The 62,653-nt window shown below is 37.9% G+C and overlaps 6 protein-coding genes, 1 non-coding gene and 3 pseudogenes across 18 annotated transcripts in view; 5 read left to right on the forward strand and 5 right to left on the reverse strand.

Annotated features, from left to right (window-relative positions):
• Positions 1-3,979: 3,979 nt before the first annotated feature.
• Positions 3,980-5,179, reverse strand: LOC103948519 (putative [ribosomal protein S18]-alanine N-acetyltransferase). Its single transcript, XM_009359559.3, has 2 exons — positions 4,812-5,179; positions 3,980-4,380 (listed from the first exon to the last, which is right to left on the reverse strand). Exons 1-2 carry the CDS (start codon positions 5,071-5,073, stop codon positions 4,151-4,153), a joined length of 492 nt encoding a protein of 163 aa, XP_009357834.1. The 5' UTR covers positions 5,074-5,179; the 3' UTR covers positions 3,980-4,150.
• A 2,717-nt stretch (positions 5,180-7,896) lies between these two features.
• On the forward strand, positions 7,897-9,123 carry LOC125469275 (annotated as a pseudogene).
• Positions 9,124-10,399: 1,276 nt separating this feature from the next.
• Positions 10,400-13,437, reverse strand: LOC103948570 (annotated as a pseudogene).
• LOC103948521 (UPF0481 protein At3g47200-like) lies at positions 12,619-15,252 on the forward strand. 4 transcript variants are annotated; one of them, XM_048566373.1, is made up of 3 exons: positions 12,619-13,039; positions 13,121-13,209; positions 13,527-15,252. In XM_048566373.1, exon 3 carries the CDS (start codon positions 13,563-13,565, stop codon positions 15,045-15,047), a length of 1,485 nt encoding a protein of 494 aa, XP_048422330.1. In that variant the 5' UTR covers positions 12,619-13,039; positions 13,121-13,209; positions 13,527-13,562; the 3' UTR covers positions 15,048-15,252. The 4 variants fall into 4 exon arrangements, with proteins under 4 accessions (XP_048422330.1, XP_048422331.1, XP_048422332.1 ...); XM_048566374.1 differs by having other exon boundaries at positions 13,530-15,252; XM_048566375.1 differs by having other exon boundaries at positions 13,140-13,209.
• A 128-nt stretch (positions 15,253-15,380) lies between these two features.
• On the reverse strand, positions 15,381-17,409 carry LOC108867332 (annotated as a pseudogene).
• A 3,159-nt stretch (positions 17,410-20,568) lies between these two features.
• Positions 20,569-26,925, reverse strand: LOC103948520 (pentatricopeptide repeat-containing protein At4g21300). 5 transcript variants are annotated; one of them, XR_007251597.1, is made up of 4 exons: positions 26,758-26,925; positions 22,326-25,147; positions 21,597-21,688; positions 20,569-21,044 (listed from the first exon to the last, which is right to left on the reverse strand). XR_007251597.1 is itself a non-coding variant. In XM_009359560.3 (2 exons), exon 2 carries the CDS (start codon positions 24,924-24,926, stop codon positions 22,404-22,406), a length of 2,523 nt encoding a protein of 840 aa, XP_009357835.2. In that variant the 5' UTR covers positions 24,927-25,147; positions 26,758-26,925; the 3' UTR covers positions 22,207-22,403. The 5 variants fall into 5 exon arrangements, 1 of the variants encoding a protein (XP_009357835.2); XR_007251596.1 differs by having other exon boundaries at positions 21,576-21,688; XR_007251598.1 differs by lacking the exon at positions 21,597-21,688.
• Positions 26,926-27,128: 203 nt separating this feature from the next.
• TRNAS-GCU lies at positions 27,129-27,210 on the reverse strand. Its single transcript has one exon. It is a non-coding gene; the product is annotated as a tRNA-Ser (tRNA).
• Positions 27,211-27,291: 81 nt separating this feature from the next.
• On the forward strand, positions 27,292-29,750 carry LOC103948522. Its single transcript, XM_009359563.3, has 4 exons — positions 27,292-27,572; positions 27,756-27,914; positions 28,394-28,612; positions 29,266-29,750. Exons 1-4 carry the CDS (start codon positions 27,342-27,344, stop codon positions 29,605-29,607), a joined length of 951 nt encoding a protein of 316 aa, XP_009357838.2. The 5' UTR covers positions 27,292-27,341; the 3' UTR covers positions 29,608-29,750.
• Positions 29,751-53,396: 23,646 nt separating this feature from the next.
• LOC103948523 (cell division control protein 48 homolog C) lies at positions 53,397-58,947 on the forward strand. Of its 2 annotated transcripts, XM_009359565.3 has the most exons (10): positions 53,400-54,441; positions 54,586-55,202; positions 55,341-55,493; positions 56,397-56,513; positions 56,656-56,760; positions 57,648-57,713; positions 57,813-57,877; positions 57,983-58,184; positions 58,353-58,490; positions 58,625-58,947. In XM_009359565.3, exons 1-10 carry the CDS (start codon positions 53,484-53,486, stop codon positions 58,682-58,684), a joined length of 2,481 nt encoding a protein of 826 aa, XP_009357840.3. In that variant the 5' UTR covers positions 53,400-53,483; the 3' UTR covers positions 58,685-58,947. The 2 variants fall into 2 exon arrangements, with proteins under 2 accessions (XP_048422403.1, XP_009357840.3); XM_048566446.1 differs by lacking the exons at positions 57,983-58,184; positions 58,625-58,947 and having other exon boundaries at positions 53,397-54,441; positions 58,353-58,428.
• A 1,613-nt stretch (positions 58,948-60,560) lies between these two features.
• Positions 60,561-62,653, forward strand: part of LOC103948524 — a 3,029-nt gene continuing 936 nt past the window's right edge. For 2 of the 4 annotated variants that reach the window (XM_018647793.2, XM_048566436.1), the window contains exons 1-2: positions 60,561-62,457; positions 62,642-62,653. The exon at positions 62,642-62,653 is cut by the window's right edge and continues 246 nt beyond it. In XM_018647793.2, coding sequence (XP_018503309.2) covers positions 61,348-62,457; positions 62,642-62,653 — 1,122 coding nt within the window. In that variant the 5' untranslated portion in view covers positions 60,561-61,347. The remainder of the gene's footprint in view (positions 62,458-62,641) is intronic. The other 2 variants (XM_009359569.3, XM_018647794.2) reach the window with 2 other exon arrangements.

The following is a 62,653-nucleotide window of genomic DNA, read 5'->3' on the forward strand; positions in this document are numbered from 1 at the left end:
TTTTTTTTTTCTCGGCATGCTAACCCTCTGATCTTTGGTTGCTGTCAGGGCGTCGCATCTTGCGTTTTCAGTCACCGTCGTATTCTTAGCAAAAAATAGAAGATTTGAAGAGAAGAGGGAGTCTAGGAGAGACAAAACATTCAGAGTGCAAACCTTGAATACATCAAAAGGAGGAGGAAATTTACAGAGCAAAAGCAAAATAGAAGATGAAGTGAGAGAAGAGAAAGAGGAAACTGCTGAAAACCCCTAAATAATGGCCTTCCGCTTTCCAATGCGTCAAACATGCACTACACTCTTATCATTAAATTTTCTTTTTTTTTTTTTACACTATTTTATGTCTAATATAGGATTGGGGTCTTGGATGATGTGAGCGGGATTGTGGTGGAGGGGTCACCACGTGGTTTAAAAAAAAACATTGAATACAAATTTATTCAAAATATCTTATATTATTTTATTCTTAAAAATTAGATTGTTTTGTTTTGGAAATCCCAAATAGAGACGGAGAATTTTTGTGACTTAAGTTTCCATCTTTTTAAGACCGCAGTCACCACACCAAATTATGTACTTAAAACTCTAATAGATTTGGATCCTCTCCTGAGCAGAAGAGATGGAGTCTCTTAATCCAAACATACGGACATTTGGATTTTGATCTAACGACTACAAACAGGGGACTCCTCTAAAAGTTATAACAATTGTAGCCGTTGGATCAAAATTCATCGGCTCGTGTGTTTGGGTCAAGATGATCCGTCTCCCTTGCTCAGGAGAGGATCCAAATCCAAATCTAACATCACATATACTTTTTTTTTTTTTTTCAAATAACATATTTTTCATGTTTGCTTTTCTATTATAATAAATTTATAATAATTTACTTAAATCCGCCTAGCCCATCTAGGCGCTAGGCCCCAGTCTACTTCCTGACTAGTGCCTATTGTCTTTTAGAACCTTGGTAATTCAACTTCATTATCGAAAGGATTGTGTTAGAGGGTTAAATCTATGTTAAGTTCCTTTTTATGCTTGGTTTATATTTTCTTTATGTTGATGCCAAGGGAAAACCACAAATTGATCAAACTGTATTCAAGTCAGTTGGCAATTCTCATGTAAATGTAAAGACAGAAAGTGAGACAAATTAGCTTGGAAAGTAAAGTATTACAAGCAATGAAATGTAAAGGCAAGTTAACTATTTAATCAACAAAATAATAACTTGCATGAAAGTTAATAACTTGAAGATAAATGATATATACAAGCAATCAGGTAAGATTTAAACCTATTCAGGGAAGACTGATCCCCAGTTAGGGAAGTTCTTGCAAGTACATGATGTGTTTGAGAAAGGAAATTCAATACAAGAAATCGATAATACAAGGAAGGTAGCAAAGCTATAAATATAAAGAGTGTTTGAACTACAAAAAGAATATATGAAAGGTAAGCTTACAGAGCTTTGAAGTCTTTTTGTATGCTGCGCTGAGTTTCCCTTCTACTGCCTTTTATAGAACCGCTTCTTTCTTCTAGAGTACCTTTCTCTTTCAATTCATTCCCTGATCCAAGTGGCTAATGTTATTGCTTCAGAGGATGAGTTTTTACTTGGATATCGAGCTTTTATCCCCTTGAAACTACGAGCTTACCACTGGAAAGTACTTTTCCTCTAAAATTCAATTGAGCAATGTTCCTTATGTGTGTAAGAGAGTTTTTGCCGCCCACAATTGCCACGTCATAAAGTACTTTTAAATTATGGATCGTGCATTTTTCATTTATTCTATAACAAAATACCCATCAGTCTTTCATAGTGATTTCAGCATGTTAAGCCTTAGACAATCTATTTTAAGTCTAAAGAAAAATGATAGAATTTTATTAGAACCATAGGAGGAATTGAAAGAATATTTTGGCAAAATTAAGATTATTTGAGCAACATACACAAAGCTATTAACAATTAAAAGGCGGAAGCATATTCATATGCACCCAAAACAAATCTTAACCATAAGTTCAAAGCCTAGTTGTGTGGTGAACCATGACTCAACACAAGAAAGAGTTGAGAATTCATTATATCTTTGTTTATTCATCTTTGCATAGACGAAAGGTAATCACCCAAGAGAGAGCCTTCATTCATTTGCCCCTTGACACCCTGGATTTGGATGAGGAATAGAATCTCCAAAGTTCCCAAAAGATGGTACCTCTAATTTCTCCACACTATAGATAGATGTAAAGAGAAGACAAGTAAGCAAGGGAGGGGAAAATGCTAGTGTTCTTCTCCTTTGGTGGCTGACCTCTTAGAGAGGTGAGGGTTGTTTCTCATTTTCTCTCACAAAACCATAAATGAGCAAAGTTAGAGCAACTCTACCATGGGCAATTGCCCTATTGATGGGCAATGAAATCCATTGCCTCCAACTCCCCCCCCTCCCCTAAACAAACACTTCATCCCAGTTAGGCAATTGGGCTCAAGGCAAGCCTAAGGAAGAAGTTAAGCAAAAATCCGAGGGTTGAGCGCCTGAGTGAATGTATTATTATTATTATTTGTGCTTCATGCACGTGGACAACAAGCACACTTGGGGGTGCGTCTTTGACAATGTTTCAAAAGGTAGCGCCCGTGTGACAGCCCACTCAGTTACTGTTACCTTGGAGCAGCGTGGGTACTTCTAAGCTGTTGAATTTCCAACGGCTATATTTTCTGGGCCGTTGGATTTCCAAAAGTCAAAAAAATTTCAAATCTCCCCTAACAGCCAAATGATGTGGCGCAATCTGGACCGTTTGATTTTCATATCAATAGTCCACGTTTTTGGCTTTAAAAATTAAAAAAAATAAATCAGAAATGATACTGCTGGGCCACATTGCCACATGTCACAATCTGGACGATTGGATTTCAATTTTTTTGTAATCCAATGCTCCTGATTAATTAAGTTAATAAAAATTAAAAAATATATATTAAACATTAATTAAAAACTTTAAGAAATTCAATTTTTTTTCTTCTATAAATACCTTACCATTATCTTCCAAACAATGTTTGGCTACTAAAAAATGAGTTGGAACTCTTACTTAAAATTCTTCATGTTCGAATAACAGAGCTTTGTACTTATGATAAAAAACGTTCATATTATAAATCACACTGTAAAGATCATTTCTGTAAAAAATGAACTAAACTAAGGTCGTTTAGTTAATCTGTTGTAGCAAATACATAGACGGTTCGTAATGCTTTTACCAATTTCGTTCATTTGTTTTTATACAGTTCAATGATTAAACGACCTTAGTTGTAATTGATTTTTTACAAAGGAAATCTTTATAGAGTGATTTATAATATGAACAATTTTGATTATAAAAAACAGAGTTTCACCTTACACATGGCGTGATGAGATCGGTTAAAAATCATAATCTAAAATTAAAAATAAAATTATTTTTTATTATTTTATAAAATAAAAAATACTAATATTTAAGGGGATTGAGTTGCAGGCAATTACTATTCATTTATAAGGATTGAGTTGCCTATGCCCAAAGGGGCCTTACTACACTAGAATTGCTTTTATAACTCCTCTATAGTCCCTCGTACTGAACCAACAAAAATAAAAATCCTAAGCTCTCTCTCTAGTCTTTATGGCCGGCCTCTGAATTAGTGGGCTTTTGTGTCCTTTGTGATCTAAGTTGTCACACAACTTAACTTAATGACCTTGACAGTTCGAAGCCCATTGGGCCTTGAAGTCCAAAACTAACTCAAGATCTGTTATGAACTTACTCATATGATTAATTAACTTATTAATTAATCCTAATAATAAACCAAGAAACAAAGAAATAATGAAATAGTGACACAACACTCCAAGAAAGAAAGAAAGAAAGAAATAGGGAAGTTTTAAAACTTTGACACTACAGGCAAGATTAACTCAGCAAAGTGAGGCAAGATTAGCGTATCTAAAGGCTAGATTGCTTCATCAAGAGTGGTATTCATTCCCTCAAACAAGTGGCAACTTAAGCAAAATAACATTGTTTAAGAGAAAAAAGATTGAGAAAATGCTTTCAATTGTGCAGTTTTTCGTATCATAACAGATTGACAGACTACATGCCTTCATGTTGGTCATGAATTGGTCTCAATCCCGTACACAACTCAAAGTGTTTTGAGCCACTACATCACATCACAACAAAATCTTGGGATTAATTTATCATCTGTATTTCACTAGCTGGCATCAAAGTCCAGGTACATTCTATAGGCATTTCGATCCGAAGAGTAGTAACCTTGTATGAGGTTGTCAACTTTGAAACCGAATTTCTTGTAAAGATTCACAGCAGGAGCTCTCAAGGGATCAACGTGAAGTGTTATGCGCTGGACATTTCTTGTTCTACATTTCTGAATGGCTGCTGTCAGTAGTGCTTCTCCGTAGCCTTGCTTCCGACAAGTATCCTTCACTATGAAAACCAAACATCCACATGCGTACAGGAAATCACTATTTGGTGAATATGAGATCAAGGAAAAAATTAGCACTCTAAAGCTTTAAACAATGGCGCATATACGAAATTTCCCAGAAATTCAATAAAAAAAGAACCAAAAAGATAAAATTCCAAATAGTAGCATTTGTGCATTGAGCTTATTTTTAAAGTCTCAATGGGTACTTTCATCAAACACCTAACGAGCATGTCTACACTTCCCGCAAACCGAAACCATATCGAGTATCTGAAATCCCCTTACCATGCATTTCTAACTTGGGAGTTGAATCTAGTGATCTAAAAAACTGGCCCAAACTTGCAATTTGATACTTGACTAATTGGTTTCATGGTTTCTCCCAAAAAATCGAACTGACATGGATGAAAAGTTGAAGAAAAAAGAAGGGATTTGAAACCTGCGAGCTTTGTGATGGAAGCGTACAGGGAAGAAGGCCAAGAGTACATGACATAGCCTGCAACTTCTTCACCATCTACTTGTTGTTCCCTGTAATATAGAAGCCCGCTGTTTTTCTTTCTCAGTTCTTCGTCAAAGCTTCGGGCAAGGGATTCGTGTTTCGGGAAAATCTTCCGCTCTAGCTTCACTATTTCTTCCACTATCGTCGCCCAGTTGGGAGAGTTTCTCTGAAGCTCCACGATGGCCCCTGTAGCTGCCGCCATTAAGCAAGAATATGGGAGGAGTTTGAGGTTTTGTTTTTCTTTATTTCGGTATATATGACTCTGTTTTAAGAAGCAATTCTCCCTACACGACCAAATACCGTCATTCTTTCCTACAAACGTTATAATCTGAGCCGTTTATTATTTTTTTCATCATTTAACAATCATCTTTAAAATAATTCATTTACACATCATCGCCAACGGAAAGGGTCTCCAAATCAAACTAATTTCCAAAAGTTGATCTTTAAATGATAAAGAGAATAAACAATTTGGATTATGACGGTTTGTATAATGAAATGATATTACGTTGTCATGTGAAAGATTACTCAGTATTATACGGACATGCTTAAAATGTGGCATTGTGGTGCTCATTTTGTTAATCAGGGAAAAATTTGTACTGTTAGATCAGGGGTGAGCCTGTAATTGTGAACAACTTAATCAAAGTTAGTGATTGTGTAGACAAGTCTGCAGTCCTACCAGCTAATAGTCTTGAACATCCCTGTTGGTTGGACAGGCACTCTAGATACCTAAAGGGAGACTCCAAAGAGTCAATTTCTTGCTACCATTGGGTTGGGTATGACTTGGTGGCCAGACATTTCATGGGCTTGAAGCACCTTTGATATGTTGAGGCCCAAAGGCCTAATACTCATAGGGCAGACACTAGCCACGGTCCATCATGGAGGAAATGCAGACATCACGTTACCTGGAGTGGTTTGTGGTCTGCTCACGACATCTAGGGTAAAAACGTCATAAAAAGCATATAGCTCACGTGTTTTTCTCTTATTGGATGTGGTTAATTTATGTCTCTACTACCACCTACTGATGAATTAACATCGAACGGTGAGTGATCATAATTTTTTTGGACTATCTTATATACAAAGCCAACAAGTCCAATGAATAGTGTTTTTTGGTGTCACAAGCTTTACCAAAAATAATTGGACAGAAATGCCCCTCAAACAAAAAACTTCAAAAACAGTCTAAAATAAAGCATCAAATGTGGCAAGAGTATTTTCGGCATTTTAACAATGTTTTTTTAATAATTAATTTTTTTTGTACAGTTATTTATATATATATATATATAATTAATACATCACAATAGGCTAGTAATAATGTGATCAATCAGTTGTTCATTAAATATTATTTTCTCTATTTTTTGAATACGTTCAAAACATCTTCAAAGGCGTGTGATGCCGGTTATTAAAAAAATTATTTGCACGTGGATAATAATATGATTAAATTAGTTGTCAAATGATTGTTTTTTAACAAACGATATTATTTACACTAAAGGAGATGAAGATGGGCTTAACCTCATAATGGGGTATAGAAGAACGGGTATAGGAGAACGAAAAGCCTCTCTTTATCTTTTTAATATATACTTTTTATTTGTGTTATTCCTCGCCACTAGAACATTGCCAACTCGAGAGAAGTTATTTGCAAGAAACCAAAAAACTTTTGCTAAGAACAGGGACGGAGCCGAAAACATTTTCTAAGTGTGGGCAACATTTTAAGTTTTAACAATTGAATAACAATTGAGCCCAGACTCTGTTTGTACTGTATTGGTGTTGAATGAAATATATAAGCTCCATTGCCTCTCAAAAAAGGGGTTATATATGCATAATATTAAAATTGAACCTCGATCTAAATACTGAATGGAAAATGCCCCACAGAACATTTCATTTACTATATATCGTTGTGTAAAAAGCACTCACAAAAAATGTCAGATTCAAAAGAAGCATTTCAAATTTGACACCACGTAATATGTTTAATTCCTTCTTCGACCTCTTAAGTTTCTTGATTCCATCCACTATGTATATATTTTCTATATACATATGAGTAAGGTTCCAATAACATATAACAGTAGCTGCTGCATCAAAGTTGGATCATCCTGCAGGTGAGTTTCTCCTACCAACTGCGTACACATTTTTTATTGAAATTTCTGTTCTATATAGGGTTCTTTAGAGATCCCCCCTCCTCTCTGTCTTCGAAATTTTAAATCATCTAAATAAAACCCAAAAATAAAATAAGATGTCATGTAGACAAATAAGTGCGTTATTATTTTAAATATTTACAGCTTATGGTACAAAACCCTAATTATGTCAAACAAATCTAATTACTCAACCTAATTAACAAATCTCTGTCGCAATTTAGAATTTGAGAAACTTTAATAGATTTATAAATCTATGAATTTTTATGGAGTTTAATTGATTTATAAAAATTCCATATAAAAATTTAATTCAATTCCCTCAAAATCTCATGGGGAGAGATGAGATTTGTGGATGCTTAAAATACACTACGAAATCTCTCCAATTCCCTCTAATTCCTCGACTTTCTCAAATTCTTTAAAATCAATTTCTAATTGAATACACCTAGAATGTTATGAACTTCTTTAAAATCCTAATTGAATACACTCGAATTTCTAAATATTTTAATAAATCATCTTAAAATTCTAATTAAATAAACTTTGAATTTAAAAGAATCACTTAAAATCCTGATTAAATACTTCTAGATTCATTAAAATAATTAAAATCTCTCAAAATTCCAATTGAATACACCCCTAAATGTGGCATCTATGTGACTATTATAATTTAGTGACATCTGTCCACCCAACTTCCTTAAGTTTATTTATTAAAAAACAAAAAAAAAAAAGATGAATTTCGAGGGGTAAACACATATTTTCATCTTTTATTATGGTCTAAAATTTCTGTAAGCTTCCAATACTAAATTCGGTAATTCAGCTAAAGTATTGACATTATTTGTAATTTTTGTTCTTGTTAATATATAATACTAAAGTAGGTGAGTCGTGTTTGGAGTTGAAAAGAGTTGACGATGACAGACTCAGCTGGTGAGAGCAATGCAACCGGTGACCACTCCATAATTCAAGTGATAGAGGAGGGGGAGAGATCTGAGAGAGAAATAAGTCATGTGGGTATCCAAACTTTGAGCGGAAACGAAGAAATTGAAGACGAAAGTTTTGCATCCGAGACCAAAACAGAGCTTCCCGAGGAACTTGCTAAACTAAATCCTACTTGCATATTTAGAGTCCCTAAGAAACTTGTCAGGGACAATGAAGATGTTTTTGTCCCACAAGTGGTTTCGATAGGGCCGTATCACCACGGAAGAAAAAATTTGCAAGCCATGGAACAAGTTAAGCAATGGTATTTGCAAGGCCTCCTGGATCGCAAACCAACTCCAGACACCAGTTTGTTTGGTGAAGTTGGTCAAAGAAATTAGAAGCAGAGAAGAGTTCCTTCGTAGCTGCTATGACGAAAAGCTTGATCATCTGAATGGTTGCTTTATTATACAATTCCTCCGCATGGATAATGTGTATGAACGTCCTGTTAATGATCCTATTTTCAATGCGCCAGGGATGTATTCGGCTGTTAAAAAGGACTCGTTGCTGCTTGAAAACCAGCTTCCGTGGAAAGTTGTCCACCATTTATTCATCCTCACATCAAAACAACCAGATGTTTATCTGCATCAATTTAATCTTTGCTTATCTTGGAGCTTTTGTACCTTGATTACGTCTGAACCCACGGAGACGAGGGAAATCAGACATTATCTTGACCATGCAAGAGATTGTCCTGTTGGATCATCACAGTCGAGTGTAGAGAGACGGCAGGAGGATCATTGGGCTCCTATTCCCCCATTGACACATCTTGAGGAAATTGGAGTCAAATTTCAACGTGCATCCAATGAGAAAGCTCCGTTGGACATAACCTTCGACTGCATCAATGGAGTGATGGAAAGATTTAGACTCTCTCATTCACAAAAAAGATTATAATCACCGAGTTGAGCAAGGAGGACATTGTTTCTTTGTTCAACAGGCTTTGCAATGACACTGAACGCATCTCCTTCTTTTACTCTGACCTCGCCCTATCTGTGGATATATATTATCAAGATCGTTGGCTAAGGCGTTGGCTTGCAGGGATCAAAAGGAATTATCTATACAATCCATCATCAATCTGGTCAGCTTCAAATGCGGTCATCATTATCCTCATTCTTACCGTCACGCAGACCGTATATAGTGTTCTCGCATACTACAAGTGGCAGTAACCTTCCAATCGGTCAATGTTCGCCCAAGGCCCAAAAAATAAAGGGGGTCTTTGAAATGGGTCCAAAGTAACTAAAAATTGGACCTATTTCAAAAGTCAAAAGTCACTAAAAATTGGACCTATTTCAAAAGGTAGTCTATAAAATTGGACCTATTTCAAATTTTCCCAAAAAAATTAAACTATACTTGCCTGACTGCATGCTAAGTTATGAAATAATCAAATTCTTTTAAGTTTGTATTTATTTGCTTATTTTCTGTATAAAATAAAGCAGCGATGTCATTGATTATTATGTGTGACAATAATACACAGTTTGGAACCATCTTGCCATTTATTTTCTATATAAAATAAAGCAGTGATGTAATTAATTATTATGTGTGACAGTAATACACTGTTTGGAACCATCTTGCCATTTATTGTTTTCAACTTTTGGATAATTTGTAAAACTATTTGGTAGTCTTTTTATGACCATTCGACACTTCATTTTTTGGGAAATTTATATAGTTTGATAATTAGTAATACTGTAAGGACAAAATTAGTTCTTACCCGATAAATTGGGTGTCAATAAAAGTGCATGTGCAATTTCAAAAGGATAAGACTACAAAACCCTAGAGCAAGTTAGGAAGAAAATCTCTGCAGTCTGTGCTTTCCATGCTGCAGACTCTGGATCATGTTGGAGCAATATTAGAAAATATGAAAAATAACAATATAATTCCAATGATAATAATCATAAAGAAATTCACGACATCAATTATATATGAGATTAATATAAACAACTAGAGAAAAAGTTAGAATAACTGACAAACTTGGAGATTGAGACTTGCATAAATGCAATGTCCTAAAGATAGAATTTCGCCCATACTCTTGTGCTTGTAGTTCGGTAGGCGTCCATCTCCCAGGATTCAACAATCTATAATCCGAAGTCAAAGCACTTCAATCTTCGAACTCTGGCGAACTTTATATATTCCGTACTCTCAAGACACGACTCGGAATTTGACTCACAAAACATGAGAGAAACAAAGTGGGGAAACCCTATTTCTCAAGAGTAAAAATTAACTCTAATTTTCTATCCTTAATACCAATGGTTTCATGGGTTTAAATAGAATCCAATTTCTACTTATTAAAGAGATGTAACTTTTCATCTATAAGTATACTTCACTTATCAGGAAATACACCTAAACAACATAACCTTTCCAAGAAATTGGTTAACAATATTTTTCATTCAATTATTAAAATTATATATTACAATATATAATTTCCAACAGATCATCGACAAATGATTGTGTTTATTCTTCCTAGTAATTTCTAAGCAGTAGATTCGAAGATAATGTAAAGAATAAAAAAAATTATGAAGGGTCATTACTTGGCAGGAGTTGGCGTGGTTTCTGAATGTTGCTCACCCTCTGGTTCAGCAGGAGCCTCTGGTTTTGATGAGCCAGGAGTACAATTCACCGTAACATCTTTGGCAGGTGAAACAGATGCGCTTGCAGCTGCAGTTTCAGCCGCAGTTGGTGAATTAATTTTTTTCATTCTTCACATCCTTTCTTTCCTTTGCATCCTTTCCTCCTTCCATGGCATCCTTTCCTCCCTCTGCATCTTTTGCATCCTTTTCATCCTTTGTATCCTTTCCATCTTTTCCTCCCTTTGCTTCCTTGCCATCTTTGGCAGGTGGAGGTGGCATCATGTGTGGCAGAGGCTTCTGTTTCAGCTTCAGGAAAATCTATTGCATCCTTTGAAAGATCAGTCGGTCCTACAAGCTAAAACATTCCAGTAATTATACCCCCAACATTTGTGGATGCATTGGAAGGTAAGGTCTTGGATTATAACCCTCTTTTCTTAGTTCTAGAAGAACACTGTTGAGCAATGAACATATCTGAGTAGACTCTGGGTGACTCCCATCTGCTGCAACAAAAATATAAGTGTTGTTGTTTACCTCAATCCATCTGTACCCAGGAACCTTTTGAACTTCTCTGTTTTTCATCAGAGTTCGAACCTTAAGCACACTCCTCCATTTTCCAGCATCAGCAAGTATATTTGATAAGAGTATATTATAGCCAGAATTTAGAGGTGCCAATTCAAAAAGATATCTTGATACCTCTTCTGGGGAGAATGGCATGCTCTTTATTGTTTCAAATGCTTCATGTAAACGTCCAGCACGCCCTAACAGATCTACCATGCAAGCATAATGCGCCAACCTAACTGGGATCCCATATTCCACAATCATGGAACGGAAGTAGAGAATTCCATCATCAACTGCGCCTGCATAACCACAAGCAGATAATACACCAAGAAAGGTGACATGATCAGGCAAGATCCCATTACCCAACATTTCATGAAATAGAACAAGAGATTCCTTAAGGCGACCGTGATTCCCATAAGCAGAAATGATGCTGTTCCACGAAACTTCATTTTTCTCTTCCAGCATGTCAAACACATGGCGGGCAACATCTAAGTTTCCACATTTGGATACATGTCTATCAGTGCACTCTCAGCAAACAGGTCAGAGCTAAATGCACTTCTAATCATGAAACTATGGATCTCTTTCCCGTAATGAAGTGCTGGTAAATTTGCACATGCAGAAAGCGCAGCTGAAATGCTTACACAGTCATGTTTGGCACCTCCCATCCCCATTTGACGAAATAGATCAACCGTCTCTTCTGGTTTGCCATTCTGGGAATAGCTTGTTATCATCGAGTTCCAACAAACAGCATCCCTTTCAGTCAGTCTTTGAAAAACTCGATGAGCAAGATCGAGCCCTCCAGATTTTGCATACATGTCTGTAAGGGCACTACCCACATAACACCTTCCATCAAACCCATGCTTGAGGACGTTACCGTGCACTTCCTTGCCGAATTTCAGAGCAGCCAAACCAGCACAAGCTGGTAAAACACTTGCCACTGTTAAGAGTTTTTGGTCTCAGTTTCTGTGTTAAGTAACCATCTAAAAATTTCCAATGCATCACTATTCATCGCATTGAGAACAAACCCCAAAATCATAGCTGTGCACATGACAACATCCGTTCTGGTGCTTTGTTTGAAAATTTTGCGTGCCATCTCCACATTCCGAACGCTTGAAGTATACATCAATAAGTGCACTTTGCAAAAACACATCCAAAGACACACAGTGCCCTACAATGGAAACGTGAATTTCCTTACCTTGCTTGATGCTACCTTGTTCAGCAACCGAAGGTAAAAAACTTGCAAATGTGATTGAATCAGGTTTGACACTTGTAGATATCATGTCTTGAAACAAACGTGAAGCCTCAAGCATAAACCCACTTTGTATATAACCAGGTATCATCCCATTCCATGTCACTAAATCAGTTCGAGGCATCATATCAAACAACTTGCGGGCATCAGAGAAGTACTGGCATTTAGAATACATCGTTAACAATGTATTAACCACTGGAGAATCCGACTCCAACCCACAAGCAACAACGAGCATGTGAAGTTGAGTACCAAAACCAATCATAGCTTCTGAAGCACAAACGGACAAAATCCAAGCTGAAGATTATATTTTAATTATTTTAATATTTTCTGTGGAATTTTTGTGGCCGTCCACACCCCACTTAACTATTTTTTCCCCCTCTTCCCTGTGTCTCCTCTCCCACAGTCCGGGGGGAACTCTCTCGAACTCCCTCGTCTCTCTTTCCTGCTAACTCTAATCTCACCTCTCTCTTTCTCCCTTTCACACTGTGCACAAAAGGTGCACAAATTTTCCGACCACCACCACCCAAACCAAGAGCACCATGAGCTTCGCCTCTTCCTCACAAGCCTAGAACACCCAATCTCACCTCGAACTTCCTTTCAGATAGTGGGGATCGAAACTTAAACGGGCCGCCACTTTTCTAACCATTTTCCTTTCAAACCACGGCGAGTTAGATGTTGAGAGGGATACCATTCTATTCGTCTCGCTCTGAGGTATGATTTTTGTTATTGAATCACCTAATTTCGTTGAGAAATGAGAAAGTTATAATCGTTCAAACTTTTCCCCATTTTCAGCGAGTTCCGTGGCTTTCAGGCATTTTTCCAAGCAAACCACGGCGAATCAACCGCCGAGAAGGGTATCAATTTGTTCATCTCATTCTGAGGTATGATTTTCGTATTTGAATCACTGAATTTCGTTGAGTATTGACAAAGTTATACGATTTAAAGATTATGCAGCAACTCGACCAAACTGAGTTTTGCGACGAGTTTTCCAAATTTCGGCAACAACAATATTCCTGGAATATTTTATGGAATTTCTATATTCCTTGCAGTGACTTTTTTGGGTTTTGACCGGGACTCATTCTGAACTAATTACGATTCCCCGAATCCATTTTTGACATCTGTTTAGAGAAATTTGGAAATTTTAATGTAGTTCAGCTGGAATTTTAATTTTTGTTCTTGTTAATATATAATACTAAAGTAGGTGAGTTACGTTTGGAGTTGGAAAGAGTTGACGATGACAAACTCAGCTGGTGAGAGCAATGCAAACGGTGACCACTCTACAATTCAAGTAAGAGAGGACGGAGAGAGATCTGAGAGAGAAATAAGTCATGCGGGTAACCAAATTTTGAGCGGAAACGAAGAAAATGAAGACTCTGTAATACAAGTTAGAGAGGGCGGAGAGAGATCTGAGGGAGAAACAAGTCATGCGGGTAACCAAACTTTGAGCGGAAACGAAGAAGATGAAGACGAAAGTTTTGCGTCCCAGATCAAAACAGAGCTTTCCGTGAAACGTCCTGAACTAAGTCCTACTTGCATATTTAGGGTCCCTAAGAAACTTGTCAGGGACAATGAAAATGTTTTTGTCCCACAAATGGTTTCAATCGGGCCTTATCACCACGGAAATAAAAAGTTGCAACACATGGAACAAATTAAGCAATGGTATTTGCAAGGCCTCCTCGACCGCAAACCAACTCCAGAAACCAGTTTGGTGAAGTTGGTCAAAGAAATTAGAAGCAGAGAAGAGTTTCTTCGTAGCTGCTATGACGAAAAGCTTGATCTGAATAGCTATGAGTTGGTGAAAATGATGGTGGTCGATGGTTGCTTTATTATACGGTTCCTCCGCATGGATAATGCGTTTGAAGATCCTGGTATTGATGATCCTGTTTTCAGTGTGCCGGGTGTGTATTCGGCAGTTAAAAAGGACTTGTTGCTGCTTGAAAACCAGCTTCCGTGGAAAGTTGTCGACTGTTTATTCAACCTCACAGCAAAACCAGGAGATCCTTCTCTACATAAATTTAATATTAGCATGTCTCGGCTCTCATATTTCTTCATTAGGCCTCATCCCACGGAAACGAGGGAAATCAGACATTTTCTTGACCAACTAAGAGATTTGCTTGTTGGATCATCACCGTTGAGTACAGACCATCATGATTATTGGACTCCTATTCCCCCAGTGACACATCTTGAGGAAATTGGAGTCAAATTTCTTGTATCCGATGAGAAAGTTCCGTTGAACATGACCTTCGACAGGGAAAACGGAGTGATGGAAATTCCACGTACGATAATTGAAGTCCAGACAGAATCTGTCTACAGAAACCTCATAGCCTACGAACAGTGTTCAGCGAGGCACCATGAATGTCGCATTTTGTCTTATGCCATGATCTTCAACCACCTTATCAAGTCTACCAAAGATTTAGACTCTCTCATTCACAAACAAATTATATACACCGAGTTGAGCAAGGAGGACACTGTTAGTTTGTTCAACAGGCTTTGCAATGACACTGAACGCATCTCCTTCTTTTACTCTCAACTCACCTGGCAAGTGAATGAATATTATGAAAAACGTTGGCTAAGGCATTGGCTTGCAAGGATCAAGAACGATTATCTATACAATCCATCATCAATCTGGTCACTTTCAAATGCAATCATCATTGTTCTCATTCTTACTGCCACGCAAACCGTATATAGTGTTCTTGCCTACTACAAGCAGAAGTCGTAACCTTCCAATCGGTCAATGTTCGCCCAAGGGCCTAAAAATGAACAAGACTTTCCTAACTGCAGGCAAAGTTATGAAATAATCACCCTTTTGAGTTTGTATATATTTGCTTATTTTCTATATAAAATAAAGCAGTGATGCAATTGATTATTTTTATGTGTGAAAGTACTACACAATTTGGAACTATCTGGCCATATATTGTTTTCAACTTTTGGATAATTTGTAAAACTATTTGGTATTCTTTTTATGATCATTCAACACTTCATTTTTTGGGAAATTTATGTAGTTTGATAATTGGTAATACTGTAAGGACAAAATTGGTTCTTACTCGATAAATTGGGTGTCAATATAAGAGCATGTGCAATTTCAAAAGGATAAGATTACAAAACCCTAGAGCAAGTTGGGAAGAAAATCTCTGCAGTCTGCATTCCATGATGCAGACCCTGGATCATCGACAAATGATTGTGTTTATTCTTCCTAGTAATTTCTAAGCAGTAGATTCGAAGATAATGTAAAGAATAAAAAAATTATGAAGGGTCATTACTTGGCAAGAGTTGGCGTGGTTTCTGAGTGTTGCTCAACCTCTGGTTCAGCAGGAGCCTCTGGTTTTGATGAGCCAGGAGTACAATTCACAGTAACATCTTTGGCAGGTGAAACAGATGCGCTTGCAGCTGCAGTTCCAGCCGCAGTTGGTGAATTCCATTCTTCACATCCTTTCTTTCCTTTGCATCCTTTCCTCCTTCCATGGCATCCTTTCCTCCCTCTGCATCTTTTGCATCCTTTTCATCCTTTGTATCCTTTCCATCTTTTCCTCCCTTTGCATCCTTGCCATCTTTGGCAGGTGGGGGCGGCACATGTGTGGCAGAGGCTTCTGTTTCAGCTTCAGGAAAATATACTGCATCCCTTGAAAGATCAGTCGGTTTACCAGGTTTTGGGCCCGGATGACAACAATTGACGGCTTCTTGTCAGGATCTTTCTTCCCTCTCTTCTTCTCAATATTAGGAACCTCACAAAGAATCAGCTTCGCTATTGCATTCCAGTAATGTTTGTCAGCTTCTTTGTGGAACTTCTGTTGGTTGGCCAGGTACAGCTGCACAGAAAGTTAAATTCACGTCTTGGATTTGAAGCACTGATGATGATCGTAGAATGCATGCAAGCGAGAGGGAGGGAGGGTGAGAGAATTAGGATTATGGAAGAGGTAGAACATTGAAGCCAACAGGTCATATCAAAATATTTCAATGCGTTAAACAGTGCATATGAAAAAGTGAAAGAAAATATGACATAATATTTACACACATTTATTTTGTTTGGTTAACCAGCTAACGACGTCTAGTTTCTATCAGTGAAGCAGAAGTGAATCTTAGGTTCCTTTTAAAGACTAGAGGAGACATTGCAATCCATCCATCTTATATGATGGTCAGTGACTTGCCATTGATTCCTATAGCAACGACTGGAATTAGCTAACGAAGAAATTCAAAACGGGAAAGACGAAAAAACTTATGCAATGATTCAGTCAAGATCTAAGCTGATTTTCCCCATTTCAAATTCACACACACAAACACAAAACTGAGACATAGCAAATGCGATTTACAGGCATAACCCGATTACCAAATACAAGGACAAATCTCGACATCAATGATTCAGACCCCAAAAACGTAATGAACACAGAATCACAGATACAGAAATCAAATTAAACTGGATGCTATTAAGCCCCTGAATCCCATGCATGCACATTGCACAACATTATTAACACAGAATTTAAATCCAACTTAATCAAATCATTAATGTAATCGTGTTAAAATTAGTCGCTATTTTGTAAGTAAATAACTTCAATTCAAAATTCCAATCTTTAATAATAATATGATTACAAGCCAACAAATTAGGATCTGAGCTCACCGACGCTACTCATGGCGAGCAAGGCCTTCCTCTCGCATCTCCTCGGGCAGCGGCAGCAACGGCTCACTAGAGGCGAAAATGTCCCCATCATCATCATCGCCGCCACCCGCCTACGCCATTGTCCTCAGGCACCGCCGAATCAAAAGACTACACGAATTCCGGGTTAGGGGTGGAAATGCCGAAGCTGTAGACCTCGGGGGACTGCAGCTGCAGATCAATGTTGGGGTTGTTGTACCCACAGGGGAGAACAACGAGTGGAGGGGAGGGGAAGGATCAACAGAGGAGGAGAAGTCGTGGTGGTGGGTGGGAGGGTTGAACGACAAGTCGTAGTTTTGGGAAGGGAGGCCGGGTCGTAGCCCATGTAGGCATCGTCGTCGAAGGGCCGGCCGGTAGGGGAGTTGCAGCGGGGGTCGTGGGATTAGTCGTCGTTGGGGAAGGAGTCGAAGGACGACATGGTTGCGAGGGGAAATGCTGTTGTCGTAGATTAAAAATGAGGATTAGAGAGAGTAAGTAATTGGGTTATGGCCTTAAGCTTGTTTGGATTTAGGGATTTAGGGACTTGGATTTGGATCTGTGGTTGTTACTTCAGTGGTAGGTTAGGAAAGCGATGGAGAAGAGCATGAGGGAGCCAAGACCCAGCCAGTTTTCTTGAAGGTGTAGGGTAGACCAGCACGCCAGCGCTGACAATGGCAATGAAGACGTTGACAAAAGTTTTGGGTGGGAGGAGAGCTTGTTGGGTTTGGACAAGAGTGGAGTGTCTTTCTCGGGGGAAAGGCGGAAGGGTGTTGGTGGAGGAGCCGGCTTCTTTGTCGAACACCACCCTGGCTGCCGCCACTCTGTGTCGACAAAAAATAAAAAAAATAAAATTGGACTCATCGACCAATAGGAACCAGCTTGTTTCAAATGGGCAGGATAGGTCCGGTTTCAAGTTTTATTTTTGGTAAATTAAAAAAGTACTTCAACTATTGAGTTATTAAAAGTTTGGGTAAATTACACTTTCATACCTCAAGTTTGGAGTCTATTTCAATTCCTTACAACATCTTCAAAACATTTCAATTTCATACCTTAAGTACTATTTTATTTCAAAATAATACATCTGTTACATTTTTCATCCATTGATTCGTTAAGTGTTGACGTGGCTACCACATTTGTGCCACATGGCAAAAAGAATAAATTTTTTTTTTTAAAAAAACCCAGAAAAATAAAAAAACTTGAAAACGCAGAACCCTCTTATCCCTCCCAAGCCTCCTAACCACCTCCCTCTCCTCCACTCTCTTCACCTCCCCTCCCATCCCACCCCACCCTCACCTCCCCCGCAATCCCCCACGCATACCCCACCTTCTCTTATCTGCAACCCCACCCATCCTTAGCAAACCTAACTCCATTCAAACCACCACCAACCAAGCAATGAAAAAATTTAAAATTTGAATACATACCTTGTTGCCTGAGCCGACTGACGAGCCCACTCAACGATGCGTCGAGGAGCACTGGGTCCGGGTTTTTTGGGGGGGGAGGGGGGGAAGGGTTCGGATCTAGGTATGTTTGGGGGGGGGGGAGGGGGAGTTTTCTGGGTTTGGTTGCAGGTTTTTTTGTGGTTTTTTGGGGTGTTGGGGGGGGGGTGGTGGGGTGTTGGATGTTTCTTGGTTTGCTTCTAGCGGGGGGGAGGGGGGGCGGGGGCGTGCGGGCTTCTCTTTCTTTCTTTTTTTTTAAATCAGGTTTTTTTTTTTCCTCCAGGTTTAAAAAAAAAAATTATTCTTTTTGCCACATGGCACACATTTGGCAACCACGTGGTACAAATGTGGCAGCCACGTCCGCACTTAACGGATCAATGGATAGAAAATGTAACAGATGTATTATTTTGAAATAAAATAGTACTTAAGGTATGAAATTGAAATGTTTTGAAGATGTTGTAAGAAATTGAAATAAACCCCAAACCTGAGGTGGTAAAGTATAATTTACCCTAAAAGGTTTATACCTCGTCTTTAAAATGTTTCAATATCATACCTCATCTACAAATTTGTTACAAATTCATACATTCTGTTAGCTGTCTGTCAATTCTTCCGTTAAAATGCTGACCAGGCAAGTGACGAGACTCATTTTCTATTAAAAAAATAATTAAATATTAAAATTAAAAAATAATTAAAAAATTCCAAACCCACACCCCCACCCCCGGAAAATCCCCATTCCCTTCCCATTTGACCTGTTCCCCCCTCCCCCACGCCCCTTAAAACCTTCCTTCCAAACCCAGAACCCCACCCCCACCTCCCTTGCAACCCTCTATCTCTATCTCTCTCTCCTCACACATTTTCTTCCCCAAAAACAAATCCCAAATCATGCGGGAAAGGGAGAAAGGGAGAGCGCCATGAAAGCGAGCCAAAGGCGGTGAGCGCCGAACCTCGACGGCGCGATCTAGAGGAACTAGATCCAAAGGCTGAGGCCAGCTGCCCCAAGCTGCTAACAATGGCCTGGTCGAGCTTGGCGATCTGGGCGTGCAAGTGGAAGGAGGGGGATTGCGAGTGCGTGAGGGTGAAGGCTGGGTGGGGTGCTACGGTGGCGACGGATGAGGGACTGGATTTCTTCTTCCGGGAGAAAAGGGATTTGAATTTGAGAATTGGGGGAATTTGTGGGTTTCTGAATTAAATATTAAAAAATATTAAAAAATGGCAAGTGACGGGATCCATTTTCTATTAAAAAAATAATTAAATATTAAAATTAAAAAAAAAAAACCAAAAAAATCCAAACCCATACCAGATCCCCTTCCCCACACCCCTCCCCCTCCCCACATCCCTTGCAACTCTCTCTCTCCTCACACATTTTCTTCCCCAAAAGCAAATCCCAAATTGTGCGGCAAAGGGAGAAAGGGAGAGCGCCGTGAAAGTGAGCCAAAGGCGGTGAGCACCGAACCCCGACGACGAGGTCCAGAGGAACCGGATCCGAAGCCTGAGGCCGGCTGCCCCACGCTGCTCATGATGGCCTAGTCGAGTTCGGCAATCTAGGCGTGCGAGTGGAAGGAAGGGGATCGTGAGTGCATAGGGGTGAAGGTTGGGTTGGGTGCTGCAGTGGCGACAGATGAGGGACTGAATTTCTTCTTCCCAGAGAAGAGGGATTTAAATTTGAAAATTGGGGGAATTTGTGGGTTTCTAAATTTTGAAAATTGGGGGAATTTGGGATTTGATTTTTGTTTTGGGGATCTAGTGGGATGGTTCTGGCGGGGTGGGGGGTTCTGGTTTTGGGTGAGCTGGGTTTTTGGGTTAGGGGTGGGTGCAGGGAAGAAGATGGCTGAGGTTTTTTTTTTTTAATTTATAAATAATATTTTTTTAAATATTTAATTAATTTTTTAATAAAAAATGGATCCCGTCACTTGTCACGTCTGCATTTTAACGAAAGAATTGACAAACAACTGATGGAAGGTATGAAATTGTAACAAATTCGTAGATGAGGACATTGAAACTTTTTAAAGACGAGATATGAAACTATTAATAACCAATAGTTGAGATAATTCTGTGTAATTTACCCTTTTATTTTCTATTACTTGGTCTGGCCCGCCCCGTTGCATTTTAAAACGAATTATGTCCAGCCCCTCCAAATTTCAGCCCGGCCCGTGTCAACCCCACCGTAATGAATCATGTTGAGGTGGTTCCATCATCAAATAATTATTCTGAATCATGTTGAGATGGTTCCATCATCAAATAGTTATTCAAATGACAATACCCACTTATACATTCCCTTCACTTGCAGGTATATTAAAAAAAAAAGAATAAGCTACTAAACATGGATTTTGATAATCATATAACTTAAGCAAATATCGGCGTCTCAAGTATTTAATCTTTCCAGTTGTTGAAGGCTTGAAGCTATCAATTGATATTAATCTGGAATCTGGATGGGAAAGCCAAAAATCTTTCTTTGGTATTTTATCCTAAACCATAGGTGAGACACATACCAGACAGATCTCCATATACACGCTGCTTTGACAGCATAGCTGTAAGCCAATTGATCTTCAGCAACAAAACCCACAACCGTAAATGGATTCTCCAGCAGAACCTTCAAAATAGGGAACCACCACATGGTTGCCCCGCTCCTGCAAAACAAACCGCTGTTTCCACTCTACAAAATCGTGACAATTTCCAGAGATTGTCACATAACACGAAAAGAGGGGTTAACAAAACACAGAAACCAAGTTGAAGCTCAAACTGCGAAGCTGAATATGCCCAAAGAAAACAGAAAAAAGGATTCACACCTCAGGGATTTTCTGCCTATAAAGTAACAGAGTAATAATCTAGAGGGAAAAAAAGTATAGTCTTGTAATTAGTTTTTACCTAAGAGTTAGGAATAAACATAATATATCTGGCCAAGCTGGAACGATTTGTCAACGAAGAAAAATGGGTATATATGATCAAACTGACCAAAATATAAGAAAAAAGCTTGGCCTTGGAAACCAGTGGAGATAAAAACGCACCCCTTCATAGCTGAGAATATCCTCAAGTAAGCGGCAAAAGGTTCCAAAACCAATTTGTTTAATTATCTTCAAAGTCAGAGGCATAATCACGAGGGGACCTATTATTAGGTAGTTTTTCAGATTTCTAATTTGAGAGTTAAACCCCTTTTTCCTTCTCTTTTCTAAGGAGACAAGCTTACATGTTATTCCAATTCAATTACCAACTCAATAGTGTGCAGTGAATATCTCTTGTCTTCTCGTCTACAGATTAAATGCCCCTATTTGATGGGGCATCAGTAATTTGATTTATTTCCTGCACAAAGGTAGGTCCAATATTTTTCAATCCCAAAGCTTCCAAAAAATTATTCCAGATCTATAGCATGATTAAAGAGAAACAACTTTTAGTACACACGCAAAGTTAGATATTCAATTATTCATGACAATAACCATGTTGTAGGAAATTATTATTATTTTCTAAATGATTATTTCTTTTTCTTTAAAAGACTGAATAAAATTGCAAGAAAAGGAAACTAAAACAGCAACATACCTTCATAGAAAAATCATTTCATGGTCCTATATATATAATGCACGACTATCTGTGTCCTATATAATGCACATAAGAATGTGGAAGACATGAAATGTGTACTTACTCAACTTGTTACTCATGGAAGATTATATTTTTACAAAAGTACAAATTGTGTGGGTGCAATGGCAAATTTCTCAAGAGGCCACCATTCATGGTTTACCTCGCCCAAGCATGTTTAACTTAGTAGTTTTGATAGAAAGAACTTTTTAGTAATTCATTGGCGTGCCTCAAGTAATGCAATAAAGTACATGATAAAAACTTGTTTTATTGATTACAGGTGACAATTGTAGATCTGAGTATGCAAAGAAAATGTTTCCAGAATAAGATATAGCAGAATTCGTTGCCAACAAGGTCCCTGGCTTACCTTACTCACAAGCCAGCAACACATTCCTAATCCTGAAGTAGCCAGAATTGTAGGAGAGAAGCTAAAACATTCCAGTAATTATACCCCCAACGTTTGTGGATGCATTGGAAGGTAAGGCCTTGGATTATAACCCTCTTTTCTTAGTTCTAGAAGAAGACTGTTGAGCAATGAATATATCTGAGCAGACTCTGGGTGACTCCCATCTGCTGCAACAAACATATGAGTGTTGTTGTTCACCTCAATCCAACTGTACCCAGGAACCTTTTGAACTTCTCTGTTTTTCATCAGAGTTCGAACCTTAAGCACACTCCCCCATTTTCCAGCATCAGCAAGTATATTTGATAAGAGTATATAATAGCCAGAATTTAGAGGTGCCAATTCAAAAAGATATCTTGATACCTCTTCTGCAAGCTCAACATTGCCATGGAGCCGACATGCTCCAAGCATTGTTCCCCAGACACCAGAATCTGGGGAGAATGGCATGCTCTTTATTGTTTCAAATGCTTCATGTAAATGTCCAGCACGCCCTAACAGATCTACCATGCAAGCATAATGCTCTAACCTAGCTGGGATCCCATATTCCTCAATCATGGAACGGAAGTAGAGAATTCCATCATCAACTGCGCCTGCATGACCACAAGCAGATAATATACCAAGAAAGGTGACATGATCAGGCAAGATCCCATTACCCAACATTTCATGAAATAGAACAAGAGATTCCTTAAGGTGACCGTGATTCCCATAAGCAGAAATAATGCTGTTCCACGAAACTTCATTCTTCTCTTCCATCATGTCAAACACATGGCGAGCAAGATCTAAGTTTCCACATTTGGCATACATGTCTATCAGTGCACTCTCAGCAAACAGATCAGAGCTAAATGCATTTCTAATCATGAAACTATGGATCTCTTTCCCATAATGAAATGCTGGTAAATTTGCACATGCAGATAGCGCAGCTGAAATGCTTACACAGTCATATTTGACACCTCCCATCCCCATTTGACGAAATAGATCAACCGCCTCTTCTGGTTTGCCATTCTGGGAAAAGCTTGTTATCATTGAGTTCCAACAAACAGCATCCCTTTCGGTCAGTCTTTGAAAAACACAATGAGCAAGATCGAGTCTTCCAGATTTTGCATACATGTCTGTAAGGGCACTACCCACATAACACCTCCCATCAAACCCATGCTTGAGGATGTTACCATGCACTTCCTTTCCAGATTTCAGAGCAGCCAAACCAGCACAAGCTGGTAAAACAGTTGCCACTGTTAGGGAATTTGGTCTCATTTTCTGTTTAAGTAACCATCTAAAAATGTCCAATGCATCACTATTCATCCCATTGAGAACAAACCCCGAAATCATAGCTGTGCACATGACAACATCTGTTCTGGTGCTTTGGTTGAAAATTTTGCGCGACATCTCCACATTCCGACACTTGAAGTATACATCAATAAGTGCACTTTGCAAAAACACATCCAAAGGCACACAGTGCCTTACAATGTAACAGTGAATTTCCTTACCTTGCTTGAGGCTACCTTGTTCAGCAACAGAAGGTAAAAAACTTGCAAATGTGATTGAATCAGGTTTGACACTTGTAGATATCATGTCCTGAAACAAACGTGAAGCCTCAAGCATGAACCCACTCTGTATATAACCAGATATCATTCCATTCCATGTCACTAAATCAGTTTGAGGCATCATATCAAACAACTTGCGGGCATCAGAGAAGTACTGGCATTTAGAATACATTGCTAACAATGTATTAGCCACTGGAGAATCCGACTCAAACCCACAAGCGACAACAAGCCCATGAAGTTGAGTACCAAAACCAATCATAGCTTCTGACGCACAAACAGACAAAATGCAAGCGAATGTCACTGCATTTGGCTTAACTTCACTACTTCTCATTTCCAAGAACATTCTAACAGAATTATTTGATTCTCCATTTTTAACATAGCCATGAAGCATAACATTCCATAAAACACAATCTTTGTCAGGCATTTTAACAAACAAGTGCCATGCATCCTGGATACAACCATTGTCCACATACAGTTGAATCAAAGAACTGCCCACAAATATATCAATTCCAAAACCCATAAGCTGGATAGTATCATAGACTGCTTTGCCCAATCTTACATTATTCACACCACCACAAGCTTTAATTACACTCGGAAAAGTGTACTTGTCGGGTGAAACTCCAGAATCCAACATCTTAAAGTAAAACAGCAAGGCATAATCAAAGTAACCCGTTAATGTAAACCCTCTAATCATCCAGTTCCAAGGCAAAGTATATTTCAAATCAAGCTGATAAAACATGTTCTTGGCGTCTATAATGCTCCCACAGAGAAAATACATACCCAGGATCTTTGTACCAACAAGGCTGTTTTTGACAAGTCCGCTGCAAATGACATGTGCATGAACTTGTCTACCTTGCTGGAGAAGAGAATGATCACTACAAGCTTGCACGATTGAAGCAAACTGGCTTGCCAATGCCCCTTCCAAATTAAGGGAGGTTTTGTAGTTTGTATGTATGGACTTGGACCATTGTGGTGTATTGTGTATGAAATGTTTATAGACTGGACATATAAATCTATTGTACATGTCTTTTGCGTTGTGAGAATCATCTTTGTTTAGAGAGCCTCCGACATATTTTTTTTTATTGTTCTATATACTTGAAGAGTGAAGACTACGCAGTTGATACAAAATTCAGCGGAAAGCATGAGCACCAACAGCCCACCTTTGTTGGATTACTTTGATGTGTTCTAGCTGCCTCCCTAGTCGCCATGTACACCAAAAATCCAACTCATGATTGTTGCAAGTTCCTATGTATGTCAGCAGAAGCATGTGAAAAAATTGCACAATGGTGGCATAATATTCTTCTATTACGCTACTTTTCACTATTTGTTACCAATTCACGTAATAACACTTTTCACAGAGCACCTTCAAAAGCATAAAAAATGGCTCTCAAATACAACAACAACAACAAAACCTTTTCCCACTAAGTGGGGTTGGCTATATGAATCCTAGAACGCCATTGCGCTCAGTTTTGTGTCATGTCCTCCGTTTGATCCAAGTCCTCTAAGTCTTTTCTTAGAGTCTCTCAAATGAAAAACGAAAAAAACAGTTACATTTATTGTAACCAACAAAGAAGCACAGTATAAAGAGATTTGCATTATTTTGAAATTGAGGATTTCCAAAAACACTAATGAAAATAAAAGTAAATAAACAAACAAAAATCTTAAGAGTGCATAATCAAAATTATAGTAAATCCAGGAATAGCACAGCTGAAGAGTAGCATATTTTGAGCTTGCGGCCAAATTTAACTTTTAACATTCTACATATATATGACTGTAAACTTGAATGTGCAAGAGCCAAAATGGATAAGGTTACAGAAGAACATCTAAGCCTAAAGACATACTTAGATCGGATAATGTAGGACTACAACAAACTTTACATGCAGCTCTTTGGCATTCAACAAAAAGAAAACAAATCTGAGGATGCAACTTATAATCATCAAGATGAGGAACAAATTCACAAATTGAAGCTAAACAGGAGACAGGGATAGAGCCAGGACTCCATAGTGGGATGGGGTGAAACTATAAATTAAGGCCTGTTTGATAATCATTTTAGTTTTAGTTTTTGGTTTTGTCACTTGTCACTAGATACAGAGTGATAGTAGATGGAACAGTGGAGGATGTAGTGTGGTAGGACTTAGGAAGGAGCAGGGAGAAATGCACATGAAATGACATCAGAATGAACCTCTATCCTTATTCATCATTTCTTCTTCCTTGTATTTCTCCTTCATTTCTAACCATAAAGTGTACTAAAAGCTAAAACCAAAATGGTTATCAAACAGGCCCCTAAGTTTCTTTTTTCCAAGCCAGAAACTAGAAACTGCAGTTCCGTTGTTTCTCTGAAATTTCCCAAGCTTACGGAACCTGTTAAAACAATACGACTTGCCCGAACTGTGGCTGAGCGGATCTTGGATATCGAATAGACCTCCCCCAAAGGTAATTTTAACGCGGCCAACAAGATTCCAGGAACCTAATGCAGATATCTTGGATAATAAACAACCTTGGAGGCTTGGACTATTGATAACCAAAATGCGTACGCATACAATGAAAAAACAAAACACAAAAAATAAAAACAGATGGAAAGAGAAACAAGAAACAAACATGCAAGACATGTAGAAAATTAAATACTAGAGTTGTATCCTTGCCTACATTTATTCAATTATCCAGATATTTGCATTGCAGTAAGACCATGTATTGAATTAGTTTGGAATTTGGCCCAACTCTAACATACAGAATCCGGTACAACCAAACCCTTAATTAAAACCCTAATTAATTAAACCTTAAATTAAAATCCTCTTATTAAATCGTAAAGTTGAGAATAAATCGGCACTGAAAGAAGAGGAGAGGATAAGAGATACCTGGGTCAGTCAGTCGGAGTGAGAGAGCTGTGAGGCTTATACCAAGGAAGGAGATGGTTCCCGAAACTCGACAAAAATTTCGGAGATGAATGAACAACTGCTGGGATAAAAAAAAGGCGGTATGCATCCTCATTATGAGTTAGTGTTGGGGAGGCAAACGACGCCCTTGTCTTCAATTTCATATTTGCGGTCTTTTACCGTTTGTCAAGACGAATAAGATTTTTGAATGGCTAATAATACTTTTCTTGTTAAATAGAAACAAATACATTTTCTCTAAAAGTGAAAACACATCTACATGAGTCTATAAATAACCCCAGATTTACCAAAACAAATAAATAAGGGTTACCAGAAAAATAAATAAAAAATTGAAACGACGCCTGAGAGATTCGAACTCTCGCGGGGAAACCCCATGTACTTAGCAGGCACACGCCTTAACCACTCGGCCAAAGCGTCACTTGTTAATCCCATCTTCATTTTAATTTAAATAAACAAAAACTAGGCGCTAGCCATTTATAATCGGGAATCGGATGCTCTCCGGCGACGAAAACCAGAAAAACCAATAGGTTTGGGGGAAGAGAAACAGAATGATAGAATGTCAGTGGCAACTGTGGCATCCTGCAACTGTATACCCTGCAGCACCTGAAAAATTCATTGGATTTGGAGGACATGTTTCCAATCCCCTAACATCCTCTCTTTCTCCCCATACTTCTCTCTCTTGCACCAAGTTCAAATCCACCAGCTTCTTATGCAGCTCCAAACATTGTTTCAAGTGCTTTTGTGACAAAACTGAAAGCACCCATGAACCCTCTTCCCAGGTAAATTTCCTTTTCGAGTCTCCGCAATTTAGTATGTTCAGTCAAATGGGGGTGAAATATATGTTTTTGGGTTCATTGTTGCTTTGCACCCAAGTTCGAATCCCTTGCATGTAGATTAAAGTAGTTTAGAATATCGCTTTATCAAAAACATGAAATGGGGTTCTTTGTGATTGTAAATTGTAGGGGTTTTCGGCACTGGCAGCAGATGCTCCATGGGACAATGGAACTGTGTGGAGCACTATGGCTTTCTATATGTTCAGTTTGCACATCCCTCTGAGTTTTGGAGGGTTGTCTGTGGTTGCTCATCTGTTGCATGAACCTGTACTTGATCCACAGACAGAGGTGAGCCTGTTCATTTATTTTTTGTTATCATCGTTGAGACGTATTGGCCTTGACAGTATTTGATTCTTGGAAGAATGGGAATTGTGAGGGAAAATTATAGAACATGTTCACGGATTGACACTTGCGTACAGGCATATTTGTTAATGAATCACTTTCCCTTTTCATGATTTAGCATTTTAGTGTGGGTGTAGTCTGTTAGGGGTTGGATGTAAAAGTTGTTCAACTTTCTGCTTTGATATGGATTGGCATATGCTGTGAATAGAGGATGATGAAGATGAACTGCTGCGTAATCAATTAGCTTATCCTTTCCGCTGTTTGCATCAAACTATGCTTCATTTTGTTTCAAGGGAGCATGGCTATGAAAGCACATGGAACTGTTTGCAATTCTCAATTTTAAGAAGCTTGATTTTGCATTAGTAAGTATGCAGTTTGCACACTGTCGATTGATCTTTTATTTTTATTTTTTTTTGGTAGTGCAGGCAATATCATTGCTTGGAGCTCAAACTCTAGAGCTCATTGCGGCTCTGCTGCTTCTGCAGAGTACTGCCAAGCCACAATACAAGTTTGTGGATTTCTTCAAAGCTAAAAAACTATCAAAAGAGAGGAGCTGGCTGTTGGCATCTGTCGTAGGATTTGGGTTTCTGTTCATGTTGGTTTTCCTAACTTCCTTACTTGCTGATAGAGTCGTTGGCCCCAAGGTTCGCAGAATAAACTTGTTACTTATCTGCCTACGTTTTCTGGTTTTTGTTATCATATTTAGTGAACCAAAGGTAAGCTTCCCAAAAACAAGACCGCAATCAGAAACCTGGACGCATATATTTTGTTACATGACCTGATGGCTTGGTAAAACCATGTTTCAGATAATAAGATGTCATAATCTCGGCATTTTTTATGTTGGCTGGTGTTAGGTAGCAGCGAATGATAACAGAAGAATGGATTTAATTGATTCAATGCTCATGATAATAAACAAAATAAGCCAAAGATAACTTTGAAAGATCCTGACAAATATCTTAGCCTAGCTTTCGCTCTACAGCCATCAAAGTATCTTTACTAACTGAATGATCCAGTGGTCCATATTGCTTTTAAACAGTGGCTGAGATTACTCTTTTAATTGGCTTTGGTTTGGTTTTAACTAGTTTGGGTCATATAGGGCTTCTATGATTAGAAATAGGATTTGGTACTAAGTTAAAATGATTTCAAATCTGCATCAGACAAGTCGAATATGTTTCCGTTGTCAAATTCTTATTACATCTCATTCATGTTTCTCTAAATGAATAGATCGGTGGTTTAACAATGTTTTGGAAGATGCTGTTCTCTTTCAAGTAACTTATTTTACACCGTGTGGTTGCAGGATATAAACAACCCCGTTCTGAAGGAAATCTTGTTGAGCAGCAACATCTCACAAGCTGCTTGTGTTCTCGTATACTGCATTATCACTCCCGTGCTGGAAGAAACTGTTTACAGAGGATTTTTACTGGCGTCAATTTTGTCCACTACGAAATGGCAGTCTGCAGTTTTGATAAGCTCGGCTATTTTTAGTGCAGCTCACTTATCTGGTGAGAATTCCTTACAGTTGTTCATCATTGGATGTGTACTTGGATGCTCTTATTGTTGGACTGGAAACTTGAGCTGTCCCATCTTAATACATTCTCTGTACAACGCCATGACCCTAATGATAACATTCTTGTCCTGAGCTCTCGCTCAATTTCATAACCATTGTAATTAACTCACTATATTTGAGAATTTCAGTTTCAAGAACATAAACCGGTACAAAACTCTTCCAAGATTTTGTTTTCCGTACTCTTTTTCTTCGTCTCTTCAAGATTTAGCGTTCAACTCTTCCAGTCCACTTGTTTATGTTGAATGATTTTGTTGGATATACGCGTCAAGTGTCCAGTATTCCCATCCTGGGCAGGGATCTACTCTCATCGGGAACTGTTGGCCGCTTGGGATCAGCTTCTAAGGTGAAATTCTTTTCTGTTGCAAGTATTTTTCCAACAAGATCGGATTCGCACTCACAAAGATGCTGTACAAGAGGAGCATTCTTGCTTTCTAAACACGACACTATCAACTTCCCTATGTGGTGATGCACAAAGTTGTTATACTATTGCCTTGTATTTGGATATACTACCCTCAGGGCTTTTCTTAATTTTGTAAACCCATTTACTTCCTACATAAACCACTTTTCTTAATTTTTTGAGTTTTTAAGGCATCATGTTCATGGCCTTTTGCTAATGAGGACTAGCAGCTGCTTGTCTAGAAGTTGTAGGTTCCTCAGACTCGCATATCTCAGAAAAAGATGACATCAATCAAGTGACGACAGGATTAAGGGGAAACAGAAGCGGGTAATGTTAGGCAGACCTTTTATTTATATCATATTTTATAAATCATATGACATAATTGTTGATGATTGGATATTACTTAAATGTTAATTAACATGTTTATTTTTTATTAGTAGCACATCACATGATTTATAAATTTGATCTAAAAAATTGATCTATCTAATATTACCCGACATTAATATTCAAGTGACATCCGAAAAGGAAGCTGTATGTCCCCTTATTTTGAAGCTGTTATGATGAAGTTTCAATGGGACCATGGCCATGGTGATTTCAACAAGTCACAATTATGTTCCGCAACAGAAATGAAGTTTGAAGGAATCATCATATTCTTCTTATCTGTATTTGCCAGCCTCTCTCTTTTTTGCACCTTTTTTTAAGCCATCCACATTCTGAAATAAATATTGTAAAGTTTGTATTTTTTCAAACCACTGACCTAAAGATAAGATTCTCCACTAATATACTTTTTTGGTGTTATAAATAATCAAAAGTCAGAGAGATAATCTTTATTAGTGACAGGAGCGAAGTAGGTGTAAAATATCACACTGTAATTATAACACAAGGGGATGACGAATAAAAGAGGAAGGGATAGATACTGATGTTATTGATCTTTTCTTCTTCTCAGTCTACTTTGATATCACACCAAGCGCTTTATTTATAGAGCAACTCCAAACAAGTGTAATAATTACATCTTGAAATTTATAGCACACACCTTTTGAAAATACAATTCTCATTCATTTCCGTAGTCAATATTCCTATGTGGGCATTCATTAACCCACAAATATTTTCAACACTTCCCCTTAAATGCCCACATATCAACATTAGTTGCCTCGTTAAATCCTTACTCGGAAAAACACAATGGGAAAAAACAATAGCAAACGAAAAAGAGTACAACTTTAATTGGATTGTTGATATAGTGTTAAGTATGCTTATGTTGCCTCGTTAAAACCTTGATAGGAAAAATCCTGATTGAAGGAAAAAGAGTACAACATGCATGTTTCATGGATGCTCCCCCTAATATGTATCTCCTCTTGATTCCATATTTTTCAAATTTATCTAATTGGTAAGTCGATGTAATCCGATACTTTACACTAACTTCTGAAATGTGCACTTTAGTGAACAGGTTTGCCAGATTTTCATTGGAACGGATTTGTCTGACTTCAATAACTTTCGCCTTCTGAAGCTCATGTGCACTGAAAAACTTTGGAGATATGTGCTTAGTCATATCACCCTTGATGAATCCTTCCTTCATTTAGGCAACACAGGCTGCATTATCTTCATGAATGATAGTTGGAGTGTCTGTCTTTGAAGGTAGACCACATGAATTCCGGATATGATGGATCACTGATCTTAACCAAGAACATTCACGATTTGCTTTATATAAAGTAAGTATTTCTAAGTGATTTGAGGATGTAGCAACTAATGTTTGCTTTGTTAAGTGCCACGAGATTGTTGTATCTCCATTATTGAACACATATCCAGTTTGTGAGCGGGCTTTATGCGGATCAAAAAGAAAATCGGCATATGCGTATCCAACAAGGACCTGGTCATTTGGGGATTTCTTTGAGTAGAATAGACCCATGTCTGCTATCCCACGAAGGTATCGCAATACATCTTTGATTCCCTTCCAATGACAAATTGTTGGAGTATAGCTATACATTGCTAACAAGTTGACTAAAAAAGCTATATCTAGTCGAGTACATTGTGCTAAATACAATAAAGCACTTATTGCACTCAAATATGGTACTTCTAAACCAATGACCAAACCAATGACCAATTCATCATCTTCTTTTGGACGGAATGGATCTTTCTTAATGTCCAAAGAACGAACGACCGCTGGCGTGTTGAATGGATAAGTCTTGTCCATACCAAATCGCTTCAAGATTTTTTCAATGTAAGCTGATTGGTGAACCAAAATTCCACTAGCACAATGCTCGATCTGCAGGCCGAGACAATATTTTGTTTTTCCAAGGTCTTTCATTTCAAATTCGCTTTTCAGATATTCAACAGTTTTATTGAGTTCTTCAGGGGTTCCAACTAGGTTTATATCATCGACATATGCTGCCACTATAGTAAATCCAGAGTTGGATTTCTTAATGAACACACAAGGGCAAATGACATTCTTGATATACTCTTTTTTGATCAAATACTCACTGAAACGATTATACCACATTTGTCTAGATTGTTTCAGCCCATACAACGATCGCCTTAATTTGATTAAGAGCATACCTCATGGTTTATTAGTTGTTTCAGGCAACTTAAGTCTTTTTGGGACTTTCATATATATATCAGTATCTAATTCTCTATATAGATATGCAGTGATGACATCCATAAGTTGCATGTCAAGTTTTTTTCTAAAACCACTAAACTTATTAAGTAACGGAACGTAATTGCATCCATTACAGGAGAGTATGTCTCTTCATAATCAATTCCAGGTCTATGCGAAAAGCCTTATGCAACGAGTCGTGCTTTATATCTTGCAATCTCGTTTTTCTCATTTCGCTTTCTTATGAATACCCATTTGTAACCCATGGGGTTTATACCATGCGGAGTTTGGATTACCGGTCCAAAAACATTTCGCCTTTCCAAGGAATTTAATTCTGCCTGGATTGCATCTTTCCACTTAAGCCAATCTTGTCTTTGTTTGCATTCATTAACAGAGTGTGGTTCAATATCATCACTTAATATGATTTCAATGGTTACTGCAAATGCAAACATGTCGTCGATGATTATTTCATTCTAATCCCACAATTCATTAGTACAAGCATAATTTATGGAGATTTCTTCACTTTCATGTACCTCTGTTCCTTTAGGTACATTTTTCTGAAAGTACAGAATCATGAATTATGGATTTGTCATTCATTTTTTCTTCCTGAATGATTTCATTTTTTCTTCAGGTACATGTGCCCTCGTCTTTCTCTTTCGAGGGGCTGAATCTTTTGAACCTGTGGGTCTACCACGCTTCAGGCGTGCACCAGATGAATCATTCGCTACCACTTTATTTTGTCCAACAGGAACATCAATTCTTACAGGTGCATTTGCAGCCGGTATATGTGATTTTGTCACTTTCATAGCATCATTAAATGCATCTAGCATTTGATTGGCAATACCTTAAAGATGAACGATCTTTTTCACTTCATTTTCACATTGAGTGCTACATGAATCAAAATGAGATAAAGTGGGAACAACCCATGCCAGCTTACGAGAAAACTATCTCATGAAAATGACAATCAGCAAAATGAGCTGTAAACATATCACCTGTCAAGGGTTCCAAATATATAATGATAGACGGTAGATCAAAACCCATATAAATTCTCAGTTTGCACTGAGGTCCCAATTTAGTGCGTTATGGTGGTGCAATAGGCACATAAACAGCACAACCAAAAACTCGTAAATGTTCAATGTTTGGCTGATCTCTAAACACGAATTGCACTGAGGAGTATTGATGGATAGCTATAGGTCTCAATCGAACCAATGATGCAGCATGTAAGATGACATATCCCCATATAGAGACTGGCAATTTTGTTTTCATGAGCAGTGTGCGAGCTATTAATTGAAACCAATTGATAAATGCCTCTGCTAGACCATTTTGAGTATGGACATGAGGAACAGGGTGTTCAACATCAATGCCCAATGTCATGCAGTAATCATCAAAGGTTTGAGATGTAAATTCACCAGCGTTATCAAGTCGGATTAACTTAATGGGGTAATCTAGGAACTGTGCTCGCAACTTAATTATCTGAGCAAGAAGTCTCGCAAAAGCTACATTCCGAGTAGACAAGAGACAAGCATATGACCATCAGGTAGATGTATCAACCAAAACCATAAAATATCGGAATGGTCCATAGGATGGTTAAATAGGCCCACAAACATCCCCTTAAATTCTTTGCAGAAATGATGGGGATATAGCATCAACCTTTAGTTGTGATGGTTTAATTACCAACTTCCTTTGAAAACAAGTCTTGCAAAGGTTATCATTTGAGATAGTAATGTGTCTACTCAATAATGGATATCCATTAGAGTTGGCAATGATTCTATGAATCATGGTAGATCCTAGGTTACCCAGACGGTCATGCCAAAACATGTAAACTTTTGAATCAATGGGCTTCTAGTTCATGACAGTATGTGATTCAACTATCTTTATGTATGTATAATATAATCCACTCGTCAAACCATGCAACTTCTCCAATATACACTTCTGGGTATCATTGGAGGTAATGCATAGATACTCCACATTTTTTGCACTTCTCGTTTCAATGTGGTATCCATTTAAACATGTCTTTGAAACTCAACAAATTTTGAGTAGATCGAGTAGCGTACAACGCATCCTATATGGACAATATTGTTCCATTTGGTAACATAATCGGAGCTTTCCCTGAGCCTTCAATTACATATGTTTGGCCTGAAATTGTTGTTACCCTTACTTTTGTAAGCATCAATCTTAAGAAATATTTTCGATCTTGAAGTATTGTATGCGTGGTTGAGCTATCTGCAAGACAAATATCTCCGTCATTTCTCATGTTTTGAGAATAACCATAATTTTTATCCATGCTTTCTGTGTAAAGGGGATCACGATTAAAAGCAATTTATAATAGGAAATTTAAATGCCACTTTTATTGAATTTGAAATACTAGTTTTAAACTACAAGTTTAGTACATCAAAAATAAATGATTTAGTCGGACCGGTACACTTCATTCCCTCTTTCCACATTGAAGTTCGAGACATCTAGGTGTGTTGTGTTCAATTGCCCTGATACGTCGCACACTGGATCAGGTATATCCATTGGTTTAGCCTGGTCGAGAAAATTGATCTCAACACCCTTCTCCTTGATAGAGGCTTGATATAGATCTACCAGATGTTTTGGGGTACGACAAGTACTCACCCAGTGCCTATTGCCACTATACTTATGGCAGGCTCCTTTAGAGTTTTGTGAGCATTGTTTATATGAGCTTTACCTTTGTGGCGATTTACATTTTTGAAACTCGGGCCTGAATTATGCCTTGAAACCTGGTTGTGAAACTTGTAACCATGATTCTTGCCTCTCCCATTCCACCATCCTTGCATGTGGCCACGTCCTCATTTATGAGTATTGCTACCAGAGGGTGTGGCGTTCACTTCAAGAGAAGCAGCATTCACTTCTGGGAATGGTGCAGATCCAGTAGGTCGGGACTGATAATTTTTTATCAGGAGCTTATTGTTTTGTTCAATCTTAAGAAGATGCACTGTTCTCCTTCTTATTTGTTTCTCCAAGATTCTCTGCCTCCAAATGGATCTTGGTATCCACTACCCAGGTAAGGTAGTTCTTCTCAGTAATGTCCAGGGCAACAAAATAAAGTTTTGCCAAGTTCGCCATTTTCTTTTCTGAAAGAAAACTGAGATGTGTAAGAACTTGCAATAATATGTATTCTGAAGGTATGTAATGTTAGAACTTCTAATTCTTATAAATTTTTCATTTTGATCTTTAGACCAAAATAATAAGCACTCGAAACTTCTGGCGCGAGATTTACATGATGAATGAGGAGGGCGATTGTACCACACCATTTTCATAACATAGGATGGGCGATTATTCCGCACCACTCAAGTAGCAGGAAAATTTAAATATGCAGAGTAGGGTGGGCGATTATACCGCACCACCTAAAATTGCAATAAAACTAATTAGCAAGCAAATTTAAATATGCAGGGTAGAGTGGGCGATTATACCGCTCCACCTAAAATTTGCAGTAAAATTAGATCTGCAGTCCAAGATAGGTGATGATACCGCACCATCTTGGATTGCACTAAGATTAAATTTGCAGTTCAAGATGGGCGATTGTATCGCACCATCTTAGATTGCAGTAAAATTAACATAAATAAACACTAGGTTAGTAGTCAGGAGCTACATCAAACAAGAAATCAAAGAAATAAGTAACTGTTAGGTTGAGAACTAGAAGCAGGCATGGTTCAAACAGTTCTTCGCGAGGATATATCCAGCAGATGAGGCAGAGGAAGAAGAAGAACAGTAAAATCCTTAGAGGAAACTTTTTTTTTTTCTTTCGGCAAAGAGAAGTGAGAAATGGTTAGAGAGTCGTGTTGATAACGTGTTATAAATAGGTAAAAGTTAGAAAGATAACTTTTACTAGTAACAAGAGCGAAGCAGATGTAAAATATCACACTATAACTATAACACAAGGGGATGACGAATAAAAGAGGGAGGGATAGATAGTGATGTTATTGATCTTTTTTTCTTCTAAGTCTATTTTGATAGCACACCAAGCGCTCTATTTATAAAGCAACTCCAAACAAGCATAATAATTACAACTTGAACTTTACAGCACACACCTTTTGAAAATACAATCCTTATTCATTTCCCTAGTCAATATTACTGTGTGGGCATTCATTAACCCACAAATATTTTAAACAATTGGCCCATTTTTCTACCAAAACAAACAAAATTGTACCTATTGTCAAAGTAATGTCATGATATAATTGGTTTACAGTCAGATTTTAATTATAATAGGAGGAGGATTCTCTGCCCTTTTAATCTCTTTACCTTTCCATGCCCTTCTATTTGAACGGTCATGGTTAAACCACGTCAACATCTTATATTGATTTCTTTTATAAAGACAATAAGACAAAAAGCAATGTGTGCGAAGAGATGATGGAAGGAGATGGGAATAGGAGGGTAGAGAATCCTCCTCCATTATAATAATGGAGATTTTAAATTTTGGATTAAACAGCATACCCACAATACCCACTTCATATAAATTCCAAAAGTCGTGGCCCCATTTGAAAATATAAAGTTTTCAATTTGGATTGACAAGTGCTTTTAGGCTGTGTTTGTTTAACGTCACAAGGTTTTACTAAATTGGACTAATTGTAGAGTAGTCGTGTGTTTATTACACGTTGAAATTAGCTTCAATGAGATTAGATTTCACTCACCTCAACTAAGAGGATCGCTAAAGGGTCTTAGCGAGACTTCCCAAAAGCCAGAAAACTGCTAAGACCGTCTTGTTTCTCGCGTCATCCTACTCGACCAATCCAGAGTCACCCACCACTCCCTACCATGTTCTCGTCAGGCTCAATGACCTCGCGGACCATCCTACTGACCACCGCCGTATCCTCATAAGTACCTCAGATCTTCATTTTCCACTACCTCTTCTTTCTTTTCTTCAATTTAACTTAATTTCTTTCTTAAAATGAGAATTTTTTAAACCGCAAAGTGTACATATGTCATCATTTAGTACTACAATTTAATAATGTTCTTTTTTATATGTAGGTCTTAGGTTCGAATCTCTGAAACATTGAAATCCATCCTAAATTATTATACAATATTCATTAGATTAAATACATGGTTGTATTCAAATAATAATATACTTATGTTGTCAATTAGTGTGTTACGAATCTATGATTATTTTATGGAATTCAAAGTACTAAAAGCCTCAACCAATCCCATTTGGTTTGGTTATGCTTATCCAGATGGTAGCTTGGAGACTAGCTGTGTGCCAGTGGTTCAGTTAACAATTCACATGGGATATTCAATGTTACCTAACACTAAATGTTAACGATAATTTAACTATTAAATTTAATTCTCGTTAAATATGAACTTGAATCATATTATTGCTAGCCCATTGTAAGACTAAATCCATTATCTTCTTTTTAATGTAAATAATATCGTTTGTTAAAAAAAATATTAATTTCTGCAAATAAGATTGACCCCAATAGAGAAGGGTTTATGCAAATACAAAAAATAAAGGTTGGCTGAGCACAATTGCATAAAGAGTAAATGATAGATGTATAATAGTAATCCCACTTACTGTAAGGCAGAGAAGTTAATTAAGTGAGAGATTTTATATTCAATTCATATAGTGGCAAAAACGTATAATATTCACGTTAAGTTTGATACCTAGTATTTTAAAAGGAAAACTAATGAAAATGACTTGAAAACTTTGAGTTTTAACGATAAGGACAAAATAAAAGATAAAGTGAATAGTATTAGGATTGACATTTTAGTGTAAAAACGTGATTTTTTGTTAAAATGAACAGTACCGGAAGCTTTTCGTTAAAGTTCTCTATTTTAAAACTTGCCCCCAACAAGTTTGTTCTCCTCTCTCTACGATTTTGTTGCTATGCTGCCTCTATTTTATTCTCTACAATTGTGCTGCAACTTCTTCAAATTTTCTTCTTCTTTCTTTCTCGTCGATTCTGCTGTGTTTTTTTCCTCAATTCTCCTCTGCGGTTCTACTTGGTCAATCACGACTACGATCCCAACGACGTTGTCGTCTTCTCAGACATTCACCCCCTTCTCAACCATCCCGCAATCACGAGGCAGAGGATCCAAGGGCGTTGTTACCATCGCAGCCCCTTCTCAGTTTGATAGTCTTCTAACCGTTCGATTTTCTTTTGAACGAATCGGATTGATGCATCAAAAGGATCCACACAAAAGTGATCGAGAGAGAATCTTGTTCCACCATTTTGGACAAAAATAGAAAAATGTATGGTTCCACCATTATAATAAAGAATACGAATCTATAAACAGTAAAATGATTACAATTAAAATAAGTTGAAGGGATTGATCAGACCCAATTATGCACATGTAAAACAAAAAATAGAAACACCTAGAAGGGGAAAATCAGCCAAGTCAAGGGAGAAATTTTTCCTTCTACTCACAACACAAATAATACAACACATATTATTATTTAGGTGGTAAACTTTTTTATTTTTTATATTATTAATTGTTAAAGAATTGTTATTAACGTTCAAAAAGTCTTATTATGCACTTTAAATTATTTATAATTAAAAAGAAAAATCACTTATAAAAAGTGTAAAATAAAAATTTTAAAATAATAATAAAAAATTTTAATTTTTAAACATAAAAATCTTACTGCTTATATAAAGACATATAAGGTACGGTGGGACACATTGAAATCTTTCCAAGTCAATGAGTGGTCCCATGAAAATTGAGTGGGCCCCAAGGAGGTGTCCACATTTCAAATGTCGATTAAAATTTAAAGGCCACAGATGTCACATACCAGCTCATCCTTATTCTTATCCCGCAATTAACTTCGGCTAATCACGCATGACACGATCAAACCGTTCCCACCCCGTTAGATTTCCGCCACGTGTGCGTGTGGGTTGGCCCACGCGGTTCCTTCCATTTTAAAAAACGCGACCGCATCCATCACACAATAACAGCAGCTCCTCTTCCAGCAGCAGCAGCGCCATAATTCCCCCGATAAAACCCCCCACACCAACCCCACTCTCTACTCTCTTTCTGCTCTCTTTCTCTCTCCAAAACCTTTGGTGGTTTCTCTCTCTAGAAAGCGGAAACAAAGAATGGCAGGGTTTGAGAACCAGGTGAGGCAGAGGGCCAGGGAGCTGAAACACTTGGTGAAGAAAGGAGTGAGGATCGTTGGAAATTCGTGCAAGAAGGGCTGGTTCAAGATTAAGCACATCAGAGGCTGATCGATCTGAATCTTTTTTATTTCTAATTACGAGATTAATACTGATGATTATTTCAGTCTTTAACTTTTCCATTTGTAGGACTTGATTTTGATGTAAACAAGATCTGGATCTTTTTTCTTTTTTTTTTTTTTTAATTTTTTTGGGTTGTTTTCTTGGATTTTGTGGTCTTTTGGTTTTGTATTGTTTTTTATAATTTGGATTTTATATATGAATTTCGTTTTTTGAATGATTGAATCTCTTCGATTGGGGCTTATGTTATGTTGAGATGTTATTAATTTTTATGGTTAGTTGTTGATGTAGAATTATTCGGTCTGCTTTGCCAAACATTTTTATAGAAAAATGAAAAATTCCCTCAATTAAAGGGTCATCCGCAGCACGATTCGTTTAATTTGGTAAGAAAAGTAGATGCATAGGATGGGGGTGTTTGGCAGCTGAAGCTGATTATGTGGTTGTAAATTTGATACACGGTTAATTTCACGAAACTTAACAAGAATAACACATGGTTAGCCTAATTGATGCATACCTTGAAAAAGAGGAAGGTGTCTAGGCGGCCACTTAAGCAAATCTAGAGTTGTTTTTTATTGTAAATTGTCTAAAATTAATTGTGCTAGTAACCAGCTGCCTAGCGTTTAGTTAAGGCTTAGTCAGCTCTAGCCGGAGACATTTAGACTAACTAAAGTTAGGAATAAGATCCGACAAGACAAAACCAAAGAGCCAAGTGGATGATTCTCCATCCAAGCTTGAAACTAGAGTGACTACTACAACAGAATCAGATTCAACCAAAAGATTATTGAACCCCATACTCCATGCCAATTAGGACTAAAGAAGATGCCCATATATCTTGTTAAGAATATTTTGATTACTATGGGTAGGTAATTTCAACGATCGCACAATGTATTGGATGTACCTTCTTTCGCCAACGAGAATTGGTTGAGCTGGTAAGAATTGTTATCTTCGTTAGATTAAGACCTAAATTCGAGTTTCATTGTTGACAAATCCCTCTTGGTGGCAACATGTAAAAATAAAAATAAAAAAAGGTTGAGACTCCTCTATAAATTCTGAAGGAGGCTTGTAGTATGTGATGATCATGAAATGAAGTAGCCCCTTCTTCTCATTAACTTTTTCGTACTAACTAGAAAATACTGTTCTTTCGACTATAAAAGGATGAAGAGGAGATATCGTTCTCACAAGGCATAATGTAATAATTACTATATAATAAGAATAATAACCAAGTCTTATCCAACTAAGTGGGGTCGGCCATATGAATCTTAAAACGTCATTGCGCTCAGTTTTGCACTAAGTCTTATGTTAGCTCTAAGTACTTCATATCTATTCTTATGATCTCTTTACAAGTCTTCCTAGGTCTTCTTCTACCCTATTTGCTTTGAGCCTCCGTCTTATAGTCACTTCTCCTAATCAAACCATCTATAGGTATTCAACTCACGTATCCAAACTATCTTAACTGATTTTCTCTCATCTTATCTTTATGTGCCCATACATCAAATGAAGCATTTTCATCTCCACTACTCATTTTTTGGACGTATTGCTTTTTTACCGCTAAACACTACGTGTCATAAAGCATTGTTGGCTTTATTGACTTCCTATAAAGATTTTCCTTGAGTTTTAATGGCATACAATGATTCATAATACACCCTATGAACTCTTCCACTTCATCTATCCAACTTATCTTTCATAGTTGAGATCTTCATCAAATTCTAAGTTATTTTGCAATATAGATCACTCTTTGGTACTTTTTGATCTCCAATCCTCATCCCTATCTCATTGGAGCCCCCATTCCCGTCGAATTTGTACTTCATATAATTATAATCTGTATTTGACCTATTTAGGCGAACACCTTTAGATTCCAACACTTCTCGCCAAAAGTTATCTTCGCATTTACTTCCTCTCATTTTATCTATCAACACTATATCATTTGCAAAAAATATTACACCAAAAAACATCATTTTCAATATGTCACATTAACGTGTCCATTACCAATACAAAATAATATATTCTACTATAAGTAAAATATATAAAAATATAATACGTGAAAAATATGTATTTATATTAAACGGTAACATTGCTAAAAAAAACTTTAAAATTTGGTCACAAATTAAAATTCACATTAAAATTACTCATTGAAAAATAAAAGACTTATTTTTAACTACGTTACTTGCGATTTCAATCCTACTACTTGAAACTCAAAAATCGCCATTTTACTTTTGGAACCTGATTTGGATCCCATTTTGCCCTCTGAAACTAAAAGGTAGCCACTTTACTCTCTTGAACTCGATTTAGTTCCTGCTTTTTCCGTTGAAACTCAAAAGTTGCCACTCCACTCCCTAAAACTCAATATTCACTCAACTTTGACATGTTTTTGTGTATTCCCTTAAATAACCATTAAGTTTACTTGTGTGACATAATTAGGGCCCACTTATAACTGACGTGCTCACATATCCATCAAATGGTGTCACATATATAAAACAAAACAAAAAATACAAAAAAAAATTCAAACAATGTAATACATATTTAAAAAAGAAAAAGTAAGAAAAACGAGCAACAATAATTCCTGAGTTTCATCTCTCCACCACTCTCTTTAATAATTGTCCATACATTCATCCCTTCTCCCTCCATCTCTAGCCACCTTGTCATTAGTTCCACTGATTTCGTTATTTCTTACATTCTTAATGGAGGTTGTTTGTACCATACTTGACCAATTCTTAAACTATACCCACTAAGGGGTTTATGCTGAGGCATCCCGGTCAAAGCACAAGAATTTTCCTCCAGCCGGGAGGCCAATCACAGTACGACACATGTCAACGTCAAAATAAAGCTCATATAGTCCCACATCGACCACATATAAAAGCTAGAGACTCTCCTTAACCATAAAAGAATATCATTCTCTTACAATTAATCTCTAATGTCATTATTGTACTGAAACTAATCATTAGAACCCACTAATAATGATTATGCTTAAACTTATGTATTTGTATAAACCCTTCACTATTAATGAGAACTACTCTACTCCTTAGACATAGTTAGACTTAGAGTAAACCACGTATATCTTGTGTTTTCTTTCCTATCACTATCTCTTTACATACTATCATCACTAGGTAATTGAAGCAAATTAGCGAAGGTCACAAACTTGACACTTTACGTTGTTCCAAAGTTTAGTCAATTTTGTGCATTAACATTTGACGCCGTCTGTGGAAATCAACACGAAAAGCTGTCGGTTCTCTCTCAATTTTTCATCCCACCACTGTGAAACCCTCATAACCTCACCACACTTCCTTGTGAATCTGCAAAACCTAAGAACCCAAAACCCATTCTTTGCCTTTTCCATAAAACCTTTGCAGCTTCCCTCATGCATCTCTCTTCTTTCCAAAACCAACGTACTAGCACTGGTAACCCCACCATCTGCGACACCGCGCACAACCCCTTAGTTTCGTTCCATTTTTCTGTAACGGTTCATGAACCATGATGACGTTTTGTGAGACAGAGAATGAAAACAACAAGGGGAAATGAGACAGAGGGTTCGAGTGGGATCGGAGACAAGTATCAGGCGAATCAGCTGGAAAATGGGCCAGAAACCTATACTACAAAGGTAATCGAACGGAGCAGCTTTGCCATGGAACTCTGATCTTTCAAATTCCTTTACTATTTGGGTTTCAACGCTGGCGAACTCGCCACCGCTGTCTCTGTGGAGATCGGCAATGTCGTTCCTTCTCTGGCCTCTCACATAAAAAAAGATAAGACCTTCTTATCTTTTCGATTACAGCTCATTGTTTATTATTTTAATATTATGTTGACCAAAAACATAGGATTTGGATCATTTCCTGAGCTAATGGATAGGATCCTCCTGACCCATCATTGTGGACTGTTGAATTTTTATCCAACAACTACAATTATTATAACTTTAAAGGGACCCCCCTGTTTGTAGCCGTTGGATAAAAATCTAACGGCCCATGATGATAGGTCAGGAGGATCCTCTCTATTAGCTCATGAGAGGATCCAAATCCAAAAACATATCACATCACATACCATTTTTATTATTTTAATCCATAGACATATGGGTAGGCTGATCACATTCACCTAAAACTTTCTTTAATCTGTACACTCACTACACCATTTATATTATTATTGTTATTAATACTTGACAATTGCTAGTGACGTGGCATATGTTGATCAAATCTCATACCTGATCCTTTCAATTATTATTTTAGGGTAAATTACATTTTAACACCTCAGGTTTGAGGTCTATTACAATCTCATACAACATCTTCAAAACATTTCATTTTCATACCTCACATACTATTTTATTTTAATATAATACATTCGTTACATTTTCTATCCATTAATCCGTTAAGTGATGATATGGTGGCCACATTTGTGCCACGTGGCAAAAAAAATAATTTTTTTATTAATTTAAAATATTATAATAATTTACCCTTAAAAAAAAAAAAAAACACAAATTGATTCATCTTTCCCATCCCTTCTCCCCACCCGAGCCTATCCCCCATCATCTCACCCCTTCTCTCATCCCCATTCCACCGCAACCACCCCCCACCCCGCCCCTTACCCAATTTTTCCCACCCCGCAGCCTCTATACCTTACCCAACCTTTGATAACACCAACCCATATGTGCGACGGTGAGGCATGCGTCATACCCAGATAGGTGGAAGAGGAACGGGCAAATGGATAATGTGCGAAGAGGGTGGGTGCAGGGAGATGGAGGGGAGATGGTCAGATGGGTGGGTGTGCGGGCATTGTCGAATTCCCAGAATTGGACAAATAGGTTGTCGTCATCGTCGTCCGTATTGTCTATGGTGTCGTCGGCGACGGCGTCAACAGTGTTAAATAGGGATTCGAGAAGGGTAAAGTCGGCTTATGTGGGTTGATTGTGATGGGAGCGAAGAAGGTGGAGTGGGAGATGGGTTTTTGGTTTCTAGGTTTGTTCAAGCTTTTTTTTTATTATTATTTATTTAAATTATTATAAATATGGTCAATATTATAATATTTTTAATGTATAAAAAATATTTTTTTTGCCATGTGGCACAATTTTGGCAGCCACGTGGCACAAATGTGACTGCCACATCAGCTCTTAACATATCAATGGATGGAAAATGTAACAGATGTATGATAGGAGCATATTTATACGACTTAGTTAGCTTGTTTTCTTGCATTTAATTAGCTAAACTATGTTAATTATAGTGTTTAAAGTTATTTTCGTGCAATTTCAGGTTTTAGTGTCAAAGTATGCAAAAAGAAGCAATTTGGAGCATTCTAGAGCATTTTTGGGCCAAGATTGGATAATGCAAGCATGGAGACATGAGGATGGACGAATTTGAAAGGCTTGAATTTAGTTAGGGAGTTGCAAGGGGGCCTAAAAACCTGATTTCTAGAAGGCTACATTAGAGCCACATGCACTTCCATCCTTTAATCCATTGCAGCCACATGCACTCCCATCCTTTAATCCATTGCAGCCACATGCACTCCCATCATTGCACCACAAATCAGCCATATGCACTTTGCCTTTCATCATTGCACCACAAATCAGCCACATGCACTTTGCCTTTAATCATTCACCCTAGCTGTCACTCCCATGCTCTCCCATTAATTAATTCAAGTCCATATCTGATTACCCTAGGGGTCTAAGTGCCTATATATACTCATATTAACCCCTAGATCAGATCACCACCTCTCATACACATTCATTCACGCCAGAAATTCATTCCCTCTCTCTAACACAGCCATACTTCACCATTCTTCATATTTTCTGCCCAAAAACACTCCTTGCCTTCCCCTACATCCATCCCTACCCTAAACACATCATTCTACATCATCCATAACCCCCAAAACTCACCAAAACCCCTTGTGCCGCAGCAACTAGAGGAGAAGAGGCTTAAACGTTCATACAATTCAAGATTGAGTTGTTGAAATTTTTAAGTGTACTTCGATTCTTGTTTTCAATGTTTACTTTGTTATTACTCTCTAAGTTTGTTGTAATCATGAGTGGCTAAACCCCTAATTAGTTAGGGGAAAGTTTGAAGCCATGAACATGTTTGAAATATGAATTGATTTCTTCCAATTGTGATTTGTTAAGTTGTGATTGCAATTCAATTATCTATTTATTAAAAACTTGTTTTTGTATGTTGATTAGGGATGCATACTTAGTCTTCATGCATAAACTCGATGCTAGTTTATAAACGAGTTTCACCTAATCGTCACAAGTTTATAAACATGAGTAGTGAAGGTTGCTAGTCACAACCGCGTTAATTGAATTCTTGGCAAGAGTATCATGCATTCATAGTTACAATTGCCTCGTCAACACTTATAATTTTCATAGAGCATAATGATCTCTCATTGTATCTCTTCTATGCATTCATGTTCAGAACCATTGGAGAATGATTTGAATTGTCGCATGCATCATCCAATTCAATAACATAAGGAAAATTTGAGAGTTAATTAGTGCATCACGGTTAACTTGGGGTGTTGAGCATCATAGTTAATGAAAAGCAATTGGAGAATCGATTCATATACAAATGTGTCTTGTGTGGAGAATGAACCTCTAACTAATCCATCCATCATCTTGTTTTCAAGGAATTCGTTTTACAATCTGCCTAGTTTGTTACTTTGTTTTGTTATTTCAATTTTCGTCAAATCAAAACCCCCCTTTACTTTCTTGTTCTATAGTGTTTAGAATCTGTTTAATTTGTGTTTTGAATCAACCTATAATCTTAAATTCGTCCAAATTTGTGTTTAAGGTCAGAAACTGCCTAGTTAGTGTTTTTAGGCAGTTTTGAGTCTTTTGAACTTGTTTTGAGTCCTTTGAGTCTTTGTGAACGTTTTTAACTTTGTTTTTATGTTTTTGAGTCAATTTAGAGGTTTTAGCAAGCCCTCCTAATCCCCGGTCTAAAACGATCCCTACTTGCATCCTTACTACAATTTGACAACAAGAGGGTTAATTTGTGTGCTTAACTATTTTCGCATCAATGTATTATATTGAAATAATATAGTACGTGAGGTATGAAAGTGAAATGTTTGAAGATGTTGTATAAGGTTGTAATAGACCTCAAACCTGAGGTGGTAAAGTGTAATTTGATATAACAGTTCTATGACTTGTCCTCTTATTAAATAAAATGCTAATACACAAATAAATTATTATTTTATAATTTTTATTAATGTTCTATTGATATAACAGTTTCATCATGGGACATGGCAACGGCACCACTACATTCTATGGTATGTAACCTGTTACATTTTATTGAATCTGCATTCAGCATGTTATGTTATTATATTTTATAGCATGAAATTGTATAGTCACACTATTTAAGGCATACATATATGACAGTGCTCACAATATGTACACATTGACAAATAATTGCTTATAGACAATGCTCATGCATTTGATCGATTAACCAGGAACCAAAATTATAGTAGTTCACTGTTCGAAAAGCAGCAATCGATTTTGAGGCAAAGCTCTCAACTTTTCTCTCCTTGTGAGAGCTTTTCTCAACAGTGTTTGAGTGTTCTCTGTTTCGTCTTTTTCGCAGCCATCGACCCTAGCTACGGCCAGGGTCGATGGCAGTCCTCTTATTTTCCTTTTCCACTTTTCTTTTCTTTTCCTTTTCCTTGAGCTTTTGTTTCCCCCTTTCCAAGGGCCTGATCGTCACTTTCTTCCAACTTCTTGTGCCCCTGATTTCTCTGTCTGTAACCCTTCTTTCCTTGGTTTCCTTCATCCTTTCCACTTCCCCCCCCCTTTTTCTCCCTTCTTTCCTCCTTTCCATTTTCCTTCTTCCTTCCTCTTACTTTTTTTTCTTTTTTTTTTAATTCTGTCGTTTCTTCCTTTTCCCATTTCTTTACATCTTCTTTCCATCTTTTTCTCATTTTTTTCCACTTTCCTCTACATTTCACTCTATCTTCCACCTAATCTACCCCATCCTTCTTCAACTTCACATCTTGGTTTGGTTTCTCCATCTTTGTACCGCGATTTTTCGCGTTTTTCCCAGAAAATGTGTAGAGTTTTTGCTTGGGTGTTCACACCACCACCTTCCTTGGGATTGCCTTTGATGGCATTGTTACTAGTTGCTAGTGAGTTGCTCTTCCCCATTGGCTTCCCTCGTTTTGGGTTTCACTTTGTTGGCCCTGTTTCTAATGGGTTGCTTCTTCCCGTAAGATTATTTCGATGTGTGGCAGCTATCGGTGTGGTGCTCAGTGGTGTTTAGGGATTTATTTTGGGGTTCTGTTTTCACTCCATTTTCTTCTAGTTTTGGGGCTCTGTTTTGCTCGTTTTCAGGTGTGTGCAGGGAACGTTTATTTCTATTAGTTGGTAAGTGGCCTTCCGACGACGGCGAGTTGAAGCTGCTAGGGTTTGTTTCAATATTTTCTTTGTTTTTGGCTTTTTAGTTTCTTTTGAGGTCTTTCTTTTTGTTTATGTGTATGCATCTGGGCCTTTTCTTATGTAATTATTGTGTTGGAATAAACCAACTTTTCACCAAAAAAAAAAATATATATTATACTAGTTCACATTACTGAGCCACATGCTTATGGTGACAAAGATTTAGTCAGAACGGTGACCTCTTGTTTGACCGGACACCCACTTGCTCAAATACTCGCTCATTTGGACACCTATGTGCTTAGACATCTGCGAGCTCGGACACCTATTCGTTCGGGCATTGACGAGATTGGACACCCACAAGCTTGGACACTCTTAAGCTCGTACTGACACGCCTCGATCCCTATATCCTCCAAACACCATGATGGGCATGTGCTAGCCGACACCAAAGGATGACGAAACAATTGTAAATATGCATACAAATAAAATATGTAATTAGAAAGAAATATGCCAATGCGGAAATATGTTCAGAGCATACAACTAATGAAGAGTAATGTGAAAGAATTATTGTAAAAAGGTACGAACAAATGAATGGGTCTTACACTGAGAAAACTCGAAGATACATATCCAGAAGTGCCCTGACACCGGGATTGTACACCTCAATTCTAAATCCTGAAGGGGGCGCAAAACAAAACGATGAGTGGACCAAAGTTTATAATAATAATACTAACTAAAACCATTTTTCTTTTGAACACACTAACCCCCTGTTTTGAAAACTCATATAGTATTACATAGTAGGCTTTTTGAAAACTCTAGCATGCCATGAAAACGTTCATAAAACATGTATGTATAAACCAGTGCTCAATAATAGTAACATAATTGCCTAAAGGCAAATCCATAAAACCTTTGTAAATCACATTAATGATGTACTCAATTAGGGGTATCATAGTTGCCCGAAGGCATAACCATCATCCAAAGGTGAAGCGGTACGACACTGGGTTACACCAGTGAAGAAATCCGGTAGGTCCCATCACCCGAATGTGAAGCTGTACGACTCTAGTTACACCAAGGAAGAAATATAACATAACACACCGACACTAGCCGTGGCTAGTGAAGCTGTCCGACATTTGTTTTGCCAGTGAAGCTGGGAGTATGTAATAATATCTCACTGTTCCTCGACTGTGTCCTATGGCTATAGACTTATACATACTCAAGTTGTGTGTATATGTTGTATGATTACCCACTAGATAAGCACCTAAAAATGTAACCAGAATCTCATACCAAGTGTAGAATACCAAAACCTCATCATCTGAAATCATAAGAAATTCCATAAACGTGATTTATATAAACATGCCATTTTATAAACCTTAAATAGACAAATCAAGAATATTTCATAAAAGTGAATTAAATAAATTACATAATATAAAACATACTCAATTCATGAAATATGAAATGCTTGCAAGCCTAATATTTTATATAAAAAAAACATGCAATTTGAGAAAGGGTCCACTCATAAATACTCCGTGGTCGAAAAGCCGTTCGAACTAGGGAAGATGAAATTGTCACTAAACGACGCACCTAAGCATATAAAGGGACCAATTAGTAAAATCCTACTTATATAATTGAATTTGAGAAAATGGACGTCGAAAAACCTAAGAAGGGACCTTGGGTTCCCATACGCATCGCCGCATGGGATTGCTGCCTGGAAGGCCACATGTCGAGTTGAGTAACATGAAGGTTGGCTGAAAAAGTCGTCGGCGCCGCTGTGGTTGTCGTTGTGGATGGCAATGGAGCATAGTGCCTCCGACGAAGTCGTGCACTCCACGCGCAGCAAGTACACTTGTACTCGCCTTTTTCGAATTTCTGTAATTTTTTCAAATTTTTCCACCAACTTCAAGAGCTCATTCCGAGCTTGATACAAGCCCAAATCGAGTTATTCAAAAGCCAAAATGTAGTTTAGAATGTGGAAAAGAGAGGCCTAACGGGGATCGAAGTTGGCCGAAAAAATGGTTGGAACATGGCCAAACGACCACGGTTTTGAAATTCCAGATTTTGCACAGTGACTTCCCTAGTGTTTTTCGAGTTCCTACATTACCAAAACCACCCAAAAACTTACTAATCGTGAACTTAGACACGATCTACAACGGTAGGGACCAATTTTAAGGCTTACCTTAGCCGAAAATGGTCAGAATTCGCTGGAGAAGTTCATTGCATAGTGCAGCTCGGGAAAAGGGTTTTCCAACAAGTTTTTCTCCTAAATTTTTGGTTCAAGACCTCACCATAGAGGCTAGGAAGGGTGGAGGGTTGGTGTTGTTTGTTTGTTAATGTATGGGTGCGTATGTTCTTCGGTTAAGAAAGGGATGGTGCACGGGAGAAAGAGAGAGATAAGATGGAGAGTAAGGGAAGAAGAAAATGGAAAGAAAAGTAAAAGGGGGAGGGAGACACACTGTCACATCCCGGCCCGGGCTCAACTCCACTATAGCACGATATTGTCCACTTTGGCCCCTAACCACGCCCTCATGGTTTTGTTTCTGGGAACTCACACAAGAACTTCCCAGTGGGTCACCCATCCTAGGAATGTTCTCGTGCAAACTCGCTTAACTCGGAGTTCTGATGAAATCCGAAGCTAGTGAGCCCCCAAAAGGCCTCGTGCTAGGTAGAGATGTGAATATACATATAAGGCTTACATGATCCAATCCCCTGAGAGATGTGGGATGTTACAATCCACCCCCTTAGGGGCCCGGCGTCCTCCTTGGCACACTTCCGGTCAAGGATTGACTCTGATACCAAATTGTCACATCCCAGCCCAACCCCCACCACATCCCGGGCTCGACTCCACCGTAGCACGATATTGTCCGCTTTGGGCCTCGACCACGCCCTCACAGTTTTGTTTCTGGGAACTCACACAAGAACTTCCCAGTGGGTCACCCATCCTGGGAATGCTCTCGCGCGAACTCGCGTAACTCAGAGTTCCTATGGAATCCGAAGCTAGTGAGCTCCCAAAAGGCCTCGTGCTAGGTAGAGATGGGAATATACATATAAGGCTTACAAGATCCACTCCCCTGGGCGATGTGGGATGTTACACACACGGGACAGAAAAGAACACCCTAGAAAATGGGGTAAAACTGCCACGTGTCAGCTTGTGGATGGTCCAAAGTGGAGAAATATCTCCTATTGTGAAATTACCAAAATGCCCATGACGTTTAAAAATTCGTAGAAACTTCGTTTTAATTCCAAATCAATTATGCACATGCCTACATGTTTGTATCAACGAGTGCTACGTGAATAAATTGAAAGAAAAGTTCTTACATATCATAGAACGAGAGTCAACGAAAGTCAACGTTTTCGTCATTAGGGATATTTTTGTAAATTTAGCTAATTAAAATGTAAAATTCAAGACGGGTCGTTACACGGACCCTGACTCACGGACCCAACTTATGGACGCAATTCAAAGACCCTATTATGACCCCGACTCAAAAACCCGATGTGTGGACTCGATCTGCGCACCCGACACATAAACCCAATATGCGAACCCAAAAAGCGGACCCAAGTCATGTCAAGAGTTAACTCATATTGAGCGCACACTCACATAGATAGATACTTGCAACAAGGAATGCTGCGAGTCGAGCCGTCTTGCAACGAGCATAACCCCCAGCTGAGTAACCACCTCGCCGCGAGCACCGCCTCTAGCCGAGCAGCCTTGCAACATATGCTACCTTTAGCTAAGTATCGCTTCACGTTGAGCACAGCCTCATGTCGAGTACCGATTCTGGACAACATCTAGTCATTTCTGCCCGCACATAGATTGGATTTGAAGTCTCCAGCCAAAATACTCTCTTAACTGAAGACTTGAGGGACTTTCGTTGTACCATATATTGGGCCAAATGGTGGGTTTGAAAAATCAAAAACCGAAAAAAAAAGACCGAAAACTGAACCGAGACCTAAAAAATCAAACCGAAAAAAAAACAAACCGAAGCTGTCAAACCGAATAAAACCAAATCTGGTTGGTTCAATTTCGATTTTTGAGGTTCGAAAATTGAACCTGACTAAACCAAACCGAACCGATATATGAAAATCATATATAAATACTCAAAACCTGGTGGCATGAGGATTCGAATCCCTTCCTTCTAGGTTGAGGATACTTGCTTCAAGCCAACTTGACTGTAGGTTTTGTGTTGGTATAATTGTACCAGTAAGTTATTTATAGGTATTCTAATCTTTAATGCTTTGTAAAATTTCTAAAGTTTACAAACCCTAGCAGTCACTCTCTCCTATTTCAGTTTTCACCTCTTGATTTTCTTAAACACTTTCTTTCCCCTCCGCTGCTTTCTTTCTCTCTCTGCTTCCTTAGTGTCTCTTTCTCTCATTCCTCTCTTCCTCCAAATCACTTTCCCTCCAGTCTTCTCCTGTCCTCTTCGCGGATTCCTTCTTCCAAACCATAATTTTCCCTTGCCCCTTTTGAATCGGAAGTAGAGGAGGAGGGCAGAGGGAGTTCAATTACTTCAACTTGGCCTTGCAATGGCTTGACACTTTTTGTCAGCGCACCTGCCATTGTTGCTCCTCTAATGCTTGCTTATGCGGGTTCACAATCTCTTCCTTTTTTTTACTATTAATTTAGAAAAAAGATTGATTTTTTTTCGTTTTGGTTGATTTTAATTTGGTAAATTAGGTTGAGTTTTTTGGTTTGTGGTTTCTGAATTAGTTTTTCTACTATTGGGTTTTTCTTGTTTCCGCTCAAATGCTCCAACCGTGTTTACAATCCGTAAGTATTAAGCTTTTGTATAATATTGTGTAATGCAGAGATGAAAACTGAAAAGCATGAGTTAAGTTGACTTCTCACTTGAAGTTCAAATATTTTGATTAGGGCATGTTGCAGGTTGATTTCTCACTGAGGATGCTCAAGGAAGGGAAGCATGTGCTTCAAGCTCCAGATAAAAAAAAAAAAAAAAAATAGAATTCATGGAAAAACTGAAGTTTCTGTTTGATTTCGATTTTGGCAAAAAAACCGAACCATTTCGAACCAAACCCAACCCTAATTGGGCCTTATTATTTATGTTCATTTTCACTATTCATTTATTCCAGGGGGAAGTTTGAAGAATTACTAATTATAAATTTTTGAATGAATGAACTTATTTCAAAAAAATAGAAACAAGGCAATAAAATTCTAAGTTTCAGGAAGTAAAGTGATGACTATTAAATTTCAGGAAGTAAAATGAGATCAAAATCGAGTTTTAGGAAGTAAAAAGTGACAACTTTTGAATTTTAAGAACTAAAGTGAGACCGAAATCGAATTTCAAGGAAAATAGTTAAAAATAAGTCAAAATAAAAATTATACAAACAAAACCACCAAACAGCACCGTTTTGATCGCCACCTAAAACCCAAAAACCCTAATTAAGCGCGCCTCACGTTTCAATCGAGTTCACTGTGTGTGTTCCAACGTAGCCAAAGTAGAGATGAAGAAGACGGGAAGAAAGTTCGACGGAGGAGGGATATCCCTCTCCGACCAAAAGCAGAAGGTTCTCCGTTGTCGTCTGGAGACCTTCAAGCACCTCCGCTCCTCCTCTCTCGACGAAATCGTCGGCAAACTTCGCACTAATTACAAAGACTACCACCGCATCAAGCTCCAGTCTTTCACCAAGTTGGTCCAGAAAACCCTAGACTCGCCTTCCTTCAAGCAATCCAAAACCCTAATCCATGTCAGCGACCTAGAAGACGACGAAGACGCTGACGAAGACGAAGATGAAGTGGACCATAGCAATTCCAAGAGACGGCGGAGGGCCAATAAGATGGAGGAGAGATTGCAGCGGATAGAGACTGCGCACGTCAGAAGGATTCGCCAAAGCCATGGTGACCGTCCATCTACATCGTCTGATGATGATTATGAGGAGGAGGCGTTGTCGACATTGGACGACGCCATATATAGCGAGAAAGTGGAACCGGAGTTTGATGTGATGAAATCGAGCCTCCGAGCATCATATATGGGATCCAGCAGCGCCTTGAAGCCCAAGGCGCCCGAGGACCAGAAGGAGAAGAATGTAGAAATTGAGCTTCCTGGTCGTGAGAAAGTTAGGTTGATGAGCGGAAACGGAGGGCAAGGGGGGCGAGAAACATTTCGGGAATCTGAAGCTAAGGGATCGGTTTCCAGAGGTGTTGAGGTGAAGGGGAGTGAGGGGCCGAGGTTTAGAGACTTGGGTGGGTTGGAGAAGGTGATAGAGGAGCTGAAGATGGAGGTGATTGTGCCACTTCGCCATCCAGAGCTGCCACGGTGGCTCGGAGTTAGGCCAATGTCTGGGATTCTGTTGTATGGCCCGCCCGGGTGTGGCAAGACCAAATTAGCTCATGCCATTGCCAATGAAACCGGCATTCCCTTCTATAAGATTTCTGCCACCGAAGTAGTCTCTGGTGTTTCAGGTTTTAGCATTACTCACTTCATAGTTTCAATGACTGAATCATTCAAGCTGAAAAATGTTGTACTGTTAAGGTTCTTATGTTTGTGAAATTTTTGTTGTAAAATTGTAATATGTAATATGTTGCCATGGCTATCGTAAATTGTAGGTGCATCTGAAGAAAATATACGAGATCTTTTTTCTAAAGCTTACAGAACTGCCCCTTCAATTGTGTTTATTGATGAAATTGATGCAATTGCTTCAAAAAGAGAGAGTTTGCAGCGTGAGATGGAGAGGCGAATTGTCACACAACTAATGACTTGTATGGATGAATCTCATAGGCTTGTACAACCGGCTGATGAAGATTCCAACTCTCAAATTTCAGATAACAAGTCTGGCTATGTTCTTGTAATTGGAGCAACCAATAGGCCTGATGCTGTTGACCATGCTTTAAGGAGACCTGGCCGATTTGACCGTGAGATTGTTTTAGGCGTTCCAGATGAAAATGCTAGGGTTAAGATTCTTTCTGTACTTACGCGCAATCTAAAACTTGAAGGTTCTTTTGATCTTCTTAAAATAGCCAGGTCTACACCAGGGTTTGTTGGGGCTGATTTGAAAGCCCTGGCTGACAGGGCCGGCAATATTGCCATGAAAAGGATTATACACAAGAGGAAGGCTGATATATCTATAGATACCATGGACAAGGAATGCAATGAAGAGTGGTGGATGCAACCATGGTTGCCTGAAGAAATGGAAAAGCTCACTATTACTATGGCTGATTTTGAGGTATTCCAAAATTAACTACCTTTACCCTTTCTCCCCATGTTTTGACTTACATAGTTACCTATTGAGGTAAAAACCAGTTATTCTTATTTGTGCATTAAATTTCTCGTGGTAATGGTGTTATCATGTTCATTTCTGCAGGAAGCAGTTGAAGTGGTTCAGCCCTCGTCCAAAAGAGAAGGGTTCTCTGCAATTCCTAATGTAAAATGGGAAGATGTTGGTGGGTTAGATCTTTTAAGGCAGGAATTTGATCGCTATATTGTTAGGCGTGTTAAATATCCTGAGAACTATGAGGTAATTCATATTTTCATTTTCTGTTGTTTTATCTTTTTTTCCTAATCTCTGTGTATGTGTTTCCAAATTAAGATGTTTGTTTCTTTTATTCAAAACTTTGTCTCGGAATGGCTAGTACATTGTGTGTTTGTAGAAGAAAGTTATATTTTTTATTTAAAAAATTGTGCCTTGGAATGGCTTGCTATGATCTAAAAGATCTAAGGAAATAATCACTGATGATCAACATGAATCTCCTTTACCCATTTCTTCTACTTTTAAATTTTAATAATGATGCTCAACTCTCCACACTTCATAGCTCAATGATTATGGTGCATACTTCGGTAGAAAATTATTTTTCATCTGTATGTGTTACTTTTAACCCCAATTTTCTTTCTGAACATATTTTCTGCGGCATTTTTGGCTAGTTAAATACAATATTTACAGGATGGCGTCACATTCCTTAGTAAGCCAATACCGTTCGCTAATTGCAAGTAAAAAGAGCCTAACATGTCACCTTAAACATATCTCAATTGGTGAAATGGCTTGCTTGGGTGATGTTTTGGAGAACTTACTAATCTATGGAAAAGAATAGAATGCCAAACATTTTCATTAGCTGTTTTTAACTTTATCGAAAAAGTTGCACACTTCGCTTAAACATGACTATCTCCAGGAAGAACTATCAGAGAAATTTGATGTAATTCTTACTGAAACACACTCTGAACTTTTAGAAACTTAAATAAAAACATTACCCTCGGTTGAGACATTAATGTATCGCACGACATGCTATATGTGAATATTTAGTATTATATGGCATATATTGTTGGGTCACTGCTTCATACTGTATTCCTGCATGTACCTTCGTCTATTTATTTAAGTCTGCTGTCAAGTGGCTAATTATGATTTTGAAATGATTTGTGCTTTCAGGAATTTGGAGTAGATTTAGAAACGGGATTTCTGCTCTATGGGCCTCCTGGATGTGGTAAAACACTGATAGCAAAGGCTGTCGCTAATGAAGCAGGAGCAAATTTCATTCACATTAAGGTCGGTCATTGACTTTTCCCGATGAATGTTATTGAAATATTGGGTTATTAATGTAGGTCGCTGTAACAGTGGACATTCAATGTATGTTTTTGCATAATTTGAGAGGATCCATTTGGTTGACATGGCTTTTTTAACTGGTTAGGGCCCTGAACTTTTGAATAAATATGTTGGAGAAAGTGAATTGGCAGTTCGGACATTGTTTAGTCGTGCGAGGACATGCTCACCGTGTATACTTTTCTTTGACGAGGTTTGTGATTCTCTCATTGACAAATGTTAGTAATACTATCGGCTTCCGTAGGCTTGTATCATTTCATCTGAACATTTAATTATATAAAGGAATAGATTACTGGATTATCATGATGAAGTTGGATTCAATTGTATGTAGAGAGGATTGCGTTGGAGTGTCATTAACAACTGTTGGTCCTACATAGTGCTCGAATGAACCTCATTTCACATCACCATATCATTTGAGAAAGCTAAACCTTTGGAATATTTCAGGAGTCAGGACATTACGAAAATTTTCTTTTGCACAAAGTTATATGATATGGTTGTGGTTCTCCATATTTATATTTCCATTCTGACCTCCAAATGAACTGGTTGAGAAGTCAACCAAATGAAATTTTTTTGAGCACATTACCCTTCTGAACATTTGGCGTTCTTCTTGTGTCATTCACCTACATGTTTGCAGCTTCTTGTAAAAACTTACAGGGGGACCTTCTTGGAGAGAACGGTGTGTAATAGCAGGAGTTGTTTTAATTTCACTGATTTAACTAAACTTTCTAGATACTGTTGTGAGCATCGACATTATTGCCGGGTGTTGACACTGATGTCCAACACTGATGTGATGTCCATCTTGTCTACTTACAAAAATCAGACACGAGGACAATGCATGTGTGCGTGTTTTTTTTAATTATAATTTTTATATAGGAATATAGGATACAGATCTATCTAATGATGTTTAATATCTCATTTGTTTTAGCACTCTTTCTGAACACATTACATTGAATTTCTGAGGTATCCAAATGATTGTTTGAAACTAGGTGCATTACACTTCATGTCCTCACGTATCTTGACATGGAAAATATGTCCTACATTTCATAGCGTTTTAAAGCTTTTTCCCTCACTTATTGACAGGTGGATGCTTTAACAACAAAGCGGGGGAAAGAAGGGGGATGGGTTGTTGAGCGGCTACTGAACCAGGTAAATTAATTGCAAAGGTAGTCTGGAACTGACTGCCCAGAAAATTATTCGTTTTTCATTCATTTATGAATAGAATGAACTGACTGCCTACAATTGCAGCTACTTATAGAGTTAGATGGCGCAGAGCAGCGACGAGGTGTATTTGTAATTGGTGCCACTAATAGGTAAAGCTCATTTATTTATTCTTCAGGTTTAGTTGATATAATTCAGTTTTAGTTGATATGAAGGAATATCATTCTGCATCTCTTATATGTGATACCTTGTGTCAGACCCGATGTAATGGACCGTGCTGTTCTGCGGCCTGGTAGGTTTGGTAAACTTATTTATGTTGCCCCTCCCACAAAAGATGAGCGGGGTTTGATCTTAAAAGCTCTTGCAAGGAAGAAGCCTATTGATGAGAGTATAGATTTGAGGGAGATTGGACAAAGGGAAACATGTGAAAATTTTAGTGGAGCAGATCTTGCTGCACTGGTTCGTCTATGCTTAAATATCTGTGCTATTCTTTCTTTTGTTTGTGATGTTTAAGTTTAATATTTCAATTGGAGTTGAGTTTTCCTTAACTCTCTTTGATTGGCGGGGAGGAAAAAAAAAGGGGATGAGATGTGATTGGGATTCTCTCTGACGTATCAAGTGGTGCAGATGAATGAAGCTGCTATGGCTGCTCTTGAAGAGAAATTGACATTACCTGGGAGGAGTTCAGATGCATCTCCATGGACGATAAAAGAATCTCACTTTGAGCAAGCACTGGCTAAGATGGCACCATCTGTAACTGACCAGGTACGGATAAGTAGTGCCGATGTTTGATTTTCATATGCCTAGTACCTTCAACGAAATAATTCCTTTTTTTTTTTTTTTTTTTTTTTTTCGTAACACGATTATTGAAGTTCCATTTTCCATTGGTTTGTAAACAGCAAATGCAATACTACCAGAGATTTGGTGAGAGCCTCAAAGCACCAAGAAACAAAACATAAGCCACAAGTGTCGCATTGAAGAGTATGTTGTAAATGTTCTTAGAGCAACAGTGAGAGAATGTGTGAGAAGAAAGCAAATTTTGATATCAAATATACAGGCCTTTTATGTAAAGGGAACTCCATTTTTTGAAAAAAATGAGAATTAGGTGTGGAGCTCACTCCACATCGAATTTTAATGATCCAAACTATCTATGTTGTAAGTCTCGATTCATAGATTATCTTTGCAAAAATTCAATTCAATCTGAAATCATTTGCTTATTTAATTAGCAAGATTAAATTTTATTGTTTCTTATACAACAAAGTATTGGTTCATTTCTTTGAATTCAATTAGATGTCTTAAATATTTCCGATTTGGCTAATATTTTGTAAGGATGATCTATGAGGTACAACTTGAAAAATAGATAGTTCGGATTGTTAAAGTTTGATGTGGTGTGAACCTTACAACTAATCCTCATTTAAAAAAAAAAAAAAAAAAAAAAAAAAAAAGGATCCCTTCCCTGGAAGACTTCCGTCAAATATAACCAAAAATGATTTCATATCAAATATATGTTGATAATTTCATGTATAAAGAGCACATGCACATTATGTTCGTTGGTACATAAACCGTAATGTAGCTGTTTTTTCTTTCTTGAAGGAAGACGATGAGGAAAAACAAAATGGAAATCACAGAGAATTACTAAGCCGAAAACCTAGATGGCAGCACCAAGAACAAATAATATCAATGCGATCAAGAAAGCAAACCCAGCAAGAAACCCAAAGGCCGTACGCAACCCGACTTCACATTTTGACAGTGGTTAATGGTTGAAAAGTAGTGTCAAATGACGTAAAACCCAAATCTGGGACAAACACCAACATAAACTAAGACAAAGCTGTGAACTAAACTCAACACAAGCTCAAAATAAAGAGACCAAAAATCAAGGGCCAAAGCAAATCAGGGAAGATGGAGAGAAGGTGTGGAGATAAAATAAAAAAGCAGGCAATTAGCAATAAAAATTATAATTAAAATAAAAAATCCAAACAAAGTACGCAGCTATTCCAACTCTTAGAGTAAATACTGGTTTGGTACTGATATGCTTTTATAAAAAGTGGGTATCAAAAAAGCTGAGCTCAAAAATATATTTGGTAAATACTTAAAAACAACTTATTTTCATAGTTTTGGGTGAAAAAAAGCTGAAAACGTGAAGTAGCAAAAATGAGCTTATTCTCACATCACAGCAAAAGCAGTTTTTTTTTTTTTCAAAGCACATCAATACCAAACCAACTCAAATTTAGGTTCTAAACCTATCCCAACTTGCTCTAACCCTTGGGCCAAATATGAATTTTAACCCAACACTAATTTTTGGGACAAATTTAGGTCAAAATTACCTTTGGGGTTAGGGACTAGCCCTTCATATATGTGTTTTTTTTAGTTATATATTCATAAATTCATTAAATCTAATAACTAAAATCTAATATGATTAAATATAACGTTAAAAAAAATAATCTAACGATCCAAATTTAAATGTGTTTCATATTCTTTTATAGTGTTCTACAATTTTCATGATGTCGATTTAATGACTTTTTAATATTTATTGGAATCTAAATATTTCTAAGTTAAAATGTTCATAAAATTAAATTAACATAAATTTTTTTTTTCAATAGTTACTTTAAGAGAAAATTATCCTATATTCATTATTTAATAATTTGAAAATTTAATCCAGAAACGTTCAAGCAGAAAAATTATTTTTAGATTAAAAATTTTAAGTTTTAACACAAGAATTAAAAATGATCTTAACCACAAATTACGTCTTGTGAAAAAAAAAAAAAAAAAAAAAAAAGAAAAATTCACTCTTATCCGTTCTGTCCGAAATTCGAATATACGTCTCTCCTTTCCTCTGCTTTCGTATTTGTAACTAATCATGTCATACCCTCACAAATTATTATTCAAAATAGATAACGTGAAGCAGAAAACTAGTTTAATCTGGAAATTGAAATCTCAACAGCCTTGCTTTCCTTCTCCTCCTTCTCTCCCATTCCATTTCCCCCACTCTCTCCCTCTCCAAACAGCTACGAAGTTCGACCTTCGACTGCAATGGAGATGGCCATGGAGGACTCCACCTCTCGTTTGATTCTCTTCATCGCTCGTTACGCGCTTCAATCCGACCGACGAACCCCGCACTTCCTCAAGGATCCTATACAGAGTACGCTACGAATATGTAATTTTAGGGTTTCCTCTGCTAATTTCTAGATTTTCCTTGTTTTAGGGTTGTACTTGCTGTGTTGCTGTATTTGACCTCGAACTTAAAGAATTGGGAACGGAAACTCTAGGGGTTCGGTGAATTTCGGATAATTTTTGTTTTTGGAAGTTCTGTCTATCTTTGTGAGGAACGGAGGTTCGTATATGAATTCTAGGGTTTCTAGAAAATTCTTGTCCAGTTTGAGCTTCTTAGGTTTTCACTAGAATTGTCAATTGACCGGGGCTATTACCTATTGAGTAACCCTAGGGAAAGTTTCATTTTGAGTTGTTGGGAATATAAAGAAGTTCTTGTAATTTGAGTTTAATCGAGTTTCATATGGTTGTTGAAAGCTCTTCATCTATGGATGCTAGTGGATATATTTGAATTTGAGCTTGAATTTTGGGTGCTTTGGCATTCGAAGTTGAACTTAGTTTTCGGCAGACTTTGATGGCGGGAAGGTGGGACGTTGGGTTTCCAAAGACTAGTGCTAGTAGTCTTAGAGAGCAAGCAACAAGAACAATTCTTCGCAACGTGAGGTCACAAGGGCACACATATGTTGAGCTACGAGAAAAGGGGAAAAAGTTCATTTTCTTCTGCACTTTGTGCCTTGCGCCATGTTATAGTGATAAGGTGCTGTTTGATCACTTGAAGGGTAATCTTCACAATGACAGGTTAGCTGCTGCTAAGGTTACTCTCTTGCAATCAAACCCGTGGCCTTTTAATGACGGTATGGTTTTCTTTCATAATTCAGATGAGACTGATAAGCAGTTGGTGGTTCCAGATGGCAATAAATGTAAGATTATGGAGTCTCATGACAATGAAAACAATCTTGCTGTTGTCAAATATGGGGAAAATTTGATATCTAATGGCAATGGGAATTTTGGTGCTGGTGGTCATGAATGTAATGAGCATTCTGATGGAGCGAACTCCTCCGTGGCGATTCCTCATATTCTGTTTAGGGATGAAATTACTGACATAGAAGTGAAGCAGGTAGGCTTTGGACAAATTGCTGCAAGGCTCCTCGAGAAGGATGAGCTGTCAAATTGTATTAGTAGAATATGGTGTGAATGGTTGGGGAAAAGGACAGATAGCAATGATTTACTCAAGGTTCCTGAGCATGACTTTGCGGTCGTTACCTTCAGTTACAATATTGATTTAGGTAGGAAGGGATTACTTGATGATGTAAAGATGCTTCTTTCATCCAGTCCTACAGAAGAAACAGAGAATGGTGAATGCAGCAGTGGTAAGAGAAAGAAATTCTTCTCTGACCCTGAGGATATTAGCGAATCTCTAAGTAATCAGTTTGATTCATGTGGGGAAGATTCATCTGCTTCCAGCGGTGCAACGTCAAGATTGCTTTTAGAACGGTATGATGATCTTCTGCACACAAGATTTATTAACAAGTCTATAAGGAGAGAGTTAAGACGGCAACAGCGTTTAGCTTCGGGCAGAACGTGTGATATCTGTCAACAGAAGATGCTTCCTGGGAAAGATGTAGCCACTCTCATAAATTTGAAGACAGGAAGGCTCGCTTGCAGTAGTCGAAATGTGAATGGGGTGAGTCCCACAACTTGCATCGTCTTCTTTTTCTTCCTGTCCTCCACACCCCCACCCATCTTAACCCTCTATCTTTTTAATATCGTAAATCTATGTATTTAATTCCGCAAGAGAGTTTGTTTCTCTTTCTCTTTCTTTCTCAAAAGAAAGTAGTTAGCATCATTTTTTATTTATGTGCATGCAGGCTTTTCACGTG

This window comes from the organism of the source record quoted next, unplaced genomic scaffold (genome assembly GCF_019419815.1).
Source record: "Pyrus x bretschneideri cultivar Hongxiangsu unplaced genomic scaffold, Pyrus_bretschneideri_v1 Contig41, whole genome shotgun sequence".
Taxonomy (NCBI): domain Eukaryota; kingdom Viridiplantae; phylum Streptophyta; class Magnoliopsida; order Rosales; family Rosaceae; genus Pyrus; species Pyrus x bretschneideri.

Excerpts from the sequence above, each read along its gene's own strand:
- LOC103948519 (XM_009359559.3), bottom strand. The coding sequence starts at position 5,073 with ATGGCGGCAGCTACAGGGGCCATCGTGGAGCTTCAGAGAAACTCTCCC. Across the intron at positions 4,381-4,811 it reads TTCCATCACAAAGCTCGCAG|TGAAGGATACTTGTCGGAAG; the intron begins GTTTCAAATCCC and ends TGGTTTTCATAG.
- LOC103948521 (XM_048566373.1), top strand. The coding sequence starts at position 13,563 with ATGACAAACTCAGCTGGTGAGAGCAATGCAAACGGTGACCACTCTACA.
- LOC103948520 (XM_009359560.3), bottom strand. The coding sequence starts at position 24,926 with ATGTACAATAGATTTATATGTCCAGTCTATAAACATTTCATACACAAT.
- LOC103948522 (XM_009359563.3), top strand. The coding sequence starts at position 27,342 with ATGATAGAATGTCAGTGGCAACTGTGGCATCCTGCAACTGTATACCCT. Across the intron at positions 27,915-28,393 it reads TACTTGATCCACAGACAGAG|GCAATATCATTGCTTGGAGC; the intron begins GTGAGCCTGTTC and ends TTGGTAGTGCAG. Across the intron at positions 28,613-29,265 it reads ATAGAGTCGTTGGCCCCAAG|GATATAAACAACCCCGTTCT; the intron begins GTTCGCAGAATA and ends GTGTGGTTGCAG.
- LOC103948523 (XM_009359565.3), top strand. The coding sequence starts at position 53,484 with ATGAAGAAGACGGGAAGAAAGTTCGACGGAGGAGGGATATCCCTCTCC. Across the intron at positions 55,494-56,396 it reads AATATCCTGAGAACTATGAG|GAATTTGGAGTAGATTTAGA; the intron begins GTAATTCATATT and ends TTGTGCTTTCAG. Across the intron at positions 57,878-57,982 it reads GTAATTGGTGCCACTAATAG|ACCCGATGTAATGGACCGTG; the intron begins GTAAAGCTCATT and ends ACCTTGTGTCAG.